This window comes from Rhinolophus sinicus, chromosome X, assembly GCF_036562045.2.
Source record: "Rhinolophus sinicus isolate RSC01 chromosome X, ASM3656204v1, whole genome shotgun sequence".
NCBI lineage: Eukaryota > Metazoa > Chordata > Mammalia > Chiroptera > Rhinolophidae > Rhinolophus > Rhinolophus sinicus.
The window spans coordinates 69,289,108-69,361,196 of NC_133768.1; the positions used below are offsets into that span (position 1 = coordinate 69,289,108).

Consider the following 72,089-nt stretch of genomic DNA (forward strand, 5'->3'; position numbering starts at 1 on the left):
CCTTGCCTTGTTCCTGATCTTAAGGGAATGGTTTTAGCTTTTCCCCATTGAGTATGATGTTAGCTGTGGGTTTATCATATATGGCCTTTATTATGTTGAGATATGATCCTCTATTCCCACTTTCTTAAGGGTTTTTATCATAAATGGCTGCTGGATTTTATCAAATGCTTTTTCTGCATCTATTGATATGATCATGTGATTTTTATTTTTCATTTTGTTAATGTGGTGTATCACATTAATTGATTTGGATGTTGAACCACCCTTGCATACCAGGGATGAATCCCACTTGATCATGGTGTATGATCTTTTTAATGTATTGCTGAATTCTGTTCGCTAATATTTTGTTGAGGATTTTTGCATCTATGTTCATTAGAGATATCGGCCTGTAGTTTTCTTTTTTGTGGTGTCTTTGTCTGATTTTGGGATCAGGGTGATAGTGGCTTCGTAAAAGTGTTTGGGAGTCTTCCTCCTTCTGGATTTTTGGAAGAGCTTGAGGAGAATAGGTGATAATTCTTTTTGAACGTTTTGTAAAATTCACCTGTAAAGCCATCTGGTCCAGGGCTTTTGTTTGTTGGGAGATTGTTGATTACTGATTCAATTTCCTGGTGGTAATCAGTCTATTCAGGTTTTCTGTTTCTTCTTGAGTTAGCCTTGGAAGGTTGTATGCCTCTAGAAAATTGTCCATTTCTTCCAGATTGTCAAATTTGTTGGCATATAGTTGCTCATAGTAATTTCTTAAAATTTTTTGTATTTCTGCAGTGTCTGTTGTCACTTCTCCTCTTTCATTTCTGATTTTATTAATTGGGGTCCTCTATTTTTTTAATGAGTCTGGCTAAAGGTTTGTCAATTTTGTTTATCTTCTCTAAGAACCAACTCTTGGATTCGTTGATCTTTTGTCTTGTTTTTCTGGTTTCTATTTCATTTATTTCCGCTCTGATCTTTATTATCTTCTTCCTTGTACTCCCTTTGGGCTTATTTTGTTGTTCTTTTTCCAGATCCCTTAAGTGTGAAGATAAACTATTGATTAGTGATGTTTCTTGTTACTTTAGGTAGGCCTGCAATGCTATGAATTTCCCTCTTAGTACTGCTTTCGGCATCCCATAGATTTTGGGTCACCGTGTTTTCATTTTCGTTTGTCTCAAGATATCTTTTGATTTCTTCCTTGATCTCCTGGTTGACCCATTCATTATTTAGTAACATGTTATTCAGCCTCCATGAATTGGTGTGTCTTCCAGTTTTTTTCCTGTAGTTCATTTCTAATTTCATAGCACTGTGGTCAGAGAAGACAATTGGTATGATTTCAATTTTCTTAAATTTATCAAGACTTGTTTTGTGGCCTAACATATGGTCTATCTTGGAAAATGTTCCATGTGCGCTTGAGAAGAACGTGTATTCTGCAGCATTGGGGTGAAATGCTCTGAAAATATAGATTACCTCCAAGTGGTCCAATGTGTCATTTAAGGCTGTTGTTTCCATATTGATTTTCAGTTTGGAAGACCTGTCCCTTGTTGTCAGAGGTGTGTTGAAGTCCCCTACTATGATAGTGTTACTGTTGATCTCTGTCTTTATGTCAGTCAATATCTGTTTTATATATTTAGGTGCTCCTATGTTGGGTGCATAGATGTTTACTAGGATTATGTCCTCTGGTCGGATCGATCTCTTTATCATTATATAGTGCCCATCTTTGTCTTTTAATATGTTCTTCATTTTAAAGTCTATTTTGTCAGATATAAGTATTGCAACTCCAGCTTTTTTCTCATTTCCATTTGCATGAAATATCTTACTCCAACCCTTCACTTTCAGCCTGTGTGTGTCTTTTGATCTGAGGTGAGTCTCTTGTATACAGCATATACAAGGGTCTTGCTTTCTTATCCACTCAGCCACCCTATGTCTCTTGATTGGAGCATTTAATCCATTTACATTTAAAGTGATTATTGATAGGTACATAGTTATTGCCATTTTAAATTTGTAGTTAGATTGTTTTCATCTTTCTTCTATTTACAGAAGTCCTTTTAGTATTTCTTGCAATGCTGACTTGGTGGTAATAAATTCCTTTAGCTTATTCTTTTCTGGGAAGCTCTTTATCTCTCCATCAATTTTAAATGATAGCCTTGCTGGATAAAGCAATCTAGGTTGTAGGCCTTTGTTTTCCATCACTTTGAGTATCTCCTGCCACTCCCTCCTGGCCTTCAATGTTTCTGCAGAAAAGTCATTTGATAGTCTTATGGGAGTTCCCTTGTATGTAACCCTCTGTCTTTCTCTTGCTGCTTTTAGGATTCTCTCTTTGTCTTTAACCTTTGCCATTTTAACTATAATGTGTCTTGGTGTGGACCTGTTTGGGTTTATCCTGGTTGGAACTCTCTGCATTTCCTGGGCTTGTATGTCGGTTTCCTTCATCAGGTTAGGGAAGTTTTCAGACATTATTACATCAAATATATTCTCAATCCCTTGCTTCCCCTCTTCACCTTCTGGTATTCCTATGATGCCATGTTGTTGCGCTTGATGTTATCCCAGTGGTCTCTTAAACCATCTTCATTCTTTTTTCTTTCTGTTGTTCTGTTTGGGTGATCTCTGCTAACTTGTCTTCTAAGTTGCTATTCGATCCTCTGCTTCATCTAACCTGTTGTTAAGTCCTTCAAGTGAGTTCTTTATTTCAGTAATTGTGTTCTTTAGTTCTAACTGGTTGTTCATTATGATTTCTACATCCTTCTTTATGTCGTCTCTAAGCTCCTTAAACATTCTTATCATCAGTGTTCTGAACTCTGTCTCTGATAGGTTGGTTACCTCTGTTTCATTTGGTTCCATTTCTGGAGGTTTCTTCTGTTGTTTTATTTGGGACATGTTTCTTTGTTTCCCCATTCTGGCTGACTCTCTGTGTTTGCTTCGATGTGTTAGGTAGATCCCCTAGAGTGCTTAGTTCTTGCTGGGTTATCTTTTGTAGTATGTGTCCTTTATATTTGTCTTGCACTAATTCATTCTTCTCCTCTGTGTGTGCTCCAAAGATGACTCTTGTGTTGTCTATGTTGTCCTGTTAAAGAAGATCTTTAATTGCTTTTCACTTGTGATTAGGTAGTGTTAACTCCTAGGCTGACTAGTTGTGAGACTTGGCTCTGCCCACCGCAGGGTGTTCTGCTGCATGAGGGTTGACCAATTAAATGTGGTTTGTCCTCTATAGGCTCTTGTGCCTGTAGAGAATTCCCTCTTGGTGTTTCAAACCCAGTAGTACTCTGGTTTGGTCTGGAGTTGGCTTCTGGGTGTGTTGAATCATGTGCCTCTTAAGCTAGGCCCTGGTAGGGCAATTTCAGAACAAAGTAAACCACCAAGCACAACAACAATAAAGAAAAAATCAAATACATTCACATGTAAAAACAACCGACAACCCCCACTCAACGCAGGCAAAGATATCAAAGATTAAAGACAAAACAAAACAAAAAGCAGCGCCAGTCTTGGCTTAAGCCCACCAAGTAATCTCCAGGTTGTCCTCTGCTGTACCAAAGAGTCCTCTGTGTCTTGTGCAGGCAGAGCCAGTCACCTGGTGCCCAGAGTGACGTTGGAACTTCAGATTTAGATTCTTGGGGCTGAGGGGTCTGGATGGTAGTTTCTACAAAGTCAGTGCAGATTCTGTTCTTGCCTGCACATATGTGCACTGGGAGTAGCACCACCAGCCCTGTGTCCAGTTCTCTTGAGTCTTAGGGCACTTCTTCCGTGTATGTGTGTGTTTGTGTGTGTGTGTGTGTGTGTGTGTGTGTGTGTGTGGCAGGCAGGCGATTTCTGAGCTGCTGAAAGCCCAGAGCTGCATCTGCCACTTACTGCTGATCCCTGGGAGTGCCTCTGCAGTTGTAATTGCCCCGCCCTAGGCAGGCCAGAAAGGGTGGGGGCTGGGGATGGAGGGGTCTTCTCTCTCCCAGCCCAGCCGTGTCACACTTTTCCCGCAGGACAGAAAAGGTGGTGGCTGGGAGTGGAGGAGTCTTTTCTCTCCTAGCCCAGCAAGAATCACACTCTTTCCAGCCTCTTCCCTGGGTCAGAGCTCCACGCCAGTCTTCCCAGACCCTGAGCACTAAGGCTCCTCTGTAATCTGACACTACTCCTCAGTTCAGGGGCCAGTTTAAGTCTCTGGAAGGGCGGGGGTAAGATTGGAAGATTGGGGGGAGGGGCCCAGGTATGGAGTTTGTGTCCTTTGTCTGGCCTAGGGCCCAACTGGAGGTCTCACTGAGGTTATTGCCTCAAATGCTGGATATTCTGTCCCCTTGGTAGGAGAGATCAGCTGTGGGACGCAGGGAAAGAGCCCACCTCCTGGCTTTTGTGTTCTCTGTTCCGTCCTGGGATCCCCTGCATCTCTGCAGCTGTGGATGCTGGCCCCGTTTCCACCGTCGCAGATGCGGGCGTCTTTCCACAGCCTCAGATGCCGGCTGCGTCCCTACAGCCGCAGATGCAAGCGTTTCCACAGCCACAAGTATGGCCGTGTCTCCACTCCGTTCCCTTCCCTCTTCCCCTGCTCATCCAATTTGCCCACCTTCAAGCAATGCTTACACGAGTCTCTTAGCTGTTCTGAGTGATGACCAGAGAGTCCTTTGATGGGTTATAGATGTTCTGTTTGTGGTAAGATCTGGAGAACTCAAAAAGTGCACCCTGCTGCCACCATTCCTATGACGTCCACTCTCGCATGTAATATCTTACACTATGCCTCCCTGAATATGTTTTTGAATTGTTTTCCACAGCCAAATGCAGGTTTTAGTACTTATACTATTAAATTCCATCTTACTAGATTCAGCACTCAACTCCAGAAATGGAGATCTTATTTGACCCTGCATATGTATTTAAATATCTTGACTTACACTTTTACCTCCAAGGCTCAGAGACAGAAGTGGGGAGCAAAGCAAATGTGCCAAAGTCGGGCTCCAGGTTCTTGTCTACAACTACAACCCGAAAATAATACTGATTAACAGAAAATTTATTTTATACTGGGCTTAATTTAACCTAAAGTTTATTTTTGGCCAAAAAAATTTTGTCCTAAAACTTTTAAAATCACTTTCTAGAGCAAGTCATTGGTGACTTCTCCAAGGATGTAGTGAACACCATACCCATATCCCTCCTCCAACTTGCCACACCACCCAATTGAAATGGTTTTAATGTTTAAAATTTGAATGACTTACCCAGTATTGATTAAAATTATGTGGTTAATTTAATGAATCATTGATCTATTTATTTTGAAAAGATCACAGTAATTTGGTATCTTAGTGAATATTCTTATGATATGTAGTTTTTGAATTCCCACCCCCAGCTTTAAAAACACAAAAATGGTCTTCTGCACAAGAAATGATCAATTCTAAACATGCTTACAATTCAACTTGCCTCACAATTTCTGTGGAAAAAAATGATTTTTTTGGCATGTGCAGAAAAGAAAATTTGCCTTTTGTGTGGCTAATTGACAGTCCATTTGCTCTACTCTGGTTTTTCTACCCCACCCACCCCCTCTGTTAGCCCCTTCTTTTCACCAGTACACCAGATGTGTGAAGAAGAAGGGAGGTGATAAGATAGCACCAAATAATCTTATACCAACAGTCTTGTGGAATCCAAGTTAATTCTGGGGCCATCTAACTCCCTTTTGGACTATTCATTCAACCAGGTATAAACCCAACCAGTCATATTATGTTTCAGCTCATATTAACCATTTTATTCAAATCTCAAGAAAAACCAAGTATTAAATGCCTTGCCTAAAGATACATCACCATCTAAATTTATTTACTTTATTGATAGGATTAACACATCAAGGGAATACTATAGCCTATATTTTCCTATCCCTGATGACTCCATGTTGGATTCTGATGACATTCCCACAAGGTCACACAGCAACTTGATGGTACAACTGAGACCAGAGCCTGACATTTGGATTTCCAGGCTATTATACTTTCTACTATACCATGGTGATGCTCAAACGCTTACAGGAGGGGCTTATCATAAAAAAGGGAGCACTAGAGTCAAAAAAATAATCAAGAGGAACAAATTTAAAGGTAATGCACCCTCACAGCCCTCTCCCACTTATAAATTTTTCCTTCTTCTGTATATAGTTGATCATATTTCCCTAACTGAAAACTGAGCTCGAGTCTAAATACCAGCTTCTACTAAGCAAGACGTACAAGAAATAAAATTATTACAACTTTATAATGTGATTTCCCCAGAGGTGCAAACTGTTTACTTATTTCCCCTCTCACTCCCAAAGTAAAATAATCTTTGGCTGGGAAATGATCATTTACATAAAACAATATGTAGAAATTAAACCACTTTAATATAATATAAACATTTCCAGAATATAGACTGATTTTTGTATCAGTGCTTTTAAAACTATACATCATCTAAGCTTATTATAGACTGTTTCTTTTTCCACTTTCAGAACTAGAAAATACAAAAATACACTGAAAATTAGATTTAACAAACAAACAAAAAAATCAGTCTAAATCGCTTCATACATTTTTCCTGGAGGAAATCAAGAAACATAAACAAACACACAACAACCATAAAATATCACCAATACTAACACAAACTCAAATAAGGAATGGATTCTGTAATGTCATTCTTTCATTTAAAATAAATGATCTCCCATGTGTAAATAATTCACTATCACAGCAATTTGGTGAATAGAAGTAGAGACAGCCTCGTTAAGGTAAATTACATTATACACGAGAAATATGTAATTTTGCTTTTCTTTTTTTCTTTTAAAGAAAATGAGGAAAAGTAACTTCAGGACAAAGCATACTGAATACTTTTACTTCACTTGGCTTTTGTTAGAGGTTAAAGTCATTATCCACTTAGGAAAATTCAAATAACATAAACTGCATGAAACCAAACTCTTCAATTTATTTCTTCAATTCAACATTAAGAGAACAAAACAAAAAAAGTTCAAAATCCAAGAGTAGACTCATCCCAAAGGATTGACTCTTCTGTCTTTTCTTCAACAGGTTTCCTTTTCTCTTATCTTCTTGTTGTGTTCTTATGTTCTTCTTTCTCAGAGGCTAGGTTTAGGCTCATTTGTTTCTTCCTTTAATTCATTCTCAATTGTTACACACACACACACACAAAATCAATCTAAGCCTTCTTGAACTGACACTGACTGTATCCACCTCTCTCTTTCTTTACTGAATGTTTTGTAGTTGTTGTTGTTGTTGTTGTTTTGTCTAAACCCATACTCATAAGATGTCTTCATCTTCAGGTAAATACAACTTAAAGTTCAAAATCCAAGAATAGACTCATCCCAAAGCATTTCCTCTTCTGTCTTTTCCTCAACAGATTTCTTTTTCTCTTTCCTGTGCTTCCGTTCTTCTCTTGTAGAGGGTACACCATGGCTTTTTTTCTTTCTTCGGTGCTTAAGCTTTCCTGAAGTGACACTGACTTTATCTCCCTCTCTTTTCCTTTGTCGGATCTTCTTGTCCTTGTCTAGATCCATATCCCCATAACTCTTTTTCCTTTTATGCTTGGACTGTTCTTTCTCTGGCCTTTCTTCACCTTCCTCCAGGTGCCTTCTTCTCTTTTGATGTCTCCGTTTATGACCTGCCTGAGGGTCACTGGTATTGTTTTCTGAGGAGAGGTACTTGTAAACTTCAGATTCTACACTGTATAAGCCAGAGTTATTTTCTTGCTGACTAAGGCTCAGGGGTACTGGTTTTTCTGGGAAATAGTCTCTGTTGGTTTGACAGTAGGTCATAGAGTCTAGTTTCTGTCTGCTGTCATGAGGTGGTAAGCAATGAGGTAACTGGTTTTCTACTGCTTGTGAAATATTGTATGATTCTGGGTAGGTCTGGAAAGTCTCAAACGGGAGTCTTTGCTCAAACATTCTATTTTTGGATCTGGAATCAACCATTTCTCTGTACTTATGGGTTTCCATAGAGCTATCACTTATCTTTCTGAAACAAGTCTTTGGCTCTAGTCCTCTGGCTTTCTGCACTTTGATGTAATCTTCAAGTTCATCTTGGAAAGAGTCATATGTTTTCTTTGAATAAGCTGGTAACCACTGATGTAATTGTCTTTCCACTGGTGAAATATTGTATGGTCGTTGGTAGGTCTGGGAAGTCTCAACTGAAAATCTTTGCTCATACATTCTTTGTCTGGGTCCAGAATCAACTTCCCTGTACCCATGTGTTTCCATAGAGTTTTCTCTTATCTTTCTGAAACAAGTCTTTGGATCTAGTCCTCTGGCTTTCTGCACTTTGATATAATCTTCCAGTTCATCCTGGAAAGAGTCGTATGTTTTCTTTGAATAAGCTGGTAAGCAATGAGGTAACTGGTTTTCCACCATTTGTGAAATATTGTATGATCCTGGGTATGTCTGGAAAGTCTCACATGAGAGTCTTTGTTCAAACATTCTATGTCTGGACCTGGAATCAACCACTTCTCTGTACCCATGGGTTTCCAAAGAACTCTCTTCCATCTTTCTGAAACAAGTCTTGGGCTCTGGTTCTCTGACTTTTTGCACTTTGATGTAATCTGCATATTCCTCTTGGTAACAGTCTTGTGTCTTCTTCGAATTCTTCACGAGATTGGTAACAGTGGAGTCTCTGCAAAGAAGACAGTAGAAAGTTCTTGTTAGTAAACTATTTTATTCTGAATATTTTCTTTGCTTTCAAAAAGATTAGTCTGAAAAAAAAACAACAAAACCACAAACAAACTTTAAAAACCTATCTCAGTATAAAAACTATAAATCATGACTTTTTATACCAAAAAGAAGCAGCAGGAATAGACAGATATCTCCTGGATGTCCCACAATTTTTTACATGTAAAAACATTTTCAGGCCTGGGAGGAAGATGGGTACAGAGAAGCAGACATATCTGTAGCACTTAAAATGTAAGGAATGTTGGAATGTGTGGGAAAAGACTGACAATATTTAATGTCCTGAAGATGGTCTCATCTGAGTATCACATTGTTTGAAAGTTCTGATTAGTCAGTTCCTTGAATAGATGGCTATTTATTCTGGAACACTGAGATTTTTTTTTAAGTCTAAATGAAAGTTAATTTGATGTTAGACGATTTAGCTCCTAAGTATTTAGACTCAAAATATAAATCTTTTCTACTAGAATAAAATAATGTAACAGAAATACTATGCTTTGATTTTAAAAGCAATAGACCAAATATACAATAGTTACGTGCTCCTCTGTCCTGTTACCTGACATACTCAACCCCAAATTGTCCACTCAATCCGCTCCTCCTTAAAATAACAGAAAAGAGTGGAATAAACTTTTATTGAGCTCCTACTATGTTCCAGGCCAGGCACCTTACAGGTATTTTTATATTTCATTATGACCACTGTGTACCAGAGCTGTCCAAAGTTACATAGTTGGTAGAAAAACAGATTTGGTACTCCAATCCAGATCTGTCTAACTGCAAGACCTTTGTTGTTAACCATTATACTGCACTGGAAGGATGATGACAAGATCACCGAATCCCTGGAACTAAGACAACGTACCTTGATTATTTGAATTTGTATGGTTAGCCAGAGAATGATCCTTTAGCATCACTCCAAAGAAGAAAAATGCTGTCTGGTTAGGAGGATACCAATTAGCCAGCTCTACCAGTAGACTATCATGGTTAGAGAACTTCCAGGGGGATGCTACTAGAGTGCAGTATATTACAAATCCACCAGCCATACCCAAGATTAACTCATAGGGAAATGAATGCCTAGAAAGTTTGTAAAATATATGCAAGGGTACTTGACAGAAGCCCTGGTGTTTGGTGTCACAGGAGCATTTTGGCAAAAAATACTTACTTAATTTGGTGTTCACTTCCTTGCATATGGGACTGGAACATTTCTAAAGATGTAAAGGTGATGTTGCAAATATGACAAACGTAGGTTCTCATACTAAATGCTGAAAAAAACAGAGTTCAAGTTAAGAAGATCAATATGGATACACTTAGAATCACACAGCTGGACAAGAAATTACTGGAGGTCATCTACTTGAACTTTCCCAATTTAAAGAGAAGTCCCAGAGAGGTCAAATGACTTGGTCAAAGTCACAGAGCCAGTTAGTAATAGAGATAGCCTCTTAGAACCCATGTTTCTTAATTTAAAGCCCAGAATTCTTTACACTACACTAACACTGTTTTTCTACCCTTGGCATCTTTCCCTAGAAACTGCTATCTGCCTGCTTATTGTTGCTACGTGGAAGTGCAGCAGGCACTTCAAATTTAGCATCCTCAGCCAACCTTTGCCTCTTAACCCCTCAACCATCCTCTTTTGCCCCTAATTCTCTTTACACCCATCCAAAACCTGAAACATCCCTAAAGATTAAAGACAAATAAAAGCAAATTTTCACTCTCTTACCTGAAATCACTGTAGCGCATTAGTTTACCAGCACTAATTTCCACAGACAGATTTTAGGAAGGAGAGAGGTTTAGTGACACCCACCCTCAGGACAAAAGCTGAAAGCAAAATTCTAAAACAATACTGCTAGTTACCACTTCAAAAGAGTCAAGAACTATAGACTAGGTACACTAGCGAGCTCTCTATTCTGATTCTTAGGTAGAATTGGAAGCGGGGGATAATTTTTATTTTTTAAATCTCATCATCCTTCCCCTTTCTCTTTGATCAAAAGAAGCAAATTAATAAATTTCATAAGCCAAATATAAAAACAATCCCACCCTAAAAAAGAGGCAATAAATTGGTGGCTGGAGAGATTTTAGGGTCAAGCAAGGTCATCTTTTAAATCAAACAGCAACTTAATCATTTAAAGGATGCTAAAACAATCATTACCAAGTATATTCACCTTGTCAAAAGCAAAAATTATTCATAGAAATGGGAGACTACTGTCAAGGGGAAAGAAAGACACTGACTTTGAAGAACATGAGGACTCTGCTCACTCTTGACAAATACTCTATGGTGGGCCCAAGAGAGAGCTCAGCAGTTTATGTCAAAGGCTGAATGAATGATTACTCAAAACTATCCTCTCTCATGTGCTCTGATTTTGTGCTCACAAAGTCACTTTCCGATTAGAATTTGGTTTCCCATGTTCTTTGATACCAAAAAGAGGATACCCTGGGTGATAAATATGTTTTTAAAACTGTGGGAACTGGAGTTTTAAAACTGTGGAAATATATATATATATATATATATATATATATATATATATATAGAGAGAGAGAGAGAGAGAGAACATATACACATTTTAAGAAAGGAAACAGTATTAAAATTGTAATACTCAGTACAAAAGATGAATACAAGTCGTGTATACATTTTTTTGGCACCCCTGGTATACAGCTCCTCCTACCTTAAATCAGTACCAGAATGACAATCTATGAACTTAAACTACAGTGTTTCCCAGAGTTCTCTGATAAGAATCATCTGGGGTGTTAAAAATACAGATCTCCAGGCCCTTTCCCTGGAGAACATGATTCACTGTCTCTGGGGCAGGGAATTCGTATTTTAACAATACCCTTGGTATTGATTATCAGAGAATGTGTGAGAAACATACTAACTGAATACCTTTCCAGTTCCTTGGTTATTTATCAGCATCTTCCACGTTTGTCTGTGGTTTGGTGAGTCCCTGATTTGAGACTGATCAACTTTGAAGATTCTGGAGTTCTTGCAAAGCTAAGGATTAAATCGGGATTCTGCATGCTCGCAACAATGCTTTTCAGGAAATTGTAACTATCCTGATGCAACCAGAGTGGAAATTAAAGCTTAGATTCGCTTGGCCAATACCATACATTTTGAGGTAATGCAAGTTAATGCAAGATATGCGGGAGTCTCAGTTTCCTCTAAATTAGTTCTTCCCAGTACTGGTTACACATTAGAACCATGTGGAGAACTTTAAATATAATCATATTACAGCTGCACATCAGACCAATTAAATCAAAATCTCTAGGCGTGGAACCAGGCTTTCTGTTTGAAAGCATTCTAGATGATTTATCTGTGCAGCCATTGTTGAGCACCACTGTCCTAGGTTATCAAGCCAATGATCTTCATTATGACTATAAACTCAGATTATATTTGAAAGGTTTTACATATTTGTTTAGTGCTTATAAAGTATATTGTATATAATGTTCTCCTCAGTTCCTCCCTTTCTTCACAAATTACATCAGAAGATTATAATATAAAATTATACAGGGGTTTAGAGGAGCTGCAGGTTGCAGATGGGAGATCCAGAGGCTGTTCTGGAACTGTGATCCTGGTTACTGTTACCTTAGCCCTTGTCTTTTTCACACACTGACATTCTTTATCTTCTAGGATATCGACATCTCAGACAATAATAAATAAAAATGGTGTAAACCCTTCCTGTGAAGATATAAGTTGCCCGCAAGATCAAAATTCCTGGTATAATCCTGCTGAAACCTGCCTCCACTATGTTTCTTACACTCTCCATCTTCCTATCAGAATCTGCTCCATGGCCCTGTCCAGCTGTGCTGCCCTCAGCTCTGCTAAGATTCCTTGTTTCTGACTTCACGCAGAAATTCAAGATTCCTTTGCAGCCTGTGCCTGTCAGAATCTTCCATAACCCAACACCTGTGTGGCCCACATTTCTCCTAATCACAGCTCTATCTCATAACTCCCTTTACTAAAGTATTTGTTTTCAAAGCATAGATTAGGGAAGTGCATGTCTTTATAGTCTAAGATTGTGGTTCTCAGTCTTGGCTCTGTATTGTAATCGCTTGGGGAGTTAAAAAAGAGAAAACAAAACACGAATGTGTAGGTCCTAGGGATTCTAATTTAATTGATTTGAGGGATGGCCTGAGCACCGGTATTTCTAAAAGCTCCCTGCATGATTCTAATATGTAGTCAAGGATGAGAACCATAAGTCTAATATCGTAAATGGGGAGAAATCAATTGAGAGCTACATGTAAGCAAAAAAATGCAACTTAATGTGGGATTTATCTTATGAAAAAATTTTTAAATGTCCAATTTATCTGTTTTTATATTATGACAGGAGAACAAAATATTTTTTTTAAAAATCCTAACATTTGTTGAGGACTTATTCTGTTATGGGTATAGGATATACTGCTTCATTTCATTCATTTTAAATCCTGGGAAATAGCCTTATTTTCATTTTATATCTGAGGAATCTGAGGTGCAACTGGGCAAGTGACTTCAAACATGTCTCTGAATCAATGTTTATCCCTGTACATGACACTGCCTCTCGATAAACAATTAGCAAATATTGAGAAAAACTATATACTCATTACCATATAAAGCACTGAGAATGACATTAGAGAATATAATCCCTTGTCTCAAGGAGCCTAATTCAATTAATGTGTTATAATTAACGCACTTGTCCATGAATAGTAAAGCCTATGAGAAATCAGAAGAAAGGGAGAATACCAAGAGCTAGCGCAGTGAGAGAAGTTGTTGTGATAGATCTTGGAGGACAAGAAGGACTTGAATTGTAAGGAAAGCAGGTAAGGGCATTCCAGGTGAAAACAGTATCAGGGATGGCAGAGACGAAAATGAGCATGATGTGTTGAAATCTAATAATTTGTTTCACAAACACTGAGCACCTATGTGGCACCAAGCATCATGCTAGATGCTAAGGGTACAAGATGAGCAAAACGGGCTGGTTGCTTACAAATCCAAGTGAAAAACAGAGACACAAACAGAAGATTTCAATCTCATTTGGTAAAAGGTAAGAGAGATATGCTTATGGGGTACAGGAGCCCCAAGAATCAGAGGCATTGAGCACAACTGGGGGTCTGAAGAGGAATACTAGGAGAGATGATGCAAGATAAGCAGGAGTCCCAGTTCCCTCTAAATTAGTGGTTCCAAGTTAAACTTGGAAGGATGAAAAATAGTTAACTTGATGAAAAGAGTTGGTAAGAGTATAGCTGGCAGAGGAAAGAGCATAGAAAGCAAAGAAATGGTTCCAAGAACTTCTTAAAATTTGGAATTGTTGTAGAATAAAATATAAGGGGGAGAACAAAAGGGTGTCAGATCAAGGAGAGACATACCCTGTTTCCCCGAAAATAAGACTGGGTTTTATATTAAGTTTTGCTCCAAAAGACGCATTCAGGCTATGTTCAGGGGATGTCACCCTGAAAAATCATGCTAGGGCTTATTTTCCAGTTAGGTCGTATTTTCGGGGATCACGGTATATGTTATGCTAAGGAGCCTAGACTTTTTATTCTGTGTTTTGGGAACCCTGAAGTGGTTTAAGTGTAAGTGAGATGATCAGCTGTGTGTTTTATTAGAGAAATCTCTCCTCTAGCTGCAAAATGGAGGAGGAATTTGAGAGGAGCAAGCCTGGAAGTAAGGAGACCACGGTTGTGTAAATATAGCAGACCAGGCAAGAGACAAGTAGGGCATGGGCTAGAAAGGTCACAGTTATGTGTAGAGAGGAACAGGGAGATTGGTGAAGTATTTAGCATTAAAACTGGCAAAACTTAGTGACTGAATGTGGGAGACAAGGGAAAAGGAGGAATACAGAGGAGTCAGTCTAAAATAACTCTCAGCAACTTGGTTTGGCAACTGAGTGGGTGGTGATCCTGTTAACTCAAACTGCAACTTCAGAAGGAAGTGTTATTTTAGGAGGTGGAAGAATAAGCAACAGTTAGTTTGAGTTTGGACACACAGAGTCTGAGATATCTGTGATATTTCCATGTAAGGGTGTCCAACAAGCAGTTAGATATAGGAGTTTGGAAGGCAAAAGACAGATCAGAATGATTTTGGAAAAGTCAGAGCAAGGGGGATAGTTAAAACAACCAGAGTAAATGAGATCTTCTGAGGACAGTCTATGGATGGACATATGAATATAACACAATGATAAAACCCTGCAAAGTGCCACTCTTTAAACTAAGATAGTAGAGAAGGAGGGGGCCCTGAAAAGGTCACAAAGTAAAGGACAGATTTATAAGAATGAATAGGAGAGTGATGTCAAGGAGCTAAGGAAGTAGAAATTTTTAAAGAGGAATGACTAGTGAATGGAATAAAGCTGTGTATTGGATTTAGAAATTTATAGGTCACTATGACCTTGTGAGGAATAGTTTCAATGGAGTGGTGGAACAGTGGTGAGGAGGGCTGGGGGATGTGTGTCAACAAATGACAGTGAGTTGAGGAGTAACGGTGAAGACAGTTAAGAGTATATAAGAGTATACGTATTTGGGAAAACAATAACAGCAACAAAACCTGGCTAAGAAGGGAAGGGTAAAGTGTAGCAGTTAAAGGTAAACTCATGGTTAAGGGATGATTTGGTTAAGGCAAGATACTTGGTAATCCACATTTGATGGCCTATTTTTTCTTAATAAAATAAGGAATAAGCTTGCCTAATAGGTGTGAGGAGGGAGAGAGTAGAACTGTAGAAGAGAGTCTTGGATAGTGGTGTAGATTTAATAATCATTGCTAAGAAGAAAGTAAAAGGAAAGGAAAAGAATTAAGTAGGACTAAAAGTCCGTACAGGTAGGATACCAAGACTCTGTACAGGTACCCAATCTCTAGCCTTATATAATTTTCCATACCATCACTCAGTATCCTGAATATAAAAGTAAAAACGGTGGGCTATGCAAATGATCCAGGGTTAAAATCTTGCTACTAGGGAATGAGAAAATAACAATGAGGTATAAGTAAAGCCTTTCAGAAGGTTGTTGCAGAATTAAAGTGTAAGATGGTGGTGGTGGAAATGTAATGGAAGGGTACACGGACAGAGAAATAGTTCTAAGAAGACTTGGTAAGACTTCCTGATGGATAGGATATAGGGAAATTAGGTAGTCAAAGATGCCCTCAAAGATTCAAGTGTAGGTGACAAATAGTGGTACTACTGACAAAGAAAACTTAGGAAATTCAAGTTGGTTTTAGAGAAGATTAGTAATTCAATTTTAGATATGCTGAGTTACAGGTGAAGATGAAACATCTAAGTGCAATAATAGGAGCTAGAAATTAGTAAGATAAGCAAAACAAATACAATAAATCAAAAAATACATATATACTTCAGTTCCGTATTGTTATGGTAGCCATTCCTGTGCTAAATAAGATCTGGGCTGGATGAGAGACATGGAGAAAGCAGTGAAAATGATGAAGAAAGAGAGAAAGAGATTAGATACAATAGAAACACATATAAACAATAGCAGGTGGAAAAGAAGGCAGAGACAGAAGGGAGAAGATGGGTGAAGAGCAAAATAGTTAAGGTAGCACATGTTAAATTGTTTTTGTCTTACCACTTGCTTACTTCTATAATAGGGGCTTCTGCTGTTAACTGTGATTCTCATTAGCTAATTTAAATTCTTCAGCTAGTTTTTAATCCTCAAATGTATACTGTTCTCAAAATGCAATAGTCAAGGCAGGGTTGAAAATCTGTTCTTTGAGCTCGAGCTTCAGAGGCTAGTGTAAAATGACTTCAATGACTGGATTGATTTATGCTGATAATCAGCGGCCCCTTCCTGACTGGATGAAAATTTCATCTAAATCCTCCTCCTCTTATTCTAATAACCCTGAAACTTCAGAGTGCTAAAATGACCCTCCCCTCAGAGTGCACACACTTCTCATAGCTGACTCAGTTCCAACTTTACCTAATACCACTAATGTCAGATACCTTCAGCCCAACAAGAACAAACAAAAACAAAAACCTCTCAACAAGTGGAAGTTTGTCATTTCTACAAACATCTACTACTTTCAGAAGGCCTAAGACTTCTACTTCTACACTTGCCTAAATCAACATTCTTTAAAATCCTAGATAAAAACGCAGATCTCTGTGTAACTTTTGGGGATATGTTCAATCACATTAAGTACGAAACTGAAATAGTACACAGGGTTAGCATTCAACAACTGGTTCATATGTTAGACTAATCTCTATTGAGGGAGGCCTACTCTGTGCCAGTTTCTATCTCTAACACTGGAAATAGAGATGAGTTAGGTGAAGTCCCTTCCCTCAAAGACCTTACATTCTAGTGGGAAACAAAGACACATGGAGAGATAATTAGCTATGCAGGTTAAGAAAGCACAGAAGATAAGCCTTAATGGAAGTGAAAAGGCTTCCAAGGAGGTGGCATGTTAAAGAATGAGTACAAGTTAGCCAAGAGAAGAGGGACATGGAGATGTTGCAGGCAACACGGCAACACGAGCAAGGGGAGAGAGACAAGCAATAGGATAATGGTTTCTGGAAACCATAAAGTTTGTAGGTTCTGACTCATGTAGACCATGGCAGGGAGTAGCAGGGGATAAGCCTGGAGAAGGCAGGCAGGAACAAGATGATAAAGAGCTATGAAGCTTAGATTTTATCCTTAGAAAACAGAGAAATAAATCAGAACTACAGACTTACTGAATCAGAATCTCCATTTTAACAAGGTCCCTAAGTGATTTGCATGTACGATACGTTTTGAGAAGCATTGTTGAAAGACGTGGAGGGCCTGAACTAGTGTCGGAAGAGCAGGGCTAGAGATAAAGTAAAAGTAATATTCTGGAGGTAAAACAGTCATAGCTTGGTGCTTCGTTAGTATACAAAGTGAAAAAGGTGGGGTTCACAGTTAACTGGGATTCACAACTAACTACAGGTTTCTACTTTTACAACTTAGGTGGATTTGGAATGGCTCTGAGGCATCCAGGAGGAGCAACAGCTGCCTTTTGGATATATGAGTCTAAAAGCTGGACAGAAAGGTCATAAGCATACAGATGAGCAGTGAAATCAGGGGGTACATTAAGTCGTGTTTGTACAGTAAGGTCAAGAATGGAACCATGGGAATACCTACATTTAAATAATGAATTAAAAATAGAGCCCCCAAAGAAAAGAGAAAAGAAACAAAAAAACAAGAGAAGAACCAGAGCGTAAGGAGTTGCATGCGACAAAGAATAGAGCTTCAAGAAGAAGGGAGTAATGAACATTTTCACATGAAGCAGAAAAGGTCTAGTAAGGAAAGAAATGAAAAGTAACAGTGAGTAGAGGGAAAGAAGTGGGTAGAAGAGAGACTGTGAAAAGGGAATAAAATATACTAGTAATGAGAAGGTGCCTGTGGTGGGGGGGAATACATGGTTAGAAGAGCAAGTGGATCACTCCAGTCAGCATCAGAATCTTTAATGTGCCTGATTTCTTGCCACTCTTTCTTAGCTCCTTTGTTCATCCTCACTCCTTTCCACTCCTACCAATCTAAATCACATACTTCCTCTCTGAAGATTTTTTGAACCATGTTTCACTCCTCTGGTTACCATATGTACACAAAACACCATGTCTGTAGCCTTTTGCAATGAAGTGTTATTAGTTTAAACACTTGCTCTTTCAGGGAAAATGGTATATCCATCCTCACTTGTATACCCAAGAATAACTAGCCTGGCACCCAAGAGACACTTAAATCATACTTAGTGACTGAATGATATAACCACATGATACTAATTTAAAATACTTCCTTATATACCTATGCTATAACAAGAAACTGTGGAAAAAGCTATATTTGATTCTGTAATTAATAAGGGTCATCTAAAACTTTCTGGGTCTAGGGCTGGCTGGGTAGCTCAGTTGGTTAGAGCGTGGTGCTGGTAGCACCAAGGTTGCTAGTTTGATCGCCACATGGGCCACTGTGAGTTGTGCCTTCCTAAATAATAATAATAATAATAATAATAATAATAATAATAATAATAATAAAACTTTCTGGATCTCGTTTTCTAGAAAAACAACAGACAGGACTAGAAAGACTCTAAGTTCTACTTATCTAAAATTCTATGATCCCATGAGTACTATCAACCTCCTACTCAACAAGAATAAAAGTGCATATACATAAGCCAGTATGTGTATAAAATATAAACTTCCTATAAAAGAGTTTTGTGATATTTTTTTACTGTTTACCATTTGCATCTGATTTTGCTGGAAGAGGTTCCTCTCTTATCTTGTCTACAAACTTCTTCCTAGCTTCATTTCTTTTGTGTTTTTTCCCAACATAATGTTGTTGGGCCATTAATGGACTATTAAAAGAAGCAGGACAGAGCTTGCAATACTTGTTTGGATTATTCAAATCCAAAGCAGTGCTGGAAGAGGAAGGCATGGTCTTGTCTTTAATCCCACCTGGAGGAGGCTTGACAGCAAGGGGCTTCAGAAATGTTGACTCTGCAGTAGTAATAGGCACACCTGCTGAAACAGTCGTAATGAGAAGTGATCAACATGCGTTCGGTTATTAGAGCTGCATTGATTATAAAGTATTAGGGAAATTCAGAATTCTTTTAAAACCCACTATCTTTGGACTTTTCCACTCAGCTGTTGGATAAAGGTACTCAGACTAAAAATAATTTTCTTCTGTGAGAAAGGAAATTTGAATTCAAATCTACCACCAAGTTTCTCCAACAAAGATACAGAAGCATCAGGCATTGACTAATTATATTACTTTGAAAAATCAATGAAAGTATGAGAGCTGTCTTAGGATGGTTCTTGAAATTAGTGAGGGTAAAACAGGTGGCAGCTGAGAACCAGATTATTTCACTGATATGTGGTATGTAAAACTGAAAACAAGAAAGGAACAAGACAAATGAAGAAACAAAAACTCATAGACACAGACAATAGTTTAATGGTTACCAGAGGGTGGGGGGTGGGGGGGCAGTAGATGAGGGTAAAAAGGATCAAATATATGGTGATGGAAAGAGAACTGACTCTGGGTGGTGAACACACAATGTGATATATAGATGATGTATTACAGAATTGTACACCTGAAACCTATTTAACTTTACTAACCATTGTCACCCCAATAAAAACTTGAAAAAAGAAAGAGAGGTAGCAACTTCTACCATGTTTCCCCAAAAATAAGACCTAACCAGAAAATAAGCCCTAGCATGATGTTTCAGGATGACATCCCCTGAACATAAGCCCTAATGTGTCTTTTGGAGCAAAAATTAATATAAAACCTGGTCTTATTTTCGGGGAAACACAGTAAGTTGGTGTCTTTCTTGATTAGCAGTAAGTCATCCACACAGTCCCTATCTGTGGTATCTGCATCAAAATAAAATTTATGCAGTTGCTTAAGACTATAAAATTATATGGTTTCACAATTACAGTTTCTTCAGAGCTCTTTTACTTAGTCTCCCCTCTGAGCCCAAATTGATGAATTTGGGGGGCTGAAGAGAAGGCTTTACAAGATGCTTTCTTTTGTAGGGCACATTGATTCTGTCCCTCTTTAGACTGACAGGCAAAAACAAATGCAAAAAAAAAAATAGAGAGACTAGAACAGATTTTAAAATAATTCTGGCTTCGTTTATTAAGATAATATGTTTTAATGCTGGATGAGGCCTACACTATGAGATGGAAATTAATGTTGGTAAATTTTCCATGCCAGACATGCCTTATTCCTAAAGTGTTGAAGCTACTGAAATGTGGTAAATTATTTATTCAGAGGACTAATCAACTTATTTTTTTGTTCTAGCACAAATTTTTCCAAGTACAAGTTGGGTTTTCTAGGGTGTACTCCCCTTAGGCCAGAAGTGAGATCTTTGGGTCAGATCTCTTATGCATTCACGATCCAACATCACTAGAAGGAGGGAAGACAAAACATTTTATAGTCCTCTGTATCTTTAGGATATAGCCTAAAATAAGTACTCATTAACTACTGATTGACGATACTATTGATACTTTTTCTTTATATTCATAGGAAGAAAGGAATGAGCTATCAGAGTAGAAGTAGATGCCATAACTTATTTATTTTCTTGCCTACAGTTACAGCCAGGAAATGCTGCATCACAACTATGTAGTGAATACACTGGTCTGAACACACATATGAGACAATGTTTTAGAAAGTACTAAAGCAAAAAAAGAATGAGAAAGATGCCGAGGGGAAGAAATAAGAAAGAGCTATGATGTTATGATTTGATTAGAAACTGGAGAGCTCAGGCTGCTTATTGTTGTTTCTTTATAGCCGCATAGCAAATCACTTGCTTTTATCTGGATTTAATAAACTGTGAAGGACAGGTCATAACATTTCTTAAAATTCAGTTAGCAATTATAATCTCCACATTAAATGACAAAGAAAGAGAAAGACATTAACTGGGAAGAAGAAGAATCAGTTTATCGCCTCAGAGTGAAAGTCTCCCCGATAAAAAATGGACGGCAAGGTTGGGGAAAAAAATGACAGGGAGACCCTATATTGAAGCTAAAGAGGTAAATGTAATCTTACCCATCTCTGGCTGAAATCTTGATGGAGATACCTGATCACACACCTCCATTAGTTGCTTCGATTTTTTAGCATGGACTTTCCCCACATAGTGAGACTGAGCAACAACTGGGGAGCTAAAAATCATGTTGCAGAGATCACAAAATTTGTTTCTGTCAACTACTTCACTCTTATGCACCTAAAATAAGCACAATCTTGTTAGAGAGATTCAATAAGTCAACGTTTAGAATTACGACATCAACATAGACCACTCACCTGAAAATGTCTACCATCCATCTTCATTTTCTTACTAGGCACTTCATTTTGTTCTCCATGCATTTGAAAATAAAACATAACATTTTGAGCATGTTTTTCACTCTGAAAAAAATATATATGACTTTGTTTATTCAATAACAGAGGCACCCAAAATTTACACCTCTTTGAATTCGAGGACAACACTTATGAGTTATAATATATTTGGTGTGTACAAAGTTGATGAAAGAGCTTCACATGCTTTCAGATCTCTCAATCTCAGTGAAAAATTAAAACAATGCTATGACTTAGAGGCCGATAACATTTAGGCTCTTGTTTTTGACAGAGACTCCCAATTGCTGCCTAATATTCTTTTCCTTCCTTAGTTATACATCTTGGGCAGTATAACCAGCTGAAAACCTGCATGTTCCAGCCTCCCTTTCAGCAAGATGTAACCATGTGAGTAGATTCTGGCCAGTAAGTTGTAACCTGAAGTGTTGGGTGGAACTTCTGGAAAGCCTCCTTTACAGACTGGAGGATGAGCCCTTCTTCTGACTTTCTTCCCTCCAGCTTCTGGAATTAACATGTAAAGGTCAATCTATGGGGTATCTTGAGGACAGATGCTAGTTCATCAGAGCAGAAAGACAGAAAATGTCTAGGTCCCTGATGATGTCATGGAGCTGTCATATCAGCCCTGCACTGCCTACCTTTCAAATTCTTTTAGGTGAGGAAATTAACCCTTCTAGGTTAAGCACATTAGAAACCTCTCTGAACAAACGTATAACAAAATACATAACAACAACCAAAATGTTGGTGTAGGTAGAAGGGAAACGAACATTCCTGATCATGTATTGTAAGGCAATCACTCTCTAGCAGAATTTTAAATTGTAAAATATATCCATCATATAGAAAAGCACAGGAAATAATATAGCTGAAGCCCATAACCACTGTCCAGTTTTAACAGATGTTAACATTTTGCTATATTTCTTTCAGATCTCCTGTTTTAAAAAAGGTATCATTTTACATATACAGTCCTATCTCCTCATGCCCATAATCCTTCATCCTCATTCTCTCCCTATAGGTAACCACTATCTTAAAGTTGGTATAATTTCCTTCAAGCTTTTATTCTCTTACTACATATGCATGTACCCATGAACAGTATTATATACTGTCATTTAAAAATTTTTATGAACATGGAATAATTCTATTCATGTCCTTTTCAACTTGCTTTTTATAACCCAGTATTGTATTTCTAAGATATGCCCATATTGATCCATATCGCTATAGTTCATTCATGTTAAATGCTGCATAATATTCCACTCCATATGCTACTGAAGGAGTTACATGTCTATTTATTTTGCTGTTACAAGTATTTCTGTACTTATATCCCCTGATATACATGCTGAAGCGTTTCTTTAAAGTAGATACCTGTAAGTGGAATTTTTGACTTAGAAGGTATGAGGATTTTCAACTATAAACAGGTATTATAAAATTTCTCTCCAGAGATTCAAGATGGCAGATTGGGTAAATGCTGTGCCTGCTGCATCCCAGGATCACACCAAAATTGCAAATAAATTCTACAACAATCAACCGTAAGAATCATCTGAACAATAGCTGAACAGAACCACTATAACTAAGGATATAAACAGGCTACATTGAGAGTGGTAGGAGGGGCAGAGACACAAAACAGGCTGACCCCAAACCCACAGAGAGAGGTTGAATGATGGGCGGGTCACCTCAGTGGCAGAGGTCCCCCTGAAGAGGGAGGGGCTCCCCCCGCCCCACGTCGGGCTCCTGAGCCCAGGGGTCCTGTGCTGGGAAAAGGAGTTCCCACAGCATCTGACAGTGAAAATCAGCAAGGACTCTGTCTGCCCTTCTAAGTGGGGCAGAAGGTGGCTGGAAACCCAGACACCCACTTGTAGAGCAAGCACACAGACTCGCTCGCTAATGGGCACTCACCTTGTCTCTGGCAGAGGGGGTAGCAACTCGGGAGGCCCAGGGATGTGTGAGGAAAGACTGAACTGAGTGCCTTTGGCACGAGAACTGGAGGGACGGGAGCCAATGTTGACCCTGGGTGGAGCCTGCACACATGAGTCTTACAGGGGGGCACCATCGTTTCAGGGTTAAGCCATTCCCCAAAGGGCAAGTCTGGGACCACATTGGTCTGGTGCAATCTGCACATGCAAACTGCCTTGGTAACACCCTGGGTCCCTACCCTTTGCACAGCTGGTGCTATGTTGCCCAGGAAACTCATGACTGTGTGACTGCTGGACCCACCCCCATAGTCTGCAGATTAAAGCAGGCAGAGGGCCTGTGGTGGCCCCGAAACATTTGCTGGAGGGCATTAAGCCAAGACCTGCACTGCAGCATAGACAGGCCGTGGCTTGAGGAACCTGAGATGGTCAGTGACTGACTGATGTTCTCAGGGCATTTTTGTGGAGTGGTCCTGGACCCAGCACCAGTGCAGAAACCAAGACTTCACTGAATTTGTAGAAACCATTGGCCACACTCCATGGCTCGGTGGAACCCCGCCCCGCCCACCTAAAGCTGCATTGCCAGGGGCACTCTAGGCACCTGGGCCACAGGCCCCACCCCCAGAAGCCCTGGAGGAGGGTTTTTATAGCAGTGGACAATTGGACAATCTGCAATGGCCCGGGGCGATTTTGGTGGTGAACAGTGACACAAAAACTGCACCACAGACACTGGGGGACAGCTCTCAGGAATTTGTGATCCTGAGGCGGTGGCGGGCTGCAGTGGTCTCAGGGCGCTATGCAAGGTGTTCACAGGCTGGGCACTGGCATAAGAACTGAATCTGCATTAATTTTGTAAAAACCACCAGTCACGTCTCATGACTCCATTTGAACTCCACTCTGCCCAGCTAGTGCTGCATAGCTTAGGGCACTCTCAAAACCAGGTCAACCAGCCCGGGATGCTCACCTAAGGAGCCTGTCCCAACAGCTGGGCCTTACGGGCACCTGGCAGGTGGCAACAGGCCTAGGGGACCCTGGGCTTTTTGCTAAGCTGCCTCAGATCTATTTTTGGTAGCGGCCAGCCTCAGTTCACAGCAAGACCACCCCCACATGCCTCAAGGTCCAGCACAGGCAGCGGCCAACCACATATAGTTTTAAGGCTCCTACCAGGTAGCTATGGGCCAGTAACAGGCAAGGCTGAAATTGCCCTGTACAGTAGCCTCGCCCAAGAGACACCAGAAACAACACACCAGAGGCCAGCTTCAGACCACACGAGAGCACTACCTGGTTAGTTCGACAAGCAGCACACCCAAAGGGGGGTCTCAACAGGCACAAAAGCCCACATAGGTGAAGCCTCCTCTGAGGGGTCAGCCCGCACACAGCAGCTCATACACTGTGGGCATAGCCAATCCTCACAGTCAGTCAGCCTTAGAGTCAACCCCATCCACCCATGTGCCAAAAGCAATCAAGGCTCAACTACAACCGGAGGGCACACACATCACAAGGGACACTCCTGGAACATGCACAGGAGATCAGGGAGACTGTACCATTGTATCACACAGGACACAGACTACATAAGGCAACCCAGCAAAGACTGACAGACACAGGAGATCTATTTAGTACATAGAAGCAAACACAGAGCACAGCCAGAATGAGGGGGAAGAAAAATGCCCCAAATAAAAGAACAGGAGAAACTTCCAGAAATGGAACTAAATGAAATGGAGGCAACCAACCTACCAGAGACAGAGTTTAAAACACTGATTATAAGAATGCTTAAGGAACTTAGTGATAATTTCATGAAGAGTTAGTAAACATAAAGAAGACCATAAAAAAGAACCAATCAGAAATAAAGAATACAATAACTGAAATGAAGAATACACTAGAAGAAATCAACAGCGCACTAAATGAAGCAGAGAGTCAAATCAGCAATTTAGAAGACAAGGTAGGGCGGCTGGATGGCTCAGTTGGTTAGAGCGCGAGCTCTTAACAAGGTTGCCGGTTCAATTCCCACATGGGATGGTGAATTGCACCCCCTGCAACTAAAGATTGAAAACGGCAACTGGACTTGGAGCTGAGTGGTGCCCTCCACAACTAGATTGAAGGACAATGACTTGACTTGGAGCTGATGGGCCCTGGAGAAACACACTGTTCCACAACATTCCCCAGTAAAAAATTAAAAAAAAAAAAAAGAATAAGAAAACAAGGTAGCAGAATACACCCAATTGGAAAAAAACAAAAAGAAAAAAGAACAAAAACTAATGAAGATAGTTTAAGGGACCTGAGGGACAACATCAAGTGCAAGAACATTACAGAAGTACAGGAAGGAGAAGAGAGGGAGCAAGGGATCGAGAACATATTTGAAGATATGACTGAAAACTTCCCTAACCTGGTGAAGGAAACGCACAAGCCTAGAAAGCGCAGACTCCCAAACAACATGAACCAAAAGAGGCCCACACTGAGACACATCATAGTTAAAATGGCAATGGTTAAAGACAAAGAAAGAATCCTAAAAGCAGCAAGACAAAAATAACTAGTTAGTCATAAGGGAGCTCCCATAAAACTATCAGCTGATTTTTTCTACAGAAACTTTGCAGGCCAGAAGGGAATGGCAGGAAATACTCAAAGTGATGAAAAACATTGGCCTACAACCAAGACAGCTTTACCCAGCAAAGCTATCATTTAAAATTGAAGGAGATAAAGAACTTCCCAGATAAGAAAAAGCTAAAGGAATTCATTACCACCAAGCCAGTATTATAGGAAATGTTAAAAGGACTTCTTTAAACAAAAGGAGAAAAAAAAAAGTAATGAAGACCAAAAACACAAATAAATGTCATTAATTATGTACCTATCAATAATCACTTTAGGGCCGGCCCCGTGGCTCAGGCAGTTGGAGCTCCGTGCTCCTAATGCCGAAGGCTGCCAGTTCGATTCCCACATGGGCCAGTGGGCTCTCAACCACAAGGTTGCCGGTTCGATTCCTCGACTCCTGCAAGGGATGGTGGGTTCCACCCCCTACAACTAAGATTGGACACAGCACCTTGAGCTGAGCTGCCACTGAGCTACGAGATGGCCCAGCTGGTTGGAGCGTTTCTTCTCAACCACAAGGTTGCCGGTTCGACTCCTGCAATGGATGGTGGGCTGCGCCCCCTGCAACTAGCAATGGCAACTGGACCTGGAACTGAACTGCGCCCTCCACAACTAAGACTGAAAGGACAACTTGAAGCTGAACGGCACCCTCCACAACTAAGATTGAAAGGACAACAAATTGACTTGGAAAAAAGTCCTGGAAGTACACACTGTTCCCCAATAAAGTCCTGTTCCCCTTCCCCCCCAAAAAAAAAATCTTAAAAAAATAATCGCTTTAAATGCAAATGGACACACAATGGGATTTATAGATGATGTAATACAGAATTGTACACCTGAAATCTATGTAGTTTTACTAACAACTGTCACCCCAATAAATTTAATTTAAAAAATGCAAATGGATTAAATGCTCTAATCAAAACATAGGGTAGCTGAGTGGATAAGAAAACAAGGCCCATGCATATGCTGTTTACAAGACACCCACCTGAGATCAAAAGACACATAGACTGAAAGTAAAGGGACGGAAAAAGACATTTCATGCAAATGCAAATGAGAAAAAAGCAGGTGTAGGAATACTTATATCGGACAAACTAGACTTTAAAATGAAGACTATACTAACAGGCAAAGAAGAACATTACATAATAATAAAGGGATCAATCCGACAAGAGGACATAACCCTAGTAAACATCTATGCACCCAACATAGGAGCACCTAAATATATAAAACAGATATTGACTGACATAGAGATCAACAGTAACACAATCACAGTAGGGGACTTTAATAGCCCACTGACCAATGGACAGATCTTCCAGATAGAAAATCAACATGTAAACAGCGGCCTTAAATGTCACATTAGACCAGATGAATTTAATTGATATTTTTAGAGCATTTCACCCCAAAGCAGCAGTATATACATTCTTTTTCAAGTGCACATAGGACACTTTCAAAGACAGATCACATGTTAGGCCAGAAAACAAATCTCAATAAATTTAAGAAGACTGAAATCATATCAAGCATCTTTTCTGCTCACAGTACTATGAAACTAAAAATCAATTACAAGAAAAAAACAGAAACATGAATACATGAAGACTGAATATCATGCTACTAAATAATGAATGGGTCAACAATGAGATCGAGGAAGAAATCAAAAGATATCTTGAGACAAATGAAAATGAAAACACAAGACCCAAAATCTAAGAGACAAAGCAAAAGCAGTCTTAAGAGGGAAATTCATAGCAATGCAGGTCTACCTAAAGAAACAAGAAAAATCTCAAGTCTACAGTCTATCTTTACACCTAAGGGAACTGAGAAAAGAACAACAAAATAAGCCCCAAGTGGCTGCAGGCGCACTCCCTGTGGCCCACAGTCCTGCCCGAGGGATCACCATATAATATGGATGAACCCAGCATTCGAGGCAGAGACCTCCGGTGAGAACTGTGGTTTAAACTCTTACTGCCAGGCAGAAAACAGAAAACAAACACACAAATCCTGGCCGACTCACCTCCCCTGACCCCTTGAGTTCACCCCACCCCCAACCTCCCAGTGTTAGAGCAGGCTCCAAAAGAAACGGCAGCACTGTCAGATTGAAGAACAGAATATTTACAGCCCTAAGAACTGGGACAACAGTCCCATAGCCGCAAACGCACATTCCAGCAATAGGGAAAGAGCTGCAGGGACAAGACAGCTGAGGGCTGGTAGTTGCCATTGCTCAGACCCACGAACGTGCACCAGCTGCCTCTAACAGCCCACCCTACCACCACTTTTCTGGGCGGATCACTGTGATGGCAGCAAGAGCCACTGAGACACACAGGCTCTGCATTGGGCTACAGGGGCACTATTGGGATGTCAGAAGCTCAGAACTCTATCATCCTCCACATCCTCCCACGAAGGCAGTGATCTGAGACCCAGGTGACCTGCTCACAGAGGAGAAGCCCACCTTCAAACACGTGAGAAGCCAGAACAGCACAAGAGAAAATAAAACGCTATATAGTATGAGAGAAAACAAAAGGCTGCGGCAGGAGAGAAAATAAAACAATCCAGCAACACCAACTGTAAAGCAAAAGAAAGATCTCTTCATACGAACCTGCTGCAGAACCCACTCCTGTAGAGGCCAAAAAAGACAAATAATAAATCAGTAATTGCCACGAATAACCACGGTAACAAGGCAGCTGAGAAAGAAAATGAAAAGTCTCCATAAAATGAACTTACAGACATGGAAATATGTAACTTAAATGACAGAGAATTCAAGATTACAGTTCTTAAAAAACTCAAAGAGATGCAAGAAAACACAGGTAGGCAGTTAAATGAACTCAGAAACACAATCAAAGAACAAAATGAATATTTTACCAAAGAGATTGAAAGTTTAAAAAAGAACCAAATAGAAATTCTGGAGATGAAGAAATCAATAAAAGAAATTAAGAATGAAATAGCCAACTCAGGTAATACAGCTGAACAGATGGAAGAAAGAATTAGTGATAGTGAAGATAGAAATCTGGAAATGACACAGATGGAAGAAGAGAGAGACTTGAGAATTAAAAGAAATGAAAGAACTCTACACGAACTTTCTGACTCCATCAGAAAGAGCAACATAAGAATAATGGGTATACCAGAAGGAGAAGGGAACAGAGTCTATTGAAACAAATCATTGAGGAGAACTTCCCAAACGTGTGCAAAGAACTGGATCCTCAATTACAGGAAGCAAACAGAACACCTCATTACCTCAATCCCAACAGGCCTTCTCCAAGGCACATTGCATTGAAGCTGTTAAAAACTCCATGAGCCAGGAAGGAGTGGAATCAAATATTCAAACTATTGAAAGAAACAAATTATAGGAAAGGAATAATATATCCAGCAAATCTATTCTTTAGATATGAAGAAGGAATAAAGTCCTTTCCAGACATACAGAAGCTGAGGGAATTTTCTAACACACAACCTACATTACAGGAAATACTGAAGGAGCCTATTTGACCTGAATAAAAAATTCAAAAGAATACAGAACCATGAACAGTATTACGAATAGGCAGACAGAAGCAGGAAATGGTAACCTCTACACAAAGTGGGACACTATACACTTAAACATAACATAAAGGGTAAAGAAGGGTAAAAAAATAAATTTGATGACATGTAAAAAAAGGAAAAAGAGAAGAAAGACAACTTGCTACTGCTACTCAGAAATCAACTAACAGCATAAGTAGGAATAACTTGTGACAACAGAAACACAAATGGGGAGAGAGTAAAGGTCTGAATCTACAAAGGGAAATGGAGATAAGATGCATGCTGAAGAAAAGGACTACTGTGTATACGAAACTTTCTTTTACATAAACTTAATGGTAACTGTTCAAAAAAAAAAAATCCAGAACTGACATATATAAAACACCAAAAAAAAAAAAAAAAAAGGAAAAGAAAAAAGAAAAACGAAACAGAGGAAAAATCATATTAGAATACCACCACACTAAAAGAACAGACAGCAACTAAAAGTTAAAAAAAAAAACAATGGATATACCGAGACACAAGAAAACAAAAGACAAAATGGATATAGGAAATCCTCGTATATCAATAATCACCCTAAATGTAAATTGACTAAATTCACCAATAAGAACTCACAGAGAAGCAGATTGGATCAAAAAACAAAACTCCACCATGTGCTGCCTCCAAGAGATGAATCTCAGCTACAAGGTCAAATATAGACTCAAGGTGAAAGGGTAGAAATCGATACTCCAGCAAATGGCATCCAGAGAAAAGTAGTTGTAGCTATACTGATATCAGATGAAACAGACTTCAGGATAAAAAAGGTAACAAGAGACAAAGATGGACATTTCATAAGGATAAAGGGGACTATACAACAAAAAGACATAACAGCCATCAATATTTATGCCCCCAATCAGAGAGCACCAGAATATTATAATATACAAAGCAACTACTAACAGAACTACAGGAAGACATCGACCAAAACACAATTATAGGAGGGGACCCAAATAAATCATTGACAGCTACTCATAGGTCATCCAAACAGAAAATAAATAAGGAAATACCACCCCTAAATGACACGTTCGACCAAATAGACATAATCAACATTGATGGAGCACTTCATCCTAGAACACCAGACTATGCATTCTTTTCAAGTGTACAGAGGTCTGACAATTAAGTTTGGGAACTTGTCGCAACAATGTTGCTAATCTTTTTGATATCAGAGGGATTATTCATTATGAATTTGTACTAATTGGACAAACATTTAACCGAGTTTCCTATTTGAAAGTGCGGAAAAGTCTGCATGAAAAAGTTAGACAACCTGAACTTTTCGCCAACAATTCACGGCTGTGGCATCACAACAATGCACCAGCTCACACGGCACTGTCTGTGAAGGAGTTTTTAGCCAGTAAATAAATAATTGTATTGGAACACCCTCCCTACTCACCTGATCTGGCCCCCAATGACTTCTTTCTTTACACGAAGATAAAGGAAATATTGAAAGGAGGACATTTTGCTGATATTCAGGACATCGAGGGTAATATGATGAGAGTTCTGATGGCCATTCAAAAAAGAGTTCCAAAATTGCTTTGAAGGGTGGACTAAGTGCTGGCATCGGTGCAAAGCTTCCCAAAGGAAGTACTCCAAAGGTGACCATCGTGATATTCAACAATGAGGTATGTAGCACTTTTTCTAGTGTGTGTTCGTGAACTTAATTGTCAGACATTGCACACAGAACATTCACAAGGATAAACCATATATTGGGACATAAAACTAGCCTCAGCAAATTTAAGAAGATTGAAATCATACCCAGAACATTATCTGATCACAAGGCTTTGAAATTGGGTATCAATGGCAAAAAGAAAGCAGGAAAACCCACAAATATGTGGAGATTAAACAACATACTTTTAAAGAATGACTGGGTTAAACAAGAAATAAGAGGAGAGATCAAAAGATACACATAAACAAACGAGAATGAAAATACATCCTATCAAAATTATCTGGATGCAGCAAAAGCAGTAATAAGAGAGAAATTTATATTATTACAAGCCTATCTGAAGAAAGAAAAATCCCAGATAAATAATCTACATTACACATTAAAGAACTAGAAGAACAAATTAAACCCAAACTGAGCACAGGAAGAAAATGATAAAAATCAGAGCAGAACTAAATGAAATGGAGAATAAAAAGACAATAGAAAACCATTAATGCAACAAAGAGCTGGTTCTTTGAAAAGATTAATAAAATTGAGAAACCCTTGGTTAGACTCACTAAAATAAAAAGAGAAAAGACACAAATAAACAAAATCAGAAGTGAAAAAGGGGAAGTTATCACGGGCACAACAGAAATACAAAGGATCATCCAAGAATAGTATGAAGGACTATATGCCACCAAATTCAATAACCTAGAAGAAATGGACAAGTTCTTAGAAACATATACCCTTCCTAGACTGAATCATGAAGAACTGGAAAATCTAAATAGACCAATCAACAGTAAGGAAATGGAATCTGGGATCCAAAACCTTCCCAAAAGCAAAAAGTACAGGACCAGATGGCTTCAATAGTGAATTCTACCAAACCTTCAATGATGATTTAATACGTGTCCTTTTCCAACTCCTCCAAAAAACTGAAAAAGAGACAATACTTCCTAATTCATTTTATGAGGACAACATTACCCTGATACCAAAACCTGGTAAGGATAACACAAAAAATGAAAATTACAGACCAATATCTCTGATGAATACAAATGCAAAAATCCTAAACGAAATACTAGCAAATCAAATACAATGCATTAAGAAGATTATTCATCATGATCAAGTGGGGTTCATCCCAGGGACCCAAGGATGGTTCAACATACGCCAATTAATAAATGTGATACATCACATAAACCAAATAAAAGATAAAATCATATGATTATATTAATAGATGCAAGAAAAGCATTTGACAAAATACAACATCCTTTTATGATTAAAAATAAAATGGGTATAAAAGGAAAATACCTTAACATAATATAGGCCATATATCACAAACCCTCAGCTAATCTCATAATTAATGATGAAAAATTGAATTCTTTTCCTCTATGTTCAGGAACACGACAGGGCTGTCCCCTATCACCTCTGCTTTTCAACATAGTGTTGGAAGTCCTTGCCAGAGCAATCAGGCAAGAGAAAGAAATAAAAGGCATCCAAATTGGGAATGAAGAAGTTAAATTATCACTCTTTGCACATGACATGCTGCTATATATAGAAAACCCTAAAGACTCCACCAAAAAACTATTAGAAACAATCAACGAATACAGTAAAGTTGCTGGCTATAAAATCAACGTACAAAAGTCCATTGCATTCCTATAGAGTGACAATGAAATCTCAGAAAAAGAAATAAAAAAAAAAATTCCTTTTGCAATTACAACAAAAGGAATAAAATACCTAGGAATAAACTTAACCAAGGATGTGAAAGACCTATACGCTGAAAACTATAAGACATTTTTTAAAGAAACAGAAGAAGACACAAAGAAATAGAAAGACATTCCGTGCTCATGGATTGGAAGAATCAACATAGTTAAAATGGCCGTATTACCCAAAGCAATATACAGATTCAATGCAATCCCCATCAAAATCCCAATGGCATTTTTTAAAGAAATAGAACAAAAAATCATCAGACTTCTATGGAACCACAAAAGACCCCGAATAGTCAAAGCAATCTTAAGAAAAAAGAACAATGCTGGAGGTATCACACTCCCTGACTTTAGCGTGCACTACAGGGCTACAATAATCAAAACAGCATGGTATTGGCAGAAAAACAGACACATAAACCAATGGAATAGAATTGAGCACCCAGAAATAAAACCACATAAATATGGACAGATAATTTATGACAAAGAAGCAAAAAACATACAATGGAGAAAAGAGCCTCTTCAAAAAATGGTGTTGGGAGAATTGGAAAACCACGTGCAAAAGAATGAAACTAGATTGCTATCTGTCACCATGTACCAAAATTAACTCAAAATGGATCAAAGACCTAAACATAAGATCTGAAACAATAAACTGCATAGAAGAAAGCATAGGTACTAAACTTATGGACCTTGGGTAAAACAAAAACAAAAAGAAAAAAGAAAAAAAGGATTTTATGAATTTGACCTCAAAGGCAAGGGAAGTAAAAACTGAAATAAATGAGTGGGACTATATCAAACTAAAAAGCTTCTGCACTGCAAAAGAATCCATCAGCAAAACAAAGAAGCAACCAACTGAATGGGAGAAGCTATTTACAAACGATGACTCCCATGTGGGACTATTAACCAAAATATAGAAGGAGCTCATACAACTCAACAACAAAAGGACAAATAATCCAATTAAAACATTGGCAGAGGACATGTACAGAAACATCTCCCAAAACAATATACAAATGGCCAACAGATGTAACATTAAAAAAATGCTCATCTTCACTAGCTATTAGGGAAATGCAAATCAAAACCAAAATTAGATATAACCTCACAATTGTTAGAATGGCTATCATCAACAAGACAAATAGTAACAAGTGTTGGAGAGGCAGGGGAGTAAAAGTAACCCTCATATACTGTTGGTGGGAATGTAAATTGGTACAGCTGCAATGAAAAAGTATGGACGTTCCTCAAAAATATTAACAGAATTACCATATGACCCAGCAATCCCTCTCCTGGGCATCTACCCAAAAATTCTGAAAACATTTATACATAAAGACAAGTGTGCTCCAATGTTCATTGCAGCATTATTTATGGTGGCCAAGACATGGAAACAACAAACGTCCTTCGATAGATGATTGGATAAAGATGTGGTATGTATACACAATGGACTACTACTCAGCCATCAGAAAAGATGAAATACTGCCATTTGAGACAACATGGATGGACCTTGAGATCATGATGCTAAGTGAAATAAGTCAGACACAGAAAGACAAGAACCATACGATTTCACTCATATGTGGGATATAAAACTGAAAGCAACAAAGGAACAAAACAAACAAATAAAGAAACAAAACTAATACACAGAGACAACAATTTAGTGGGTAAGGAGGGAGGGTGGAGGGGGGACAGAAGAAGAGGGTAAAGGGGGTCACATATATGGTGATGGAAGGAGAACTGTCTCTGGGTGGTGAACACACAATGTGATACATAGATGATGTATTACAGAATTGTACACGAGAAACCAATGTAATTCTACTAACCACTGTCACCCCAATAAATTTTATTTTTAAAAAAAGGAGACTCAAGGATGATAAAAAGAAAAAGAAAGCCCAAAGTGAGTACAAGGAAGGAAATAATAAAGATCAGAGCGGAAATAAACAAAATAGAGACCAGAAAATGATACAAAAGATCAATGAAACCAAAAGTTGGTTTTTTGAAAAGATACACACAAAAAAAAAAAGAAGAAAAAAAAAAGATACACAAATTTGACAAACCTTTAACCAGATTCATGAAGAAAAAAGAGAAGACACAAATAAAATCAGAAAAAAAGAGGAGAAGTGACAACTGACACCACAGAAATATACTTAAAAATTAAGAAAATACTACGAGCAACTATATTCCAACAAATTAGACAATCTGGAAGAAATGGATAAATTTCTAGAAGCATACAATCTTCCAAGGCTGAAACCAGAAAAAACAGAAAATCTGAAATGACCGATTACTACCAATGAAATTGAATCAGTAAGCAACAAGCTCTCAAGAAAAAGTCCTGGACCAGATGGCTTCATAGGGGAATTTTGCCAAACATTCAAAAACGAATTAATACCTATTCTCCACAAACTATTCCAAAAAACCCATGAGGAGAAAAGGCTCCCAGGCTCATTTTACTACTCCACCATTACCCTGATCCCAAAACGAGACAAAGACATTATAAAAAAAAAAAGAAAAGTATAGGCCGATATCCCTAATGAACATAGATGCAAAAATCCTCAACAAAATATTAGCAAACCGAATTCAGCACTATATTAAAAAGATCATACACCATGATCAAGTGGGATTCAATCCTGGTACACAAGGTTGACTCAATACCACAAATCAATTAACGTGATATCTCACAAAAATGAAAAATAAAAACCACATGGTTATATCAATAGATGCAGAAAAAGCATTTGACAAAATCCAGCATCCATTTATGATAAAACCTCTCACCAAAGTGGCAACAGAGGAGACATATCTCAACATAATAAAGGCCATATATGACAAACCAACAGCTAACTCAATGGGTAAATGGTGAAAGCATTCTCCTTAAGATCAGGAACAAGACAAGGATGCCCACTCACCACTTCTATTCAACATAGCACTGGAAATTCTAGCCACAACAATCAGACAAGAAAAAGAAATAAAAGGCATCCAAAATTAGAGAGGAGGAAGTAAAATTGTCATTATTTGCAGATTACATTATACTATATAGAGACAACCCCAAATATTCCACGAAAAAATCTATTAAAACTGATAAATTAATTTAGTAAAGCAGCAGGACACAAAATTAATATTCAGAAATCCATTGCATTTTTATCTACCAATAACGAACTATCACAAAGAGAAATTAAGAAAACAATCCCATTTATAATTGCATCAAAGAACTAAAATACTTAGGAATAAATTTAACCAAGGAAGTAAAAGACCTGTACTCAGAAAATTATAAGACATTTTAGAGAGAAATTAAAAAAGATACAAATAAATGGAAACATACACCATGCTATGGATACGAAGAATACAGTTAAAATGTCTATACCACGCAAAGCAATATGTAGATTCAACACAATTCCTATCAAAATACCAGTGACATTTTTCACAGATATAGAACAACTAATCCTAAAATGTATATGGAACTATAAAAGACCCTGAATACCCACGGTAATCCTGAGAAATAAGAACAAAGCGGGAGGTATCATGCTACCTGATTTCAAATTATACTACAATGTTATGGTAATCAAAACAGAATGGTATTGGCATAAAAACAGACACATAGATTAATGGAACAGAAGAGAGAGCCCAGAAATAAATCCACGCCTACATTGTCATTTAATCTACGGCAAAGGAAGCAAGACTTTACATTGGGGTAAGACAGTCTATTTAATAAATGGTGCTAGGAAAACTGGACAGATATGTACAAAAAAAAAGAAACTGGACCACCTTCTTCTGCCATATTACAAGAATAAACTCAAGATGGATTAAAGACTTAAATGTAAGACCTGAAACCATAAAACTCCTAGAAGAAACTATAGGAAGTAAACTAGCAGACATTACCCTTAGTAATATTTTTACTGATATAGCTCCTTGAATAAGGGAAGCAAAACAATAAATAAACACATGGGACTACATCAAACTAAAAAGTTTTTCCACAGGAAAGGAAACCATTAAAAAAACAAAAAGACATCCTACTGAATGGGAGAAGATATTTGCCAATGATACATCTGATAGGGGGTTAATATCCAAAATTTATTAAAAAGACTCATACAACTCAACACCAAAAATGCAAATAACACAATTAAACAATGGGCAGAGGACATAAAGATACATTTCTCCAAAGAGGACATACAGATGGCCGATAGACATAGGAAAAGATGCTCAACATCACTGATCATCAGAGAAATGCAAATAAAAACCACAATGCGATACCACCTCACTCCTGTCAGAATGTCTATCAACAATAAATCAAAAAGCAACAAGTGCTGGCGAGGATGTGGAGAAAAAGTATCCCTCGTGCACTGTTGGTGGGATTGCAGATTGGTGCAGCTACTATGGAAAACAGTATGGAGGTTCCTCAAAAAATTAAAAATAGAACTACCTTATGACTCAACAATTCCACTCCTGGGTATTTACCAAAGAAATGCAAAACACCAATTGAAAAAATATATGCACCCCTATGTTTATTGCAGTGCTATTCACAATAGCCAAGATATTAAAATGACTGAAATGCCCATCAATAGACAACTGGATAAAGAAACTGTGGTACATTTATACAATGGATTATTTCTCAGCCATAAAAGAGAATAAAATCTTATGATTTCCAACAACATGGATGGACCTAGAGAACATTATGCTAAGTGAAATAAGTCAGACAGAGAAAGACAAATACCATATGATCTCACTTATATGCGGAATCTAAAGAAAAGAATAAATGAGCAAACAAAACAAACAGGCTCAGAGATGCAGAGAACAAACTGATGGTTTTTAGATGGGAGGGGGCTTTGGGAGTGAGGGAGAAGGTAAAGGGATTAGAAAATACAAATTCATAGTCACAAAATAGTCACAGGGGTGTGCAATACAGTATGGGGAATATAATCAATAATGTTGTATAGCTTATGTAGGGTGTCAGATGTGCACTGGACTTATCGGGGGGATCACTTCATAGATTATGTAGATGCCTGACCACTGTGCTGTACATCTGAAGATGATGTAGAATAATATGGAATGTCAACTATAATTAAATATATATATATATATATATATATATATACACACACATATATACATATACATATACATACATATATATACATACATATATATATATATATATATATATATATATATATATATATATATATATATATTTAGTCACAGGATGTGAAGTACAGCATAGGGAATATAGTCAATGGTATTTTAACAGCTATATACGATGTCAAAGGGGTAGTAAACCGGGAGGCGGGTTATCATTTTATGAGGGGTGCAAATGTCCAATCATTGTGTTGTTTTATAAACCTGAAAGTAATATAAAAAATATTTAAAAACATTTCTCTCCAAAAACGTTGAAGCAGTTTACAACTCCAAATGCAGCATATATGAGCATTTCCATCTTCTTATATTCTCCTGAAGTGTTAAGTTAATTTTGCCAGCATTATTAAAATAAGCTAGCTCATTATCACCTTAACTTGCATGTCCTGTATGATCACTAGCGAAGTTGAATATCTCTTTTACAGCCTGTTCATATCACTTTTCCATTTTTCTATTGGGTTGTTTCCTGTTTTAATTGATGTGTGGTCCTTTATCTATTCTAGACACTAATCCTTTGTTAGTTATATGAGTTATAAATTCCACTCAATCTGTGGTTTGTCATGTAACTACTACGATGATTTTTTTTGCCATAAAAAATTTGCCCTAGCAGATATCATGACTTATTTTATTTTATTTTTTTTCCTTTTTTTTTTTTAAATTAAATTTATTGAGGTGACAATTGTTACCAAGACATGGAAACAACCAAAATGTCCTTCGATAGATGAATGGATAAAGAAGTTGTGGTATCATGACTTATTTTAAAGCTATAGTAATGACGTGAAATTATTGTAGAGAGGGGCAAACAGAGCACTACAACAAAACAGAATAGACTCAAAACACACACACAAACACACACACACACACACACACACACACACACACACACGAAAATTAGTATATGATAGAGGTGGCACTACAAATCAGTGGGGTAAGGATGACTGGCCAAATAAATAGTGCTGGGACACCTGGCTAGCCGTATTTTTAAAATGTTATTACCACCCTACATGTGTGAAAATCAGTATCAGATAGATTATACACTTTAAATTAAAAATAAAATTTTAAGAGTCTTAGAAGGAAATATAGGGAATATCAATATGACAAAAATACAGAGAATGGTTTCTTAAACATGTAAGTAATACATACAAAGGGAAATAGTAATAAGTACAACCTCATCAAAATTCAAAACTTCTATAGTACTGTTCTATTTTACATGTACAATAAATACTATACTGAAATAGTCTGACACTATTAACCAAGCTATAGACAAAAGAGGAAAAACAATCACCTTTTCAAGTAGAATATTTATATGGAAATGCTTTCAAATATGTTGGAAGTCATGTATGGTTTATACTGATGATTTGACAAGCTTAAGCACCATATGGCAGTGAAATTTAAATTTAAAAATATGCTATGTTACATAATAATATGCTTTTTAGTCATTAAAATATTATAGAGGAAAACGCTGTAATGATAGGACAAAGTGTCCAGAACATGCTCTTATATGAAAAACACAAGTACAAAATAACGTATACAGTTCTCTTTTATAAAAATGTGTGTGTGTGTGTGTGTGTGTGTGTGTGTGTGTGTGTTCAGAAAGCACACTGGAATCATATAAACAAAAGAGATGTTAAATGATACAGCTGATAAAATTATGATTGAGTTTCATTTTCTTGTATTTTTGTACATTTTCTCCACTGAATAGCACTTTATAAGCCCATAAAAAGCTACTTTTCAAATTTAAATTCACATGGTTCCAACTACAATTATCATAGAGCCCCTGGATTGTGTGTCTCTCTTTACTAACTCTAAATCTTTGAGCTATGGAGTCTGAAGATCAGCTAGGTATTCTCACATATCTGATTTCATTTAATTCTCACAAGTATAGTAAGAGAGATTTACTTACACACACCCCCAATTTTACATGTTCAAGAAACATGCTGAGGTAAAGTGACTTGCCCAGGGTTACACAACAATGGTGAAGTCCTGAACCTAGGTCCTGCCAATCCACAGCCAACACAATTTCCCTATCTGTAATTATAGTAATTGAATCCCAGTGAACATAAGGACTAAAGTACAGTTGCCAGTAAGATTTGCAATGGGCGAAACAAGATGTTTTAAAAAGTAGATACATTCTTTTAAGTAAATGTATCTAGTGCGTTTAGTAACCCAGATACCAGATATGAAAATAATCCAATAGCTCATCATATGTTGTAGATATCAGAGGCCATGGCAAATGAAAAGAAAAAACACTGGATTGAAATCAGAAGAAATAATTTTTTAAGCTTAGTCACGCCAATGACTAGCTACAGAAAATCACTATAACTCTGGGTATCAGCATTCTTTCTAATCAATAAACCAAGGGAGTTGGAACATTAAACATTCACTCTTCTAGCTCTATAATTCTATGGTTCCATGACTAAAAACATGTAGCTAAGTCAAGTACAAGACTGGTTCATTTTGTTTTTATAACCTTCATTTACTGTAAAGGAAGAATCTGGAGTTCTATAATATCCCTTGATTCACATTAACAGTTTCCTGCTCAAGTTTTATAACACTTCCCTTACATTTCCTACAGGGAAGGATACAGTGGCTTGATGAATACAAAGGGATACAGAATGGTGTGAAGAAAATAAAACAAGCTTTGAAGTAAAAAATAGTTTAAACTCAAATTCCCCAAACTTAAGCTAGTAGGTTACTGTCCCTCTCTGAGCCAATCTCCTTATCCATCAAAGCGAAATAATACCACCTGTTTCACAGGATTCTCATAAGAATCAAAACAGATAACATAGGAAGTTTACCTGCTACATTTAAAAATTTACTTTAGACTCTATTCCCATTCCTTTTAACTTACCTCATAATGTGAAATCCTTTGTGATTCAAACTGTAGCACCACTCCACATACATTACAAAAGTTATCTGTAAAAAGTTCAGCCTGTTCCTGTTCATTCCAAGTTGTATCTATGAGCAAAACAAAGGGAGGAGAATGGTTAGAAGTATCATTTTCATTCTTCAACTATACATTGTTTCACATACCACCTCAAATCCTAGAGCTTGTGGGGCCACAGTAATAGCTTTTTGCTTATCAAGTATGCAATTTAGTATGGACATAGTAAGTCTGCCTCTAATGTGTGATATGGCAAGAGTTACTTACTTAGTACAAGTCTAGGCTATACCTTTCCATAGGAAAAGTTATGGGGGGTACCAGTAACTTCATGAGCTACATGGAATGATTTGAGGCACCAATAATGACAGGCAGGATTAAAATACACAGCCTTGGAATTTTGTGTTTTGTAGCAGACAATCCCAAGAGAGACATTGTTTTAAGACTGTCACCTATCTGGACCTAAGGCTCCAATGTTATCAAAAAATCCCGTGGAACTGAGACAGGTTAGTTAGCATGCCCCTAGGTAGACAGGGAGGTCCCCGGTGGAATAAACAAAGACAGCTATATCCTAAACCTCCAGGTTTTGAAATCCCTCCTTCCCTCCAGGACAAAACGTAATAAGGCCTCGAGGTTAATCATAAAATTCCTTTTGGCCGGACAAATGGAGCAGATCTGATAGATAAGAGTGGGTTATTTTGCTAATTCCTTCAGGATGGGCAAGCAGAACAAACCTCGGGACAAATTTCATTTTTCCTTCTTCAAAGAGTCCCCCTTCCCCAAACAGGCAAGGGAAGGTAAAAAAGTAAGAGCTTTTGCCTCAGTCATGGGGCACCCCCATTTGGGAACCCATCCGGCTCGGGAGCTCTGACCCTTTGATTTCAATAAATGATCCTCTTTTAAAAACTCAGACTCTCCTGGCTAAGAGTGTTTCCATTCTTCGGTCTCATGAGACACAATCCCAGCACTCACTCACTCAAAAGTCCCCTACATCATTTGGGGACCCACAGAGACATATTCCTACTTCAGAACCATAAACAAACTTTGCCCATAGTGGGCAAGCATACTCCTTCATTGTACAAACACTAACACACTCTTCTGGTCAAACAAGTTTCACATGCCCCCTCCAAAGCTATAAAGTAATGTTCATATACCAACATCTAGAAATAATGCTATAGTATTTCTCACTGTGATAAATTACACATACCAAAACTTTCTGCATTTACATTTGAGGTCCATATGTCTATCTAAAGTTCTTAACAGCTGCAATGCATTCTGCCAAAGTTTATTAGTTTATCTATTAGGGTATAAATCACAAAACATCAAAATTTTGCTTGTTATTTGGCTATTTAAATGAAAAAGCTTATACTCCATATACTTTCATGGCAAAATGTCAATGATATATTAAATGGATAAAAGTTACAGAACAATAAATATAATACATCCAATTCCCAACACTAACAAAAATTAAATATATACCACATATCAAAATATGGAAATATAAATTAAATTTAAAAGTGGTTAACTTTGAAAAGTGGGGCTACAAAAGGAACAAAGGGAGAAAACTGAATATTTTATTCTCTGTACAACTGTCCTAATTTTTGCAAAAAGCATGTAGGACTTTCTATTTAAAAATCTTTAGGGATTTATTTTAAAAGTTATGTTGGGTATCTTCAACTAGGCTTAAATTTCCATACCACTGTATGAACAACAAAATAAAAAGGCTTACTTTAAAAATTGCAGAGATCAAGAATAACTGTAATTAGGAACATGTCAGAAATGACTTGATGAAAAGTTAAAAATTTATCCCTATAACATATAATACCTCTTCTGAATTATTTTTAAAATGAAGGATTTATCTAACTTTGACTCTAAAATCAGCAAGGTAGAGTTTAACCAAAATGTATTTCAGGACTTCCCTTGTTTCAGAATTAAACACTATACGCCATCAGAGCATAGTGGTAAGTTCTTGAACTTACTATTAAAATCTTTAATAATAAGTTAATATAATGTGGTGGCAATATAACTTACTACAGAGGGAAAGTTTCTTTTAAGAAGACAAAAGGAAACTACTAGACATTCGAGAATTCCTAACATTTAACACTCATGTCTTTCCTAGATTAACCTTTAATTTCAGACTTCACCACTTCTAATAATCAAAGTTTGAAATGACACTCGAGTTGAGAACTACCAAGGATGAGTATTTTAACTCAGCCTTTCATTACAGGTTTCCCAGATCATTTCCATGAAGCCCATGAAGTTACTGGTGCCCCTATAATTTTTCCTTTAAAATGGGATTGCCTAGACTTAATTGCCTTTGAACAGTTTCCTCAAATAAGTTCTTGGTCTCTTTTTCTTTATTAAATGTCATAATATTCCAGGCTCAAAATCACAGCCATTCTTCTCTCCAGCAAATCACCATTTCAAGTCAAATCTAGCTTATAATGTTATTTCATATCCATCTCTTTTTTTTTCATTTCCCGTAACACTACCCTAGTTCAGGCCCTCAATGCCTTTGGGCATCATTTAGCTTTATTGATATTTACTGAGGTTAGTTTCAAATTACTATGGTAGACATTTTGGAAAGAGATAAGAAAAAAAATGAGCACTTATTGAAGGCCTTTTATATGTCAAGCAAAATAACTCTAACAACTACCAATTTGTACAGGATGCAAAGTACAATATAAGGAATATAGTAAATAATATTGTAATAAATATGTATAGTACCAGGTGGGTACTAGATTTATTAGGGGGAATCGCTTCATAAATTATACAAATGTCCAACCATTATGCTGTACCGCTGAAACTAATGTAAAATAATATTGCATGTCAACTATAATTGGAAAGTAAGAAATATATAAACAGAAATTTAAAAAATAACTCTTTCACTTTTAGTTCTTAAAACAAATCTGCAAGGTAAGTAGCATTTCCCACATTGTGAAGGTCAGGAAATTGGGGTTCAGTGAAATCAAAATAATTTGTCACATGTGTTATTTGGTGGAGCTGAAATTTAAAAACCTTTCCCTTGATTTTTTCCATTATACATACATAATTGTCCCACATGTTGGAAATGACAAAGCAAGTGAATAATTCCTAACCTCAAGGAATTTACAATTTAGTAAGGAAGATGTGCATAGAAAGAACTATGAAGTGTGATGAAACAATATGATGAATGTTTAAATAAAAAACATTTATTACAGTAAAAGACACATTGCTATTAATCCCCCTCAAAATACTCCCCCTCACTTCAACCTAGTTGCCCATCGTTCTTGCCACTTTCTGAAGCAGTTCTCAAAGTCCTCTTTCGTGAGTGTCTTTTGTTAATCTGTCATGGCTGCCTTGATGTCCTGCATCGATTCAAAACATTTACCTTTTCATGGTCATTTTGACTTTGGGGAAGAGCCAGAAGTCACATATACATATTGCCAGATCCAGTGAATAAGGTGAATGAGGACACCCTGTAATGTTCTTGACAGAAATTGCCATACCAGAAGCATGTGTGACACAGAGCCTTTTCTTTGTAATAAAAAAATACAGTGAATGCTCCTGCCAAGTGCCATCCAACGGAAAGGCAGAGATCTTCAATACGGGATGTGGCATGTCGAACCTTAGTAATAGTGTGTGACAAGTTTCAACTTGTTCTATGCAGTCAGGAGTGAGCTACGGTTGAAAGATGTGTTTCATTTATTTTTATTTTCTTGGGGGGGAGGATCTAATAGTAGTTATTATTAAACTTTTAAAATACTGACTTATTTACAGGCTCTTGGGTTTTTAAAATTGTTTTATTAGTTTCAGGAGTACAAAACAACGTAATAGGCATTTATACCCCTCACAAGAAGACGTGTTTTAAAGTGTGCTGTAAATCATGGATCATGAACAAATGCATTAACATGAAACAGGCAACGCTATCATGACAACGCTGTGTGTCACACATCACTTCTGGTACACGGCAATTTCCATCATGCAAAAACACTGTGGTGTGTCCTCATCCACCTCATTCACCGGATCTGGCACCATGTGGCTTCTGACTCTTCCCCAAAGTCAAAATGACCATGAAATGTAAACATTTTTAATCAATTCAGGACATTGAGGCAGTCATGACAGGGCAACTAAAGACACTCACTTAGGATGACTTCCAGAACTGCGTCAGAAAGTTGCAGGAACGATGGATAAGTGTGTTCAAAGTGAGGTGGAGTATTTTGAGGAGGATTGATGGCAATATGTCTTTTATTGTAATAATTTTTTAATTTAAATATTCACCGTATTTTTTTATCACACCTCATATGATCCCAAGATCAAAATGTCATAAGAGCTATAAGACATAAGGTACAGTGGGTTCCTGCTGAGGAGTTTGGGGATAGCTTTCTAGAGGTTTTAAACTAAGTTTTAAGAGAGATGTGTAAAATTCAGATAAAAACAGTGAAATAAAGGTATTTGGTGGGGGGGAGACAAGAGTATGAAGGACAACAACTGAAAGCTTGGAATGGGGCCAAACCATAATTGGCTTCATTAGGGCATCTGGATCTAATTCTGCATTCAACAAGGAAATATGGTAACTTAAAATGGGAATATGAGTTAGGAATCAGTTACAGGCACGAGGTCATGAGGCTTGAACCAGAAGAGGGCAGCAGACACAGAAAGAAAGGAATGAATATAAGAGGCATAGCTATCAAAACCAGAGGGTATGAAAGCCCGAGGTTAGAACTTGCTATGAATATGACAAGCCTTTAGATCCATTACATTTAACCTTACGCAATGTTGTTCCTGATGCAAGAAGCAGAGCTTTGACCTTATATGCAATAAATTCACCTACAATTACTTGTCAATGGCAAATTGTGGGTGTAACATAATAAACGTGTGGATGTTCTGACTTCAGTGTATCAAAAATTAAAATACACAAAAATCTGAAATGAAAAAAGAAAATATCAGAGTGAGGATGCACATTAAAATGTACTTAAAACATGATTAAAGAAAATAAATAAAATGTCTTTAAAAGGATTTATCCTCATTTTCTTTAAATAGCATGCTTTCCTAATCAATTTAAATATGACTCTGAGTGAACACACAATGTGATATATAGATGATGTATTACAGAATTGTGCACTTGAAACCTATGCAACTTTACTAACCATTGTCACCCCAATAAACTTTAATTTTAAAAAAAGAAACCCTCCTTTAATCTCTCATCTTGATATTCAACAGTAATAATAAATATTATAATTATTGTTTAAAAAAAATCTACATTCAAAATTTCAGGAAGAAACCTCCATGTAAAAGTCATTCTTAATCAGAGTTTCACATCAAATTCACATACACAGCTTTTCAAAATCATACGTGCTGAATTAAAGTAAAAATCTGTGTGGGTGGTCCAATCCACCCACAAGTGATTCTGATAATCAATCACGTTGGGAATCACTGCCCTACAGGACAGGCTCAGATCCTTACACATAATGACTGTCCAATATCTGTTTGATGACTGAGCTAATGTATATAAAGGTCTCGTCACCTAAAATGATACTTATCAAGCTAACTGTGCTTTAGTCTAACCTGAAGAGATTTTTTTTTTAAGAAAGGAAGGAAAAATTGAAGAAAAGAAAGAAAACTAGAATATTCCTTGGCACTACCTCAAATCCATTTAAATCTCCAGGGTTGAGGCCCAAGAATCTTTGTTTTTAAATAGGATCCCCAAGGAATCTCTTAAACAGCCAACCTAGTGATCCTAGTTCAACCTTCCACTAAGGTAGTTCTCAACCCTGGCTATACATTAAAATCACCTATGTTGTTTTTAAAACATACCAATGTCCAGGCTCTACCCCAGGCCAATTAACCAGAATCTCCGGGAGTGAGTCCCAGTCACAGTTTGTTGTTTGTTTGTTTTGCTGTTTTAAAGCTTCCCAGGTGATTCTGTTACACAGTAAAGATTGAGAATCATTGTTATCTTTTTAGTAACAAAATTTTCATGTGTTTTTGTTGTACTGAAATCTGTTTTCTTAGAACAGGGAGTCTCAATCTTTAGTGTGCATCAGAATCACCTGGAAAGCATGTTAAAAGAGATTACTGTGTCCGCCTCCAGAATTTCTGATTCAGTGGTTCTGCGATGCGGGCCCAAGAACATACATTTTTAAAAAGTTCCCTGGTGATGCTGTTGCTGCACTTCACGGGACCACACTTTGAGAACAACTGTCTTAGAGCTTTCACTGGTCCTAGTTCTATTCCTTGAAACAGGGTAAGTATAATCACTCTTCTAAAATGGCAATCCTTACATATTTTAAGAGAATTGTTGTCCTGTATTCCTTCCCTCCTTCTTTAGCCAGTTTGTGAATTGATCCCAGTTCCTGTCATGCAGCATGATTTCAAGTCCTCTCACTAGTTTGCCTAAATCCATGCCATTCATAAAGTGTAACATAAACACAATAACCCTAATGGGGGTCATTATAACAACAAACAAGTAAAATGAGATCACCACTTTATTTTTTAAATTGTGGGAAAAACACCACCTTAACCATTTTTAAGTGTACAGTTCAGTAGTGTTAAGCATATTTACCTCATTTTGAATATTCCTCTTCTATTAATATAGCCTAAGACAGCTTCACCATTTTTTGGTGGTCGCATCATACTGTTGACTCATGCTATGCTAACTTTTGACTAAAATATAAGCTTCTTTTTACCTGGAGCTACTTAAACTCTGTCCCTCCAGGACATAGTTATATAGAAACTTTTGTGAACCCCCAAACAGGCCCAATATAAATTTATATTTGTCCCATTTACCTAGTTAAGAGTCTACCAATTCCAGCCTCTCAAGATCTTTTAAATCCTTAATCTGCCGACAGGAGGCTTTGTGGAAGGTGGCTTTTTACTGAGAACAATTACATATATGATGGGGTATTGGTTTTCACAGGCCACTCATACAATCAAATTCTCCTCAGGCTGCCTTAAAATTTGACATGATTATGATGATTTCTACTTTCTAAAGGCAATGCCTGAGGTTTGGGGAGGTCAAGCAATTTGCCCAAAGTCACACATTAGTAAGTATCAGAGCCAGGATTCAAATCTGTCTGCCCAAGATTTCCCTGAGAGCTGGTTTTTCAAAAAGGCCAAAGTCTTGAATGAGAAACTTCCTCTCTAGATTTGGCATATGTAAGAAACATACGTCTGATTCACAAAAGACGCTAAACACATGTTCCTTTAGACTCCCACTCTACCCTATTTGAGACATATGTTTAGACTCCCAGAAATAAATGAGAGAGAAAACTGGTGATAGTACAGATGTTTTCCAGCCTGTCTAGGGTCGGGGGAGGCCTAGAGGGCAGACCAACCTCAAAGGAGGAGATATTAAATTAGGTGTCAGGTAAGCAAATGACACTGGCTGTGAGGAAGGTGGCTGAGACAGGAACTAATGTTTAGTGTCGCTACATGCCAAGCACTAAAATAAAGTAAGTGTTCTTGCAAAGAACTGGGGCTTAGGAGCTCTTTCTCGTAGGAATGGGGACCAAGGTATATGTGAAGAAACTCTGGGATTCCTCTCATTCCTTCTTTTCTTTATACTTTCTCCATGTCTTTTCTCTTCCTTAACTAGTGAGAATATGAAACAAATGTACGTATTTTTAATTCGTGGTTGTTAGATATGGGCTTATACTGATTCTTAATTCCAAAACCACTAAGAGTTGTAAAAAACACTGCAATGAGAGAGACTGCATTACAGTCTTTATTCTGCTATTAACTAGCTGTATGACTAAGAACATATCAAAACCTTTCATATTTCCATTTCTAAAGTTTCTTTCGTTCTTGACTATATATGGGTTGATCGCCACCAATGGGAAACATTGTATTTTAGATAGGAATGTATACAGAAGCAAAATTTTGGTGGGGTACGTACAGAAGGACCCAAATATCTTAGTTGCTTCCAAATAATAAGTCTATCAGGAAACACAAAAGATTATTTGAAGTTTTAAGCAGGTATACAGTTCATCAGACCTCAAGAGACTAAAATTCAAAAGGTCCCAATATTTCTTCCCTACTCCTGCATTATCTGCATTTCAGTGTCTATGTACTAACCCTAAAGCTAGTTCTCTCAGAAGTATTTCTTTGAAAAACCACACACAGCATTTCTACTACCAAGTACAATGTTTTAGTCATTATAGCTAGTGTCAAAAAGAAAACAAAATAGTATTATTTTGGTTATAATTTAGGTGTAAGTGGCTCAGTTTTCTTCCCTGACCAAGAAAACCAAATTCATGGCAGATGGTCTTGCATCTTTTAATCTAATTTAGTTAGAAGTTAGGAGAGCTAGGGTTAAAACATCTAAATAGATTACACATTAGAATATCCAATGACAAAATACTCAATTCTGTGAAGTGTGTCTTCATCTCTCAGCTGCAGCAAATAAACTTCTTTGAACATGAGAAGATAAACACCTCCTGGTTAATCTTAGGCATATTTTACTATTCCCAGCATAGCACTTCTCAACTGTTCTTCATTCCCTGACCCATTTGAATTTTGTATACTATCATGAACTTGGAAAAAAAAGATACATGGGAAACAAGATTTTATACTCAGAATCAAAACTCAGCTTAATGCAGCTTGGCACTACAATCTCAATGATGCAATGCTATGGACTGGGATACACTGCCTTTGAAACATACAGGAGTTTCTGATGCTGATACCATTCCTTTGTGTTTTAACTTAAAACAAAAGCAGTGGGGATTAAGGAAGTATTATCAAAAACTAGGTTCAAAATGGGAAGAGAACCTAAGTCTGAAATGGAATGAGGGCTTAAACTGTTAAGATATGCAAAAGATAAAACCAATATTTCATGCATGGTCCTGTTTACACTCAAGAGTATGAGGGTAAAATTTCTTTGCAGTGCTGTGCTCTATGGCCACAATAAACTGTACTTTCTCAGGTTTTCAAATGTTAACAAATTAAGTATAACTTTTAAATATCAGTTATTTTCCAGAAATTAGACACACCAAAAGTTCTTTAGAGCAGAGAAATATGGTCATATAACAAAACTGTGACCTACAGGTACAGAGTTTCAGTTTGGGACGATGAAAAAGTTCTGCAGATGGACAGCGGTGAAAGCTGCATAACGTGAATATACTTAATCCTGAATTCAATGTACTGAATTTCACACTTAAAACTGCTTAAAATGGCCTTTTTTACATTATGTATATTTTACAAAAAAGTAAACTAAAATATTGGGGGGAAAAAGACAAAAGCACCTTCTTCTCCCTGAACCAAGGCATGAAGGGCAGTTGCTCCACATCAATACTTCACGTTTGGGAAACTACATGAACAAATAATAAACCTTTGTTTTGCTACTATGAGTCAACGATCCTCTCTTGAATATCATTTATGAGGGTTATTTCAAATGAACAAGTGGTTTGTAACAAATTATAAATGATATCTGATAAGAGAGTTCATGTATTCGATGCTCCTACATTTGATTCTATTTATAATACCTGTGGCTTTAGCCTTTGGTAAGAAAATGAATCAACCAATTTTCTATTAATGAAAGTGTTTAATCTCTTTATTTCCTCCCTACAAGGAATGTTTACATGACTTGAAAATATAAAACTTTCATAATTTGAAATGGTGGAAAAATTATGACCTATAGCACTGGGTAGTAGGAAAAAAATAAGCTTTTTAGTTGGTCAAACAGATTCAAATCCCATCTCTACCCATAACTATATAACCTGGAGCAAATTATTTAACTACTTTGAGCCAGTTTTTTTCATCTACGGAGTACAGAAATATAATGTCTGTCCAGAATGTGAATATTAAATTTTTAAAAAATGATTAACGCATGTAGGCACTTGGTAAAGTATGCTTGTTTACTAATCCAGAAGCTTTGAACTTTCTACTTAATATTATATATAATCATCTTATTTCAGATCAGAGTAATTTTAGCGATTATCTAGTCCAGGGTTTCTCAATCTCAGTATTATTGTTACTTTGGGCCAGATAATTCCCAGTTGTGAGGGGCTGGTCTATGCATTGTAGGCTATTTAGCAGCATCCCCAGCCTCTACTAACTAGAAGTTGGTAGCATTCCCCAGGTGTGACAACCAAAAATATCTCCAGACGTTGCCACATGTCCCTGGTGGGGCAAAATTGCCTCCAGTTTATAAATGATTAAGCCTAATGTCCTCATTTCAAAATGAGGAAGCTAAGGCCCAGAGAGGTTATAGGAAGTAAAGCACTGGGGAAGCTAAAATTTAAAAGATATGATTCTAGATTCAGGTGGCTTTGGACCATGAAGAAAATTCCAGTAGTCTGGGGTAGACATTAGTAACAGCAGAAGAGGTTCTTAAGTCAGTGAAATACAAATGTGAGTGCTAATTATTCAGATTGTATGGACTTGGGTATTACTAAAATCCCGTTGATATAAAAATATCCAATACCTTTAGAGATAACCTTCCTGAAACATTTTTGAAGAAAACGGATTTTTTAAAACAGCTGATTTGACCTTTGCAATCTTTTAATACCATCATAATCTTAGGAACGAATGAGCAGAGCTCGACACTAAGTTACAGGCAACTGTGAAACAGACAGTGCTATCCTTGCCAACGTGTTTTAACTCTTTTTTCCCTAAAGGTCACACCCCCCCATTGAAGGAGTTTTCAGAGATATTCACTGTGCCAGAAATAGAGATCTGTACTTGACAGCATTATGAACACTCATAGCTATAATGCTATCTAGTATCTTACTTTCTCAGGTTATAAGATTAGGACCTGACCTTTGAGTTTAGCAAATTTTGGTTATTTTACACAGATTACCACAACCAATAAATAATAATAATAATAATAATAATAATAAAGGCTTTCCCATGGCACATTTACAATTTCAAAATACAATGGAACTAACAAAACAATTGGGAGTACTAGTTATATGTTTAATGTTTACTAAGTCCTTGACCTTATAATCGTAAGTATTCTGTGGCTAGCTAACTCAGAAGACATGCTTGTGAAAAACTGAATTCAAATCCTGTTTAAATCCATTAATTTACTTGATCCCAAGAAACTACTTTGCATCAGAAAGCCGCCATGCCGTTCATTCCAACCGGTTGGTAAATGTGAATGGATCTGCAAGACTGGTTTCAGGTGGAGAAGAATCAAAGTTCATATGCTAACAGATATGTGATGAATACAGTAGGGGGCATGCTTAGTCAATATTTTCACATATTGACACCTAGTAAAGACAAAAGGTCAGAAACTAAGAAATGGTCATTAACCTATTTCCAAAGATCCCCACCCTGCCAAATGCAGAGAATTAAAAATCAATTCTAACAGTTTGCTAATTATTCTTCCTAGATAGCAACAGATTTATAATAGAATGTGTTTTAGTGTGCTTATAGTATATAAGCCACCATGGGCAGAGTATAGATTTATAATAAAAAAACAGAACAGTCCTGATTGTTTAGGAGTCTAACTAGTTATATTTAAAAGTATATTTTCCCCAATTATTTATTTATTTATTTTATAATTTTACTATCAATCACTACTTTGAGCTCCTTAATATAGCTGTGTCTAATTCGTCTCTATATTCTCAACACTGAGCACACTGAGCACACTGAGCAACACACACACACACACACACAACACACATACAGGTGCTCAATAAGCTTTTTCCTGAATAAATAAAGGAAAGGTTATTAGCTAGGTTTTCTTACAGTGGACTCGCAACTTGACTGAATATGGAGACAAAGGAAAGCCTTGTTCGATAATTGCTATGCAAAGTGATTAACTAAATAAAAAGCCAGAATGTCTTCCAATCTAAAACAGAACCCATTTAATAATTTATTTTTCTTAAAAGGAAGAGGTTAATAAACAAGAGGGTTTTTGTTTATTTCTGCTTTGATTTTTACTATGATTTATATCAGGGACATCGATACTGGGTGAAAATTCATTTTTGAGCCATTTAAACATTTGTTTAAAACTTCACTGAATGAAATATCAAATGTCCTGCAAAATCTCATGACTCCTCTTACCATGAATTCTGAGTAGGTATGTGTCTTTTCATATGTCTGTTCACGTGGCATTTCTTTCGCTTGTTGTTTTGTTTTTAGGCTGATTGCCCAATTTCCCATCTGTAACCTTTGAAAGCTTCTAATCTTCCCTGCTTTGCAATTTATAATCTCCACTGACATTTGCTCATTACCAACCCAAAACAGATGAGATCCTCAGGAATGTTAGCTATCCTTGAAAACGGATCAGCAAATGCTTTAGCAAGCCACTTTTAATGGTCCTATCTGGAGTGCAATTGTAATCATTAGAATCTTGATAATTCTTTTGCCACTTTTTAGAGTAATCTCCTAACTCGGATTTAAAAAAAAAAAAAAAAAAGATATTGGCACACCACCAAGCAACGTTTTTCTCTCTTCTTCTTTATCCATTATCATGACTGGCAACAATTTATGGCCTTTATAAATACCTAAACAAAAATATTTTGAGACTTAATAGTGTTTTGGGCAGTGTATCAATGCAGAACTGCAAAATCATGGTTCATACTTTCAAATCTGAATGAATCAACCTCAGAGTCTGGCTAGTCCAAAACCTCTATTTCAGAAATGTCAAAACCCAAATCCAGGAAGCTTGGGATCTGTTCAGGGTCACATAATTTAGCAGATAAACTAACAATAGAACCTAGGTTCATTGTACCAAACTCGTACACTGGGGCTCCCCTCATTTTACCAACTAGCAACAGTACAGACAGCGTATTGCTGCTACTTTGTGAATTTTTCTCTTCAAGCTGTTAATACTTACATATATTCAAAAGATACTGTAACCAAGCCAGGGACAGAGCCAGGCAAAAAGCCATTTTCTCCATGAAATACTAGTCTTAAACCTTACCGTGAAAAGGCCATGAGAGATGAATTGAATTGTGATCTTGACCCCCTACCTATAACATTGTTCTGTCCTTCTTGCTGGTTATATAAAGTTTGGTATAAAAAACGAAAAATCCAGATTTCATATTTTCATCCCAGAACAATTTACAAATCCAGGATGACTGAAAACATTATCTTTCAAAGGTTGCCTTCAGTACGAGTTAATGAATAAAAACATCATATTACAGTGTATTTCTAATTTCCGTATTTAGTGACATTCATGTAATGTGCCTATGACACATATTGTAAGGGACTTTTTTTTTACTGCTTTGCCTTTCCTCCAAAGTGAAAGGTGTGAAAGGATATGGATAGCACACAAGGATGTATTAGTCAAGATCACTTCTTTAGGTATATAAATGTTGAATAACTGTGGTGTGCAGCTGCAACTAATATAATATTGTATGTTAGCTATATTTTAATTTAAAATTTAAAAGAAAATCATTTTTATGGGGTAATTTTAATGGGCTGTCCTAAGAAAAAGGAACTTGAAGTATTCTACTCTATTTTGGCGTCCACCATCTTTCACTTTGGAGGCAGGTTAGCGACATAAGGTAACAGTGAATACTGGAATATGAAATTTACGATGGCAAAAGACTGAGATCTTCTCCAGTGAAATCGGTTTCAACCACCTAAGAAGCACTTCTAAACGCTGCTTTAAAACACATTTCAATGGCAAATTTTACAGTTTGTTATTAGTAGGCTATTTACAAGTATATAATACTTTGTGTGAACTAACACACTCATACTGAAAGTCAAGAAATGTTAGGCGTAATATGTGTTGGAAGGTAAAACAGCACTTAATAAAACCAAAACCACCTTAAAGATGGGCCCATAAACCTTGCTGTACAAGGTCACACCCTCAAATAACCAAAGAAAATTCTCCAGTGATTCCTGAAATCTGTGCTTCTGCCACACTCTCTTCCTCTGCGTTCCTCAGTACAACTCCCTCCTCCACCAGACCCTAGGATCCTAAAATCCAATAAATCCTATTTGAAAGCTCAAGTATACGCTCTAGCCTCCCCAAATGCCTAACCTCTTCTCCTTAAATAATGCTACTGCCAGTTCCTACACTGCAGGATGCTGAATTTCACCAAAAGGGGTTTTCCTCCCTCTGATTTCTTTGCCCTTTCCTCTTTGGATCTCTGCCCCCTTTTTCCTTCAGTCTTCTTCCGTTTCCCTCATCCTCTGGTCCCACGGCACTGGCACCTTGCCTCCTCTTTTATGAAATCAAACCTCAGCTTCCTAGCGCATACTAACGCGCCCTGGCTGGGAGAGAAATTATGTGGGGTATTTTTTCCCCTTCAAACTCCTGCCTTGTGAATACCTGCAGTTCCTTTTCCTGGGGTGGGGCATCCTTTTCGGGGAAGAAGTAGGAAAGCCCCTCTCAGCTTCAGTCCGTCTTGCACACTGGGGGATACTACGGTGGGGCGGGGCGGGGCGAGCTTGGCCTTAACTGCGCCACAGCAGGTGGGGGGTGGGGCGCTGGCGAACCGCGCCCAGTGCAATCTCGGGCTGACTGGAGAGGCAGCGAAGGAGATGGGGACGCCCCCACACCCCGGGACGGGAACTCACCTTCTCTGAGGCAAGGGCGGGTGTCTACTTTAAAACTACTGCCCCCCCTCCCCGCCGCCGCCATAGTGGAGCCGCCAGAGCCGCCGCCGCCGTCGCTACAGCCACCGGCAGGCGAGCGGGCAGAGGTGGAGGTGGCGGAGGAGGCAAGCACAATCACTGCCGCCGCCGCCGCCGCCGCCGCGCAGGCGGTGGAGGAGGAGGAAGAGGCGGCAGAAACGGTAGCTTCCTGAGGGGAAGACTCGGCAGCCAGCAGTGTGACTGTACTCCGCGCCGCCGCCATCGCAGCGAGGCGCGGACAATTGCATTAGCGCCTCGCTCTCGTTAAGATCCTTTAACCCCGCCTTCCTCTTAGCCCCGCCCCCTTCGCCCCTCTTTTCCTCGCTTCAGCTCCAGCCTCGGTCTGGCTCCTTCTGTAAGCCAATGAGAACGCTTTAGACCCGCGGGCCGCCTCCCCCCTCCTCCCCACTGCTTGGCGTCAGGCGCCTCCCTGGGAGGGGAAGCGAAGATGGCCAAGGGCAAAGGGCAAAAAGCGCGGGATGTAAAAGCACGTGGACCTCACACACTGAGGCTCTCCCCTTGGAGGAGCTCATCTAAAACTAGTTGAAGGGGGAAAGAATGACTGGAAACCAATTGATTCCACCTCCAAAGTATCTGTAAAAGACACCTCCTGTCTTTCTTATAGCCTTCAGTACAGAATACAGGAATAAGTGGCATTCTTAGTCATGACATATTTTCACCGAATGAAAATATGTGATAGTCTTGTGCTTGTCTATCAAACTACCCATCTAAATTGAAATAAAAACCTGGGAATCTGGTTCCCAACCAAAGAACTAGAATATTGCTGATAATTTAAGTCTCCTCACCATCTTTTACCCAACTCTCCCAAAGAAACCAATATCTTGACGTATATTTATTATTTCCATGCTCTTTTTAAATATATTCTTATCACATAGATGTATGCCTAAACAATATTGCTTAGTTTTTTATTGTTTTCAAATTTCACAAAAAATTATGTCTTTTCTACGTAGCATTTTGGGACTTGTTTCTTTCCCTAAACATTTTGTTTCTAAGCTTTATCCATATAGCTGCAGTTCATTTACTGTCAATGCTGTATAATATCCCATCCATTTCTCTGTTATTTGGGTATGTATCCTGGTGCATCTGTGTAAAAGTTTATTTTGAGTATGCTCTCCTTTCCAGTCTCACTTGCGTTGCCCTATTTCAAGTCTTCATCATCTCTTTCCAGAACTATGGCATCTATCCCACTGGCCTCCTTTCCTCTGACTTCAATCCCTCCAATATATTTCCTATCATTTATCGCTAGCTCCCTAATGCATGTTGGATAGTCAAAGGTCACAGCTTTGCACTATTTCACTGTCCTCATGTCCTTCCACTGCCCCCACCTCATCACTCTTTTACTTTATAATTCAGCAATATTAAATCTTCTTACAAACTCCTGCAAAGACTATGTTTTTTCCATGATGCGATGTTATTGTATATATTGTTCCCTCTTTCAGAAGTGCCCCTTTCCTTACTTTAGGCACCTGCCTAGCGAGCCTCTCTACCCCCTTTGAAACCGACATAACACATCACTTCCTCCAGGTAACCTGTTCTGTCCCTGCTTAGACTTAATTCCACCCTCTCTGTGCTACACCTATATCTTGTGCATAGAAGAGAGGCACATAATACTTTGTGCCTCTCTTCTCAATAACCTGGGACCATTTTAAGACAAAAGACAGCTTGTTTCATTTTCGACTCCTCATGCTCCAGAATAGTAAAGTTCTAGGGCAAAGGTTGCAAACCAGTGGAACTTAGCCCTAGGTCCCTAAGTCCCTAGATATGGACTACATATATGTTTTGCTTAACTACACAATTTTTTATTTACTTCCTTGTCAACATTTGAAAGGGGCATTTCATGCAAAAAAAAAGTCTCATAAAAGCATTTCAAGATTTGACAGTAGTAGCTGTGCATTACTGACTGGCAACAACTAGCTGGTGCTGAATAGAAAGTTCAGAGACTTGGAGTGCTAGGCTCTTAAGAACATATCTCTAGATTGTTTTTGTTATTCAGTAATTTACCCAAGATTATGTGAGTCATCGGGTGGTTTCTCTAATCTTCTATTATGGCATCTGTCCCACTGGCCTCCTTTCCTCTGATTTCAATCCCTCCAATTTATTTCCTGTCATTTATCACTAGCTCCCAACTGCTTGTTGGATAGTCAAAATTTACTATCTGTAAATCAGTGCAACATTTACTCATCAAAGAAATTAATGAATAGGTCATGCACAAGAAATATTCCACTGAAATAGGCAGTAGGACAATGTAATAAATAAAAAGGGAGTGTAATTTCATTCCTTCTAATATGGGGGGGGGAATTCCTCAAAAGCATTGTGTCTCAAAATATGAATCACAGTCCACTTTTCAAGAACTATTCAATCAGAATCTGAGGAATATGCATCACTCAGGATTCTGTCAGCAAAAAAGAAACTGCGCTAAGTATTTCAAACAAAAGATTTAATAATGAGGAATCGAGTATTTTAAAAAATCAGAAAGATTAAAGAACTAAAACTCAGGGGACTTTTCCAAATATTATCAGCTAACACTGGGAAACCTTGCTATGCTCTGACCTGTTTTGCAGAAGGTGGAAGTCTATCAATTACATTTCCCAGACTTCCTGGCCAGCAGGATTCTGAATATTGTCTAGGTCCCACCAATAATATACATTTATATGATATTTTTAAATAGAATGGAGATAAAAGCTTTTCTTTTAAAAATATTTTTATTAAAATACAGCTAACATACAACATTATATTAGTTTAAGATGTACATCATAGTTATTCAACAGTACCCACCTAGTACTATACATAGTTATTACCATATTATTGATTATATTCTCTATGCTAAAGATGTGACCACCATGATAAGTCCAGCAACCATCTGACACTGTACCATGCTATCACAATATTAACTATATTACCTATGCTGTACATTACATCCCCAAGACTTATTTGTTTTATACCTGGAACTTTGAACATCTTATTCCCCTTTATCTTCTCCCTGCTTTTTAAAATGATCAATTACAGTTGGCATTCAATATTATTTTATATTAATTTCAGGTGTACAGCATAGCAGTTAGTCATTTATATACGTTACAAACTGATCCCCATGACTAATACCCACCTAGCACTATACAGTTATTACCATATTATTGATTATATTTCCTATGTTTACTTTACATCCCCATGACTATTTTATAACTATCAATTTGTGTATCTTAATCCCTTCACCTATTTCCCCTTCCCCCACCCCCCTCTCTTCTATAACCCTGAAAGATCTAGTACCCATATAATATCATACATAGTTAGTACAACGTTATTGACTATATTCCTTATGCTGTACCCTACATCCCCAAGACTGCTGTGTAACAACAAATTTGTACTTCTTAATCCCTTCCTCTTTTTCACCCATGCCCCATGACCCTCCCATCTAGCAACCATCAAAATGTTCTCTGTATCTAGGATTTTGTTTTTGTTTAATTTGTTTGTTTATTTTGTTCTTTAGATCCCACTTATAAGTGAAATCGTATGACACTTGTCTTTTGCTATCTGACTTACGACACTCAGCACAGCACGCTCTAGGTAAATCCATATTGTTGCAAGTGGCAATATTCCATCCTTTTTTATGGTTGAGTAATATTCCATTGTACATATATATACACCACCTCTTCTTTATTCATTCATCCATTCAGGGACACCCAGGTTGCCTTCATATCTTGGCTGTTATAAATAATGCTGCAATGAACATATGGATGAGCTCGTCCCCTCAAAGAAGCATTTTGGGTTTCTTCTGGTAAATACCCTGAACTGGGATTACTAGATCTTTCTTTGTCTCTTGTTATAGTCTTTGTTTGAAAGCCTATTTTGTCTGATGTAAGTATTATTACCCTAGCTTTTTGTTTGTTTGTTTCCATTTTCATGAAATATCTTTTTCCATCCCTTTACTTTTGGTCTGTGTGAGTCTTTCAACCTGAAGTGAGTCTCTTGTAGGCAGCATACATAAGGGACTTGTTTCTTATCCATCCACCTCCCTTATCTTTTGATTGGAGCATTTAATCCATTTACATTGAAAGTAATTTTTGGTAGATATGTAGTTATTGCTATTTTATTATTCATATATATTTTTTCATCTTAAAGAATTCCCTCTAACGTTCCTTGTAATACTGGTTTGGTGGTGATGAACTTCGTTAGCTTTTTCTTCTCTGGGAAGCTCTTTATCTGCCCTTTGATTCTAAATGATAACTTTGCTGAGTAGAGCAATCTTGGTTGTAGGTCCTTGCATTTCACCACTTTGAATATTTCCTGCCAATCCCTTTAGGCCTGCAAAGTTTCTGTTGAGAAATCAGCTGACAGTCTTAGGGGAGCTCCCTTGTAGGTGACTAACTGCATTTCTCTTGCTGCTTTTAAGATTCTCTTTGACTTTAACCTTTGGCATTTTAATTATGATCTGTCTTGGTGTTGGCCTCTTTGGGTTCATCTTGTTTGGGCCTCTCTGTGCTTCCTGGGCTTGTATATCTATTTCCTTCACCAGGTTAGGGAAGTTTTCTGTGATTATTTCTTCAAATAGATTGTCAATTCCTTGTTTTCTCTCTTCTCCTTCTGGTACCTACATAATGTGAATGTTGGTATGCTTGATGCTGTCCCAGAGGCCCCTTAAACTTTCCTCATTTTTGTTTGGATTGTTTGTTTGTTTGTTTTCTTTTTGCTGCTCTGATTTGGTGTTTTCTACTACCTTCTTTTCTACATTGCTGATTCAATCCTCTGCTTCATCTAACCAATTGTGGATTCCATGTAATGTATTCTTCATTTCCAGTATTGTATTCTTTATTTCTGACTGGTTCTTTTTTAGGTTTTCTATCTCCATTTTTATGTTTTCTATCTCTCTCCCTGAGATCACTGAGTATTCTTATAACCAGTGCTTGTAACTTTGCATCTGGTAGATTACTTGTCTCCAATTTGTTTCATTCTTTTTCTGGAGCTTTGTTCTGTTCTTTTTTGGGGGGACATGTTTCTTTGTTTCCCTATTTTGGCTGCCTCCTTGTGTTTGTTTTTATGTATTAGGTAGGGCTGTTGTCTCCTGGTCTTAGTAGAGTGGCCTTAAGTAGTAGGTGTCCTGTGGGACCCAGTGGTGCAGTCTTTCTGGTCACTTGTACCACACATTCCAGTTGTGTCCCTTGTGTCAGTTGTGTGTGCCCTCCTCTTGTAGCAACCTCTTGGTTGCTGTTTGCACATTAATGGAAGGGAGTGACCCTCAGGCTCACTGATTGTGAGGATTAGCCACAACTACAGTGGAGGAGTTGTGGTGCAGGGGCTAACCCTACAGAGCAGGATCTGCCTCAGCAGGGCTCTGGTACCTCCCAATCTGCCCCTTGGGTGTGCCATCCTTGGAGGCAGATGAGTGATGCTCCAGCTGATTTTAAAGCTGGCCACTCAGCACAGCAGCCCCAGGGCCACCTGGGCAGGGACCCACTGCTGGTCAAGTTTAGCTGCAGTGCCACCCAGCAGGAGCCAGAAAGCCATCCACAGATTGCTGCTGCCCATGCCATGCTTGGAAGTGCCTCAAGAGGCCAAACTGTGAACCAAGGCTAGCTACGACTAGTGCCAGGCTTAGGCCTGCTCAGCCAGAGGTTTGGGACATGCTCAAGCAAGATGCTGCTTGTCTGGGTTCTGTGAACTTTTGAGAGACGTTAGCAAAGTCTGTAGCAGGCAGTTTGTACAAAAAAAAGTCACTGGAAGTGGCATGGGTGTGCCTGAAAGTTGGGCAGGGCAGGGTCTCAGAATCACCAGGCTGTGGTGAAAAAATGGAGTTACCTAGCAGGATGCAGACTTAGATATGGCAGCTGCCTGTGTCTGCATGCTAGGAAGTAGGACTACTCAACAAAGAAACAATAGCTTCTGCCAGCTCCTCCATCTATGAGAAAGCTGCCCTTCCAGCCCTCATCTTGCAACCAGAAAACTCAGTTCCACCACCCTCACCCCCATGATCCTGTCACCTCTCCAGGTTTCTTCCCCAGTGCTGGAAGTTAGAGCCAGTGATTCTGTTGGTGAGTAAGTCTATGTGGGTTACCTTTAAGAGGAGCACCTGGGAGTGCAGTTGCCCTCTGTTTCACTCACCCACAATCTTCACTGGTTTTCACAAGCAGAAATCATGGAGACTTTTCTCTCTGGCACCAGAAATCTGGGCTGGGAAGCGACTGGGACCCCTTGTTCCTCTGGGGTAGGGGAACCTCTGCAGCCAAGAAATCCTTCCAAATTTTTATGGTCACACATGGGTGTGGGACCAGTGTGTTCCACGTCTCTGCCCCTTCTACCAGTCTCGAGGTTGCTTCTTTTGTTTGTTTTTAGTTGTAGGGCTTCGGTTCAAGAAGATTTCAGGCAATTCTTAATTATGGTTGTTTTGTAGGTTAGTTGTAATTTTGATGTGGTCATGAGAGAAGGTAAGCACAGCATTTACCTACTGCACCATCTTGACCAGAACTCCAAAAATCATTCTTTACATGGACTCTAATAGATATAAAACATGAATTTTTTCGTGGAGGCCTTAGCATTCTTCTGCAAATCTTGTGCCCAAAGGCTTTGGAGGACCTGTAAGTTTAGCAGTGGTTTTTTGCAGCCCCTGACCTCTGTGTGGCAGTTAGAATTTCCTGTCTTTGGACTATAGCAGTAAACAAATATTTATTAAATTATGGAGTTACTTCTTCCTTCTTAGGCTCCAAGGAAAATTCTGTGTCTGCTATTCAATCAAACAGCAAAAAAGAGGGAGAAGATAATGTATGAAATGAAAGTAGCTAATTTTCTACCCATTCCGCAACTCCATTTGGTGACATGCCATAACACCAAAATGCTACCATATCTCAATCACACACTATGATACTGACAACATACTTTCCTTTCCTCCTCTTATACTTATCATTGCTGTCTACGACAGTAATGCTATTAAGTGAACGCTAAAGTAATTTATTTCACAGGAGAGAGGAGGTGGAATGTGACAGAGAATAACATTGATGAAAGCCTGTGATGGGCTAGATGATTTCCATAATTTTCCAGTCTTTTCAGAACAGAGATGTTATATTGGACTCATTAATCCCATTTAAAGAATGAAAATTCATCCTAGTGGATATAACTAACTTGCCCATGGCTTTTAATTTAGTAAGTGAAATGATCTGTTTACATCACTGGATCACAGGGAGGGAACCATAATAGCTAAAATGAGTTTTAAGTGCCTACTCTTGAAATCATAGAAAGAAGTGGGTGTGAGTTTGAGAAAGTGGATCTAAGACAGAGGTCAGAAGTGCCAAAAAGAAATAAAGGAGTATATCTTTGCATATCTGAGAAATCAGTAAACACACACACACACACACACACACACCACACACACACACACACACACACACACACACACACACACACACCCCAGTGGTCCTTTCAGTATTTTTTTTTAATTAAATTTATTGGGGTGACAATTGTTAGTAAAATTACATAGATTTCAGGTGTACAATTCTGTATTACATCATCTATAAATCCCATTGTGTGAACCATAATATGCTTTGTGTGGAATAATATGAATTAAAAACTCATCATCACCATACACAGTACATTTAAAAGCATTGGAAAATGGAAGAAATATTAGAACATAACTTAATAGTATATAACTAATGTGGTCAACATAAAAACGAATCTAAGTAGAAAATGGTATTCAATTTCATCATTAAATAAATCAAGGTGAAAAACAATGGCAATCAGCATCCAAAGTTATTCAACAACACTAAAATTAAAGAAAAGCAAACAGACACATTGAGGTATACACCTGAAAAAGACACAAAATAGCACATACATATACTGTGACGTAGTTTTAAACAAAATTATATACATATGAATGGATATAGCATTTGACTTATATACAAACACAAAATATATCTGGAGAATATATACAAAAATACTATGAGTAGATAGCTTGTGGTGAATCATGGTTAAGATGAAAATATAAGACAATTCATATATTTCATCATTGTGTGAGCAGTAACACTTATAGATAAAATTACAATAGCATAGGATTATCTGACTGGGAATTGATGTTATAGAAATGTATTTTTATTGACATAAAAAGTTGTCATACATATTTTCTGAAAAAGAGGTTATACAGAACTTTTACATAAAATATATCCATGTATGCCTAATGTATTTGTCTCACAGTATACACCTTCATATAGCCTCATTCTTTTTTTTTAAACACAATTACTTTATTTGTATTTATTTATTTATTTTAATACTTAGACGTTTATCATTTATATCCCTTACACTGTGTGAACCCCCCTGCCCCCATCCACTATCCTTCTGACATCGCACAGAGCCACTACATTTCCACTGTCTCTATTCCTAACGCTGTACTCCGCTTCTTGTAAGTATATACATACATATATATATATTTGTATGTATATATATTGTAGTTGGCATTCATCATTGTTCAGCTTCAGGTGTACAGTGCAGTGATCAGGCATCTACATCATCCCTGAGGTGGTCTCCCAAATGGGACACGTGTCCATTGGATACCCTACAAAATCTTTACAACATTATTGATTACTTCCCCAAATTAATTTTCAGAACACCGTGGCCATCTTGTGATTACCGACTGTTTTCTAATCCCCTCACCTTCCCCCTTATCCCCACCCCCCCGCCCATCTAGCAACCCTCAGTTTTTCCTCTATGTCTCCAAAAATGTTTCTGATTAGTTCATTCACTTATTATTTTCTTTAGATTCCACGTATAAGTGATATCATATTGTATTTGTCTTTCTCTGTCTGACTTATTTCACTTAACATAATGTTCTCTAGGTTCATCCATGTTGTTGCAAATGGTAAGATTTCTTTCTTCTTTATGGCTGCTTAATACTCCATTGTATAAATGCACCACAGTGTCTTAATCCAGTCATCTACCAGTGGGCATTTCAGTTGTTTCCATGACTTGGCTATTGTGTATAGTGCTGCAATAAACAGGAGTGCATAAAGATTTTTGAATTGCAGTTTTGGATTTCTCCAGATAGATACCTAGCAGTGGAATTGCTGGATCATAAGGTAGTTCCATTTTCAGGTTTTTGGGATACCTCCATATTGTTTTCCATAGTGGCTGCACCAATCTGCAATCCCACCAACAGTGCACAAGCATTCCCTTTTCTCCACATCCGCGCCAGCACTTGTTTGTTGATTTATTGATGATAGCCATTTTGACTGGGGTGAGGTGGTATCTCATTGTGGTTTTTATTTGCATTTCTCTGATAATTAGTGAGGTTGAGCATTTCTTCATATGTCTGTTTGCCATCTGTATGTCCTTTTTAGAAAAATGTCTCTTCATGTCCTCTGCCCATTTTTTAATTGGGTTGTTTTTTGGAGTTGAGTTGAGTGAGTTTTTTATAAATTTATGATATTAACCCCTTATCAGAAATATCATTGGCAAATATCTTTTCCCATTCAGTAGGATCCCTTTTTGTTTTATTGATGGCTTCCTTTGCTGTGAAAACACTTTTTAGTTTGTTGTAATCCCACGTTTATTTTTTCTCACTTCCCTCACGCAAGGGGATATATCAGTAAAAATGTTACTCTGGGTAATGTCTGTGAAGTTTCTTCCTATATTTTCTTCTAGGAATTTTATGGTTTCAGATCTTACATTTAAGCCTTTAAGCCATTTTGAATTTATTTTTGTATGTGGTGTAAGGAGGTGGTCCAGCTTCATTTTTTTGCATGTGTCTGTCCAGGTTTCCCAGCATCATTTATTGAATAGACTGTCTTTACCCCAGCATACATTCTTGCTTCCATTGTCGTAGATTAAATAGCCATATAGACATGGATTTATTTCTGGACTCTCTATTCTGTTCCATTGATCTATGCGTCTGTTTTTATGCCAGTACCATGCTGTTTTGATTATTGTAGCCTTGTAGTATAATTTGATGTCAGGTATCATTATACCTCCCACTTTGTTCTTATTTCTCAAGATTGCTGTGGCTATCCAGGGTCTTTTATGGTCACAATTACTTGATTGATTTCTTACAATCAAAGTAATGCTAGTAATGTCAACTAGCATTACTTCCACTCATACATCATTAAAAACCAAAGGATATGTCCTTGGTATTTTCAAATGATGCATTATACAATAAACAAAAAAATGTTAGAACTTAAAATGCACCCTGCTTGATTATGTAAACTGGTAAATTTTTTTTAAAAGCGTAACTAAGAATTTTGTTCTTCATGAAATGGAAATTTAAATATTTCTCCTGATAGTCTTGAGGTTATCATTATGTTATGAATAGTGCAAAGTGTGGCACACAGAGTTTTATCTAGAAAGGTGTGTCTTACACATCTCATTAAACAAATGAAATGTGCATAACAAAATGCATACAGTCAATGCATGATAGAAAGCATGTTTGAAATCCAAGGCAGCCCCTCAGGCCATCATATTATTTAGGTTTTGCATTATCATTGATGGCATTATAGATTAATTACACATAACATACTTTTACACATTTTAACCCTGAACATAAGAAAAATAACAGTTGCTTGAAAAAATTATTCCAGGTAACCATTTGGTTTGTATCAGGAGAAAGTGAACCTCCAAGGGTTTAGTGTCTGCCAAGTCTGGAGTCCCTAGCTGAAGTCAGTAAATCAGAAATCTGACATATTTCACAGTGACTGTTTCCCAAGTCCTGGCAGTGCCTCTTCTCCACAGTATGCCAGATGGTGAAGCATCTCCAGGATTACCCTTGGGTGTGGTTTGCCCCCCACCTTTTTTTTTTGCTGGGTTTTCTGTGTTATTTCCTCATCTCACCTCTTCTATGGCCTTCCATTTTAATTATTCATAAGTCCTTTCAGAATATCCTCAGAGAGCTCCATAAGGGGAAGTTCTGGAGAAGGAAAATCCAAGGGAGGAAGATTGGGTATTGGAATATCCTTGACTTTACTAGTATTTGCTGCAAACTTCTGACAGGTTGAAGAGGATGTAGCAGTTTCTGAATGTGGTGGCAAGCTTCATAACTCTGACTTTTCTACAAAGTCAGCATCTACATCCAGTTTCTTTTATATTGGGCCTTTCAGTAGTCTGGCCTTTTCAGCCTTTAGTTGTTCATTTTCTTTTCTTAATCTTTCTTTTTTTTTTTAATTAAATTTATTGGGGTGACAATTGTTAGTAAAATTACATAGATTTCAGGTGTACAATTCTGTATTACATCATCTATAAATCCCATTGTGTGTTCACCACCCAGAGTCAGTTCTCCTTCCATCACCATATATTCGATCCCCCTTACCTTCATCTCCCACCCCCCACCCCCCACCCCCCTTACCCTCTGGCAACCACTAAACTATCTTTCATTCTCAGCCACAAGGAATTCCACATGCCTCTTTAAATCTGCAAGATTTTGTTTGCCTGCTCCTCTATAATTGTTTTATCATCTTTTGGGGCTTTGCTTTCAATGCATGGCTCTGTTGGCTCACTCTTCTGCTGAAGTAAAAAGAATAGTGTGTCTGGATCCCTGTCAAAGACCCCCTGAATTTCAGGCAGGTGTTTCTGGGCGGAAAGGCTGTGCTTCTGAGAGAGAAGGAGGCTCTGGCCTTCTGCATCCTCCGCAGAGGGTCTGTGAGATGCCTGAAGCTGGGCAACTGCATTCTTGTCCGTGCTCTGCTGGGCTTTCAGTCTTTCCCTCCGCTTTGCACGCTTCCACCTCTCCTGTATGAGGAAGAGGTGCTTCACGTAGCTATTCCTTTGCGGTTCCAGTGATAAGTGAACCTGCTCAGACGGTGTCAGCTTCATGGCTTCAGAAAGATACGCTGCAGCCTTTTTGTGACAAGAAATAGCCTCTTTGTATTTCCCTGCAGCTAATAAACGATCTGCTCTTCTGCTCTGTTGATGAGCTAGGTTTAGAGGTCCTTCCATTACTTCCATAGACCCAGGAATGAGAGGCGGCCGGAGGAAGGGGAGCGATGGCGCTGAAGCACATGGAGAACAGCAGGGGAGCGTGAAGCAGCTGCGGGGTCAGAAGCCCCTCTCCTCACCCCAGGAGCAAGCGGAGGGGGCAGAGGGCCATATACTCTCATTCTTGTACTCCGCTCCCCACCCCCACCACACAGACACAGAACTTTCTTTTTTTTTTTTTTTCCTAGTCCACCACCTTTAATCTCAAGGACAAAGGTGAGGTGGAAACAAGCTCTAGATCTGGAGGCAGAGCTCTGCACTCCTACTGTTGTCTAGCTGTGTGCCTTTGAGCTCCTGCCACCGTAGATGCTCTCCAAGGTCCTTTCCAAGCTTCAAGTCTGATTTGATACGGATCCCCTTTTATCAAATTGGCGTTAATCATTATTGGGTTAATTTCCCGAGGGCTCTTTTTTAGCGATCCTAAATCCGAATCCAAGTAGATATGGGGCTTACAGCTTTAAAAAACTATCTCTGATGGGATACACTTGTAATGACTGACTTCGTATTCCAAACAGCTTTCCACATTCTCTTTTTAAAACATGAATTTTCTTTTGTTTAAATCTAATTCCAAATGATCTGATTCAGTGAATGGATTTGTTGCATTAAGTTTTAAATTGCATTCTGAGTTTTGGGGTCCTATCTGTAATTAATTTTTTTTTACTTTGACTTTATTTATTTATTTATTTAAATTTATTTTTTAAATTTATTGGAGTGACAATTGTTAGTAAAATTACATAGATTTCAGGTGTACAATTCTGTATTACATTATCTATAAATCACATTGAGTGTTCACCATCCAGAGTCAGTTTTCCTTCCATTACCATATATTTGACCCCCTTACCCTCATCTCCCACCCCCCACCCCCCTTACCATCTGGTAACCACTAAACTATTGTCTGTGTCTATGAGTTTCTGTTTCTCATTTGTTTGCCTTGTTCTTTTGTTTTTTTTTTGTTTATATACCACATATTAGTGAAATCACATGGTTCTCTGCTTTTTCTGTCTGACTTATTTCACTCAGCATTACACTCTCAAGATCCATCCATGTTGTCACGAATGTTCCTATATCAACTTTTCTTACCGCCGAATAGTATTCCATTGTGTATATATACCACAACTTCTTTATCCATTCATCTATCGAAGGACATTTTGGTTGTTTCCATGTCTTGGCCACCGTAAACAAAGCTGCAATGAACATTGGGGCACACGTGTCTTTATCTCTAAATGTTTTCAGATTTTTTGGGTAGATACCCAGGAGAGGGATTGCTGGGTCATATGGCCATTCTATTCGTAATTCTTTGAGGAACCTCCACACTGCCTTCCATAACGGCTGCACCAGTCTGCATTCCCACCAACAGTGTATGAGGGTTCCTTTTCTCCACAGCCTCTCCAACACTTGTTACTATTTGTCTTGTTGATGATAGCCATTCTGACTGGGGTGAGGTGATATCTCATTGTGGTTTTTATTTGCATTTCTCTGATGATTAGTGATGTTGAGCATTTTTTCATATGTCTATTTACCATTTGTATGTCCTCTTTGGAGAAATGTCTCTTCAGGTCCTCTGCCCATTTTTCAATTGGGTTGTTTGGTTTTTTGTTGTTGAGTTGCATGAGTTCCTTGTATATTTTGGATATTAGCCCTTTATTGGAGTCGCTGTTTGCAAAAATCATCTCCCATTCAGTTGGTTACCTCTTTATTTTGTTGGTGGTTTCTTTTGCTGTGCAGAAGCTTTTAAGTTTGATATAGTCCCACTCATTTATTTTAGCTTTCACTTCCCTTGCCTTTGGAGTCAAATTCGTAAAATGCTCTTTGAACCCAAGGTTCATAAGTTTAGTACCTATGTTTTCTTCTATGCGGTTTATTGCTTCAGATCTTATGCTTAGGTTTTGATCCATTTTGAATTAATTTTGGTACATGGTGACAGATAGCAGTCCAGTTTCATTCTTTTGCACGTGGCTTTCCAATTCTGCCAGCACCATTGATTGAAGAGGCTGTCTTTTCTCCGTTTTATATTTTTTGCTTTTTTGTCAAAAATTATCTGTCCATATTTATGTGGCTTTATTTCTGGATTTTCAATTCTATTCCAATGGTCTGTGTGTCTGTTTTTCGGCCAATACCATGGTGTTATTTTTGACCTGCAGTACAAGCTAAAGTCAGGGAGTGTGATACCTCCAGCATTGGTCATTTTTCTTAGGATTCCTTTGGCTTTTCAGTCTTTCGCGGTTCCATACAAAGCTAATGATTTTTTTGTTCTATTTCTTTAAATAATGCTATTGGGATTTTGATGGGGATTGCATTAAATCTGTATATTGCTTTGGGTAATACAGCTAATTTAACTACGTTGATTCTTCCAATCCATGAGCACGGAATGTCTTTCGTTTCTTTGTGTCTTCTTCAACTTCTTTTTAAAATGTCATATAGTTTTCAGCATATAGGTCTTTCACATCTTTGGTTAAGTTTATTGCTAGGTATTTTATTCTTTTCGTTGCAATTGCAAAAGGAATATTTTTTTCTTTTTCTGAGATTTCATTGTTAGTATATAGAAATGCAATGGATTTTTGTATATTGCTGTGTAGCCGGCAACTTTACTGTATTCTTTTGTTGTTTCTAATAGCTTTTTGGTGGAGTCTTTAGGGTTTTCTATATATAGTATCATGTCATCTGCAAAGAGTGATAATTTAACTTCTTCATTCCCAATTTAGATGCGTTCTATTTCTTTGTCTTGCGTGATTGCTCTGGCAAGGACTTCCAACACTATGTGGAAAAGAAGAGGTGATAGGGGACAGCCCTGTCGTGTTCCTAAACATAGAGCAAAGGGCTTCAGTTTTTCACTGTTACTCATGATATTAGCTGTGGGTTTGTCACATATGGCCTTTATTATATTAAGATATTTGCCTTCTATACCTATTTTATTAAGTGTTTTAATCATAAATGGATGTATCTTTTCAGATGCCTTTTCTGCATCAATTGATATAATCATATGATATTTGTCCTTTATTTTGTTTATGTGATGTATCACATTGATGGATTTGTGTATGTTGAACCATTCTAGTGCCCCTGGGGTGAACCCAACTTGGTCGTGATGAATATTTTTTTTAATGCATTGTTGCATTCGTTTTGGTAGAATTTTGTTTAGGATTTTTTCATCTGTATTCATCAGAGATATTGGTCTGTTGTTTTCTTTCTTTGTGTTATCCTTACCAGGTTTTGGTATCAGGGTAATGTTGGTCTCATAACATGAATCAGGGAGTATTGTCTCTTCTTCAATTTTTTGGAAGAGTTTGAGTAGGACAGGTATAAATCCTCTTTGAAGATTTTGTAGAATTCACTAGTGAAGCCATCTGATTCTGGACTTTTGCTTTTGGGAAGGTTATGGATAATTGATTCCATTTCCTTACTGGTAATGGGTCTATTTAGATTTTCTAATTCTTCATGATTCAGCCTAGGAAGGCTGTATGTTTCTAAGAACTTATCCATTTCTTCTAGGTTATTGAATTTGGTGGCATATAGTCCTTCATAGTATTCTTGGATGATCCTTTCTATTTCTCTGGCATCGATGATAACTTCCTCTCTTTCATTTCTGATTTTGTTTATTAGTGTCTTTTCTCTTTTTATCTTACTGAGTCTAGCCGAGGATTTGTCAATTTCATTAATCTTTTCTAAGAACCAGCTCTTTGTCACATTACTTTTTCTATTGTCTTTTCGTTCTCTATTTCATTTAGTTCTGCTCTGATTTTTATTATTTCCTTTCTTCTGCTGACCTTGGGTTTCATTTATTATTCCTTTTCTAGTTATTTAAGGTGTAACGTGAGGTTGTTTACCTAGGATTTTTCTTATTTCTTGAGATAAGCCTGTATATATAAATTTCCCTCTTAAAACTGCTTTCGCTGCATCCCCAAAATTTTGGTAGGATGTATTTTCATTCTCATTTGCTTATATGTATCTTTTGATCTCTCCTCTTATTTCTTCTTTGACCCGGTCATCCTTTAAAAGTATGTTGTTTAATCTCCACATATTTGTGGATTTTTTTTCTGCTTTCTTTTTGTAGTTCATATCCAATTTCAAAGCCTTGTGATCAGAGAATATGTTTTGTTTGATTTCAATCTTTTTCAATTGGCTGAGGCTAGTTTTATGTCCCAATATATGGTTTATCCTTGAGAATGTTCCATGTGCACTAGAAAAAATTGTATAGTCTGATGTTCTAGGATGAAATTCTCTATAAATGACAATTACGTCCTTTTCATCTAATGTGTTATTTATGGCTGCTATTTCTTTATTTATTTTCTGTTTGGATGATCTATCCATAGCTGTCAATGATGTATTTAGGTCCCCTAGTATAATTGTGTTTTGGTCAATTTCTCCCTTTAGTTCTGTTAGTAGTTGCTTGGTATATTTTGGTGCTCCCTGATTGGGGGCATAAACATTGATGACTGTTATGTCTTCTTGTTGTATAGTCCCCTTTACCATTATGAAATGTCCATCATTGTCTCTTCTTACCTTTTTTATCTGGAAGTCTGTTTCATCTGATATCAGTATTACTACACCTGATTTTCTCTGGCTACCATTTACTTGAAGTGTCAATTTCCACCCTTTCACTTTGAGTCTACGTTTGTCCTTGTAGCTGAGATGTGCCTCTTGGAGGCAGATATGATTTGGTTTAGTTTTTTGATCCAATCAGCTGCTCTGTGCCTTTCTGTTGGTGAGTTCAGTCCATTTACATTTAGGGTGATTATTGATATGTGAGGATTTCCTATCATTCTATCTCTACTTTTCTGGTAAGACTGTGTCTCCATTGTTTCTTTGCCTTTTTGTTGTTGTCTCTTATTTCTATGTGGTGGTAGTCTATGATTTTTCCCTCCTCTTCTTTCATTACATTATATATTTCAGTTCTGAATTTCTTTTGAGTGGTTACCATTAAGTTTATGTGAAAGAAAGTTTGATATTT

General features: G+C 37.8%; 1 protein-coding gene and 1 pseudogene across 4 annotated transcripts; both read right to left on the bottom strand.

The window, feature by feature from the left end:
• Positions 1-6,265: 6,265 nt before the first annotated feature.
• Positions 6,266-55,454, bottom strand: ZMAT1 (zinc finger matrin-type 1). Of its 4 annotated transcripts, none has more exons than XM_074323780.1 (7): positions 55,133-55,454; positions 40,646-40,752; positions 21,299-21,400; positions 21,047-21,221; positions 18,955-19,017; positions 9,756-9,855; positions 6,266-8,549 (listed from the first exon to the last, which is right to left on the bottom strand). In XM_074323780.1, exons 1-7 carry the CDS (start codon positions 55,410-55,412, stop codon positions 7,226-7,228), a joined length of 2,151 nt encoding a protein of 716 aa, XP_074179881.1. In that variant the 5' UTR covers positions 55,413-55,454; the 3' UTR covers positions 6,266-7,225. The 4 variants fall into 4 exon arrangements, with proteins under 4 accessions (XP_074179881.1, XP_019574887.2, XP_019574888.2 ...); XM_019719328.2 differs by having other exon boundaries at positions 18,739-19,017; XM_019719329.2 differs by having other exon boundaries at positions 18,955-19,020.
• Positions 55,455-66,024: 10,570 nt separating this feature from the next.
• On the bottom strand, positions 66,025-67,114 carry LOC109439115 (nuclear receptor-binding factor 2; annotated as a pseudogene).
• Between the last annotated feature and the right edge of the window lie 4,975 nt (positions 67,115-72,089).

Coding starts and splice junctions, on each gene's coding strand:
- ZMAT1 (XM_019719330.2), bottom strand. CDS start 55,412: ATGGCGGCGGCGCGGAGTACAGTCACACTGCTGGCTGCCGAGTCTTCC. Junction 40,753..55,132: donor CCGCCCTTGCCTCAGAGAAG/GTGAGTTCCCGT, acceptor TTTTGCTCATAG/ATACAACTTGGAATGAACAG. Junction 8,550..9,755: donor GGAAGTGAACACCAAATTAA/GTAAGTATTTTT, acceptor TCTTCTTTGCAG/AGACTCCACTGTTACCAATC.